The sequence below is a fragment of the Arabidopsis lyrata genome (genome assembly GCF_000004255.2).
Source record: "Arabidopsis lyrata subsp. lyrata unplaced genomic scaffold ARALYscaffold_9, whole genome shotgun sequence".
In the NCBI taxonomy this organism is placed as follows: Eukaryota; Viridiplantae; Streptophyta; class Magnoliopsida; order Brassicales; family Brassicaceae; genus Arabidopsis; species Arabidopsis lyrata.
In genome coordinates this window covers 860,120-928,473 of record NW_003302547.1, presented here as the reverse complement: position 1 = coordinate 928,473, position 68,354 = coordinate 860,120, and the positions used below count along the sequence as shown (strand labels likewise).

The following is a 68,354-nucleotide window of genomic DNA, read 5'->3' as shown; positions in this document are numbered from 1 at the left end:
AACCTCATCGTGGGTGTTTCCCTTCGAAGTCAACTGTAATTACCCAAATATATAAAGAAACAAATTCTCAATGATGGAATTCCAAAATCAATGTAATGAAATGAAAATTAGAAAAAAAATGTTGCATTGAATAGGATAAATGTGAACGTACGTAGAAAGCTGTGACAACGCCCGCGGAATCTCTTGGAGGCAATTTGATTCTCATTTGGAAGAATCCTGATCCGTAGTGGCTTTTAGACTCAAAGCCAGAACCTGTTGGTATTGTAGGTTGTGTCAAACTATTCATTTGGATATCTTTTGTATACATTTATATCATACATATTTGTGTTGTATATTTCTTTATTAACAATACGCCTTATGCTTGTTTGAATTTAGGTGTTGACACAAAAACAGTCATAAAAACAATGTAAAGGATAGATGATTAACTTTGAAATCAATACACTCATAAATCCTTAAAATTAAACGCGTGACGTCGTATTTTGAAAGTAAAATATATAAAAATAAAAATGAACCTGAAGACTGATCCATGGAGAGCTGAACTTCTTTCCCTTGGTTGAGTTTCAAGATGTGATCTTGTCCCCATGTAACGACATAGTGCACATCGAAATCAGTACCTCCACGACCACGAGCTCTAGTATTAGCCGTAAACATCAAGAACAATACTGAAACAAATTCAAATAGATATTTTATCATATTCATTTTAAATGCCAGCTTGAGTATATTCTCAGGGAAAAGAGAGAGCTCCCCTATTTATATTCGTGTGTGTTAGTGGATTAATTAGAGGTTTATTTGGGTATTTTCTACAAAATGGAAGTAATTATCTCAAATTCTACGTCAACTAAATTACATTTGAACCAAAATTTTGGTCAACAAATTTTTAATAGAAATGTTTCCTTTTAACTATTTGGTTATACAAAACCAAAATGGGAATTCTTACGTATGATGACATATCATCATCTTTAAAATAAAATAAAAAGTAGCAAGCATTATCTCATATATATCAATGAATTTTTATTTTGGTCAACATACAACTAAATTATTATTTGGTAAAAATAAAAGTCATGATGGACAGAGTTTTCGAAGAAAAAAAAAACTATTTTTAGAAATTGGTTATAAAATAACTATTTGGTCAAAATTTATAAGATATCAATGAATTTTCATTTTGGTCAACATACTAAACTATTAGTATTAAATTTAATAACTATTTTAGTAAAACCAAACCAGATGTAATAAAAAGTAATAGCAATTTACAAAAGGTTGTTTGATCATATGAGCAATATAATTCACTGAAATTATCCTAAATTTTAAATGGAAATATAATTCTATCCACATACAATTTTATTTTATTTTATTGTAGAGTTAACAATGTTTGTGAGGTCAACAATGAAGAGATATCAATATGCAAGTCCATGATTATAGAATCGCAGTATAATGAAAGGATCAAATCCACAACCACCAATTAACGTTACATATTGATAGATTCCTAGATGAGGATCTATTCCCAAGAACACACTTTGTTGGTTTTGAACATGAAGGATGCAGCGGAATAGAAGAAGAGCGAGATCGTAAGTGGAAGATGAACGGACAAACGGATGAACTGTTGCAGCGGATTGAAGGTGGAACGTTTTGTACTTCCAAGAGAGGTGGAAATCTCTTAGACTACGAGCTTGAATACAACTTAGATATTACACACTAAGAAGGAAACAAGTTGAGAAGATATTACGCACTTCTCGGATCAAACAAGTAAAAGAGAGATTTTTGATAAAATGTTTGATAAGTTCTCATAAGAGAATACATAGAGAATATATAGAGGAGAAGGAGAGAAGAGAATGTAGAGAGACAAGTCTTGGAACAAGCTCCAAGGCTGCCTAGAAACTTAACAAAATATTAAAGATAGAATTTGAATAGAAAAGACCCTTTGGCTTCAAAGATGACTCTTGAACTCCTATTTTCGTCACTCCTCTTGGCCAGCAAATTAAGCACTTGGTTTGGAGTCTTCTTGGGCTTGTAATGGCAATAAAATGGGCTGGACTTGATAGCTAACACCTTGGAAGATTTTCTGAATATTCTGGCCCGGTCTTGATCATCAAATGGGTGATTTGGATGTGAATCATTTGCCTCATTAAAAACCTTTCTTTGGAAAACCCATTGGGATAAAACCAAAGATAAGGGAAAAAGAGTACAAATGAGACACATGCCCATTTGTTGATCATGTATCAAAACCAACGAGGTTAAGATAACTTCTTTTGCGTTATTTTCCTCAGCTACAAGCTGCTCCTTAGCTCCATTTTCCTCAGCTACAAGCTGCTTCCTAGCTCCAAGCTTCTCAGGTTCAAGCAGCTCCATATCTCCATTGTCCGAGCTATCCATGATCACATCACATATCGTAAGTTAGATATATGGATTAGTCTAAGTAGATCACGACTTGTGTTTGTGATGCCAATCAAGTAACAAATACACCTCGTGTATTTTTGGAAGAATCAACTTATAAATACTAAGATTATATTTCTTGCATTTAGAAGTATGCAAGACACTACAATTTGAAAAATTATTACTTAAGTCACTATGTAGAACTAGGGGCAAAACTTCAAATAAAGTCTTGTGGCAATATGCTATTATTCTCATATGTTATACCAAAATCTTCTTACCTGTAAGTAAGTATGTTTCTATTAAATTGATTGACTTCTGTGGTTGTTCAAAAACTGTCAATATAGAGTTACCATGAACGAAAAGAATTTGATGTTTCATGGTATATTTGTAATAAAAGACTATTATTATATTTCATTATATCGACATTCATTAGGAAAAATAGGAAATCTAGCTTGATCAGAACAATAGTCATAGTTCATATATTTCTCTCTAACATTCTTGTAGACTTTCTGCTCGTAGATGCTAAGACAATTATACTTCATGGTGTTCCACCAATACATTGATGAACCACAAGCTTTGGAATTGTTACTCAGATCATCGACATGACAACCGGAGTCGGAGAAACCTTGAAAATTGGCCTTAAATGGAGCATAGGCCCAATTAATCTTGGTTTTGCCACCATCTGTTGCCCAATTTTCTCCGTTCCACAAACTACTCACCACTTGCATAGGCTTTGATGGATAGCTCATGCCAGTGCTTGTATTGTTATTGAACACTCTTATTGGGATATTATCCACGTAAAACCTATAAACAAAGCTTGTCTTTATAAATATAAATCAACACTATTAAAAAGCTTGTCTTTATAAATATAAATCAACACTATTAATAATCTATATATAGAGTGTGGAATTCATTGTCTTTTATTGTTTGGATTATATATTGTTGTTGATTTTATAATCGTATATACAATAGTCTAATGAAATCAATCCATGATTGACACTCACATCGTCATAAATATATACATAGATATGTTTATCAAAAATAACAAAATAGACGAAGTTCCGTTCATCCTTTTTTTTTTTTAGTGTTTCAAATACTTTTATATGCATGTTAGATTTTTCACTAACCATAAAACTTATTCATCTCTTATCTTCTATGATTCATAAATCTCTCAAAGTTTTAGTTGTAATATATATATTCTACACCGTACCTATTTTGAAAAGTCTTTAAAACAGAAAAATGGCTATTTTAACGAGAATAATTCAATATTAACACAAATAACAAGAAAATAAAAGCGAATAAGTTTAACTTTACGTCAAAAAAATTATACAAAATTCAGATAAATCAATAGAACTTTAACACTAGATGGTTCAAGTTGACCCCTATGTCAAGATATCAATGATAAACAACTCGGATAAACAATAAAAAAATTATTATTAGAAATTTTCTTTCGTAAAAATAATACTTTTTGTTGTTTGGTCAAAACGTAAAAATAATTAAACGAAAAATTTACAAATGCATAAAACAAAAAAAAAATCGCACAGAACGGGATTACTCATTTAGTATTCATAGAGAGGAGAAAGTACGTACACGATATGATATGGATTCCAAAGAATGCCATAAGTGTGGAAATCAGTAGTTGGATCGAACCAAAGAGAAAACCTTTGTTCTCTATTTCCTTTGCCTTCAGTGTACACATTTGTCTGTAATGTTATTGGTTTGCCTTCTATGTTCCCCAAGAACTCAAAGTCAACCTCGTCTTGGGTGTCTCCTTTAGAAGTCAACTATAACCAATTCACAAATATTATATACATAAAAAAGTTTCACCAATGGTGAGAATCCAAATTCATGTAAAATGACTATAGAGAAAGAATACGAACGTAAAAGGCAGTGACAACACCAGCAGAATTGTTTCCAAACACTTTGATTCTCATTTGGAAAAGTCCTGAACCGTAGTGGTTTTTGGACTCAAAGCCAGAACCTGTACGGGTTATAAAATCAATACACGCAATAATTCTAAGAAAAACATCGTAAATTGTATCTAAAAAAAGAAATAAAAGAACAAATGAAAGAACCTGAAGAATAATCCATGGAGAGCTGAACTTCTTTGCCTTGGTAGGATTTGAAGACGTGATCTTGTCCCCATGTAACCACATAGTTCTCATCAAAACCAGCTTCTTGGTTTATGTCAATTCTTTTAACTCCATGAACCCTAGTAGCATCAGTCTTAATGATCAACAACAGTGTCGAAACAAAACCAAAGATCAAAATATATTCCATCTTAATTGTTTTCTTGACAACTTTTATTGATCCTTTCACATTTCTTGACCAACGAGATTATATACCATTTTTACATAATCATAAATCATATTTATTAGCATATCATCACCACCTATAGATACTAGGGTTATGGCTGTTTTCACGCGGACACTCATCTACACCTATACATACACATAAACGTGTTATCTAGTATTAAAGAGTATTGATGGGACGCTGATTTGTTAAATTCGTTTTTAATGCATTGACAATGACTATTTTCGTTTTAACCTCTAATTAATAGTTTGTTATATTGACAAGATTTGTTTTTTTCTATAAGTGCTCTGCCTATGGGTACGCCAACTAAGGAGGATACACTGGGTTGGCATTTTACAAGATTCGGAAAATATACAGTCAAATCGTGATATCATACCGCACGGTTAGGAAATTTGGAGACAATTCTCTCATTGATTGGTCCAGACATAAAACCGCTAAAAGCACATTCTTGGCAAGTGCATTGTCCACCTAAGATATGTCATTTCTTATGGCAAATTTTAATGGGTTGTGTACCAGTTACGGAAAATTTACGGAGAAGAGGAATTGATTGTGATACAGGTTGTGCTAGATGTGGCGAACCAGTGGAAACAATCAATCATACAATCTTTTAGTGTCACCCGGCACGACATGTTTGGGCACTCTCTCAGATTCCTACATCAATGGGAATTTTTCCAACGGAGTCTATTTTTGCGAATTTGGACCATTTATTTTGGAGAATACCTTCGGAATTTGACTCTTCAGCTTTTCCATGGATTATCTGGTATATATGGAAAGCAAGGAATGAAAAATATTTGAAAATATTGATAAAGATCCATTAGAGGTATTACGGTTAGCGGAAAAAGAAGCACAATTGTGGCAGTCTGCCCAAAATGAGCTTCATCATGAAACTCATGGTACTGTGGAATTGGTTAATCAGTCTCGAGTGGGGAATACTTCACTTAACTCAATTTATTCAGGATACCGTTGCTTTGTGGATGGATCGTGGAAAGAAAGTGATAAGTTCTCCGGTACAAGATGGTTCTGTACATCATCAAACGGAGAGCCGCCAACCATGGGAGCTGCAAATCTTCGTCGAAGTTTATCTCCATTACATACCGAGTTCGAGGCCCTTCTCTGGGCGATGAAGTGTATGATAGGTGCAGATAATCAAGACGTAGAGTTCCTTATAACTGTTCTGATCTGGTTAAGATGGTGTCTTCTCCAACCGAATGGCCGGCATTTTCAGTGTACTTGGAGGAATTTCAGAGCGACAAGGAAGAATTCTCATCCTTCTCTTTATCTTTAATTTCTCGCAATGCTAATGTAAAAGCAGATCATCTGGCACGAAAAATTCGTACAGAACCGCTTCATATCACATTTGTAAACAACATTCCACAGGAATGGCTCTTTTGAGCTCTAATTATTTTGAGATGACAAAAAAAAAGATTTGTTTTTTCTTTAGAAGATGCAAAAAATGATCATCCTTTAAGAACTTTACTATGACTTTGATACTTGAAATGAATAATTTTTACCGAAATTCAAGTTAATCGTCGAGGCTTGTGAAAACTGAAAAGTACTTATAAACACAAAAATATATTTCTATCATGTCATCTACTAATTTTATTATAACATTGAATTTCTAGTTTACTAATAATGCTTTTATCTAATTGTTGGTTCATGGATTAAAGATTCTAAATCAGTAACACTATTCACATAGTTCAAGCTATTTATAATTTTGAAGAACCAAAATTTGTGAATGAGTATGTTCCACATTCATTTCGCAAGAGAAAAATCATCACACCATAAATAGCATTCATTGAAAATTTACAACTAAATTATTAACTATATGATTCTCCCTACCATGTCTTGATTATCATTACTTTTAATATTCTTACTTCTTACTCATTGGAGATGTTCTTTAAGAAGAAAATTACACAATGTTACCAAAACATCAGCCTCAAACCTTAAGGTCAGTGACTTGAAGGATACACAAATAGAATGCTAAAATCTCAATTTAATACGGTTTATATATTCCACAAATTAACTCTTTATACTTGAGAGCATTCAAAATAATGTTAAATGTTCATAGAGGGATTTAGTACACTAATCTTGAAGCAGAACAAAAACAGTTTTTATGACAATAAAAAGTACAACAAGTTAGATCACTGGAGAGTTTACACATTCTATATAACCTTCTCTTCTATAACCAGTAGTAATCAATCCCAAATTTCCCGTCTTAAGCATCGAAAAATTAGAGACTATGCTGGTAGCTGCAGCTTTTTATTGTTTTTCCAACTGTGATGGTAAACCAAAACCATATAGTCAAGAGTTCTGTGTATCTTTAATGAACAAAGAGGCCAAAGATGGAAGTATTTGTTACCTTTGGAAGTAATAGTAGAAGAAATCGGCGTAGAGAAATGTTTGAACGAGCCCAGCAATCCATGCTACAACACAAGAGTTGAATTGTGTCAAATAATCCACAAAGACAACAGAAACTAAAAAACTGTGATTCTTAAGAGGTTCACTAATCTAAGTAGGCACAAACATATCAACAGATGCAATAATATGCCTGACAGAGACTTGACAAAGAACATTGAGAGAGGTAAAATAGTCATACTTATCCAGTGAACAAAGTGTGGTTCAGTGAAGTAACGATAAATCCAGTTGAGTATGTAGAATCCTCGGTATCCCCTGTAACAAGACGACATAATTCGTATACCAAATTTGAAACTTAAAACACAATTGCCATGGAAAAAGACGTCAACTTACCCGAGGAGAAATATGTATTGTCCAGTCAAGTTGTCGATATTTCTAGTCCTCTGCAGCAAAACAAGCTGAGGAAGTATAGCAACAGCCTCCAAGTACAATGAAAAAGTCCACAGGACCTGATAATATATACAAGATGTGATTCACACCGAAGAAACATAAAAATGCGATAAAATTGTTCTGGCGAGCAAGAAACAAACCTCGAGAAAGGTAAACTTTTCGTGAATCAAAAGAGCTAAGAGAAAGCAAGGAAGCACAAGGAACCAATGACGAAACGTATCTTGTTCTCTATCATAAGTCCTATGAACAGTCTTATGATACTTCATGTACCAAACTATTGAAAAAGAACTTCCTAAGAATATCAACTTCATTAGAGTGTTATAGATAGAATAAAAACTCGTAAGTATATCTAAATATCGCGTAGCGAAGACAATGGCGTAGAGTTCTTGAGTCTTTAACGATACACCTGAAAATTCCAAAGTAAATGGAGATTCACACAAATTCAGTAACAGAATCGAATCAAGAATAAGAATCATTCAAAAAATCGATTCCATTGTATCAATTTTGGAATGGAACATACCGGCGCAGGATTTGATGGTGTGGATCTTGAGAAGTAAGACAAGAACACTAGCGAGGTGACTCATATCACCGGCTAATCTGAAAATATTCATCTTTTTCTTCACCGGAAATGGAGAAATTTGATCTATTAGGGTTTATGAAGCTCTCTCTCTCTCTCTCTCTCTCTCTCTCTCTCTCTCTCTCTCTCTCTCTCTCTCTCTCCGCTTTGTTCGTAGTTGTCTTCTCCGGCGACGACACGAGACGTCTGTGCTAGATCTCGTTTCCGTTTCTGTTTCTTTTCCTGGGAAAGGGAAAAAAAAAAAAAACTGATGAGAAATTTAAAGGCCCAGGCCCAGATTTCTTTGGTTGTGGGCCGAACTCGATAAACCGAAAGCTGATTGTTTGGTTACGGGACATGTCGGTTATCTTAACCAAAACCAGATTTTACCAAGTTCATGATTTTTTTCTTTTTTGGGTTGCAAACTACTTTGTTTTCCATTCAATCAAACCCAAACGGGCATATAATTATACAAACTCTTAAACCACATGGTTGGGAACGATAGCATTAAGGAAACATAAACTTACAACAAAGATATTATAGGGAACATGTAGAAACTACTCATAGAATTATGAAAATAATTAAGTAACTAACCATGAACTACAGTGATTTGTCAGAAATGTAGATGAAATGATCCCAACACTTTCGTCTTTTTTCTTTCTTCTTTTTTTGCATTCACAACTACGCTCCGACAAATTCTATGTTGCCGCCAATATTTCTCTTTCTCGATAAATTTGGGATGCCAAACGCTCTTCATATTGATGGGTTCTTTCTCTCAATTTGTAGAAGATCTTTCTCTTTATTTCGTCGGATTTTAATCTTTTTGTGTCGTCATGCTTTTTTTTAATTGTCCATCATTTTCTTTTGTAACACGCTAACTAATCGAATTACACGTGATAACGGAAGATCTCTCTCTTCAACATGTTATTTTTCTATATTACACGTTATTTATAAAGATCACATGTGATTTCTTCCAAAAACATGATTTTAATGTTAAAACACACATTATTTTCTAAATGACACGCATTTTCTTTTAGTATAACATTATATTTTTGTCAAACGACATGTTTTTTCACAAATAACAATACGCTGCTACATCTTTGTCAATATGCTGCTACATTTTTAAGGGGAGTGTTGATATTCCTCCTTTCTCAAAAATGTTAGTTTCCTATTTCTGACTCATGGCTATGTTCTTAATTCTTTTTGAGTCAAATGTTACTTACTAATATTACCTCTAGAAAGATAGGTTTGAGAAGCCATAAAGGTAGATGATAGGGCCATAGAGACTCGGAGACGTATGCTAAAAATCAACACGCCACAAGCAAGCTCATGGTGTATCGAAGACACATCCGCGAAAAAATTCGGGTGTTTAGATATAGTCACAATCAAAAAATTTCGTGACGTTGAAAATACATCATTTGCCTTGTAAATCATCGGCACGAAACATATTGATGCATCATGGAAACTTCGGCGGTTTCTCTCCATAAGAGGATAGCTCAATAAACAAAGTTGGTAGCAATGGTCCCACCCCAACGAATCGAGGCTGGGGTAATTGATCCAATATCTTTAGTGGTGCAGTGTTCTTCGACCATAAGTCATGATGGTTTTACGCATAGGGTTTGGGAAAATTGAACACAATAACATGCTAGAACTATCAAGTCAATACTAGATCGATGTACTAAGTCAATCAGCTCGAAGAACCAATAACTCCAAGCAAGTGTTTCCAAGAAGAGATTATAGTAAACAACCAGGTTCATGATCTAAGGATATTAAATTGGTTTTTTTTTTGGAATCCAAAATATGGTTTTGTCATCTCTAAAAAACTAAATTAGGCTTTTAATTGAATCATATTAATAGCGTATCATATCATCAATGTGATACGCTCCCGTATCATTCATCTTAAATGTAAATTGATTATGATTGTATTCCTTTAGGAAACTAGATATCGTCTCTCTGCTATATAATCATGTAAAGGCTCTTGTGAATAATCATCAGAAACTTTCATAACACATCGATCTCCTAATTGTTCATGGTATCAGAGCCTTGACAAAAAAATTTTCCGATTCTTTTCTCTTCTTTGATTTTTTAAACAAGATTTTTCTGATCAATGGCTACTCCAACGAACTCTGAAGCAACTGAAACGAACCAGACCCCGAACCCGATGAAGACACGAAGAACGATCTCTCCTTATGACCTTACTACTGCTGATAACCCAGGTGCCGTGATTTCTCATCCCTTACTCAAGGGATCTAACTACGACGAATGGGCTTGCGGAACGAAGACAGCTCTCTGTTCTCGCAAGAAATTCGGCTTTCTCGATGGAACCATTGCCCGACCAGACGACGGATCTGCGGATCTTGAAGATTGGTGGACGATTCAAGCCTTGCTTGTCTCCTGGATCAAGATGTCCATTGATCCTTCTCTTCGCTCAAGCATCTATCATCGTGATGTTGCGAAGGATCTATGGGACAACTTGAAGAAACGATTTTCTGTGACCAACGGACCCCGTATTCAGCAGCTGAAGTCGGAGTTGGCGTGTTGCAAGCAACGTGGACTTGCCATTGAGGCATACTACGGCAAATTGAACTGGATTTGGGACAATATGGCTCACTATCGACCACTGCGCGTTTGCAAATGTGGGAAATGTGAGTGCGATCTCGGAACTCTTCAAGAGCAAGATCGTGAAACTGACAAAGTCCATGAGTTTTTGTCTGGTCTTGATGATAATTTTAGGACAGTGAGATCTTCCTTGGTCTCGCGTGTTCCCATTCAGCATTTGGAGGAGGTTTACAACGTTGTTCGTCAAGAAGAGAATCTCAAAACCACCATTCACCACATTGAAGATTCACCACAAGTTGTTGCTCATGCAGTACACACCAGGCCGCGTATCAACTCGGCTCGTATTGATGCTTTTGAGAATGTTGTTGTGTGTAAACACTGTAATCGGTCAGGTCATGTTTCCAACAGTTGCTTTGCTGTTGTTGGTTATCCTGAGTGGTTGGGAGAGCGACCGCGCAGCCGTGTGGTGACAGAACGAAGAAGAGGAACAACACCAGGAGCTGCATCCATTGGTCGTGGGCGTAATATCAATTACGCAAATGCTGTTCATGTTCCTACAATGCCAGTGACGGAACAAGCGAATTACGTTATCACTGACAAAGATCGTGATGGCGTGAATGGTCTCAATGATGCGGAGTGGCGTCGTTTGAAGAACTTGCTCAACGGAGGTGCTAGCACAAGCACAGAGAAACTCTCGGGTAAGTCTTCAACACCTACTTGGATACTAGATACGGGCGCCTCTCATCATTTAACAGGTAACTTTGATCTTCTCACAAATGTTCGAGATATGGAACCTGTTTTAGTCATATTGGCTGATGGTAGAGAGAGGATTTCGGTAAAAGAAGGATCAATGGTGCTAGGTTCACATTTGGTTTTGAAATTGGTCTATTTTGTTGAGGAGTTAACGACAGATTTGATAGATGTAGGACAGTTAATGGATGAGAACCGTTGCGTTGTTCAACTAGCTGATCAGTTTTTTATGGTTCAGGACCGCGATTGGAGCGGGTAAGAGAGAGTCGGGAACCTTCTACTTTCGCAGAATAGAATTGGCAGCATCGGTGCGGACTCAAGCTGAAAAATCATATGAGTTGTGGAATCATCGCATAGGACATCCGGCTGCACAAGTTCTTAGTTCTCTTAAGAATGTTTCTGTTTCTGTTCGTTATGATATTTTGAATAAGGCGTGTGATGTTTGTCTCCGCGCCAAGAAAACTCGATCTCCATTTCCAACTAGTATCAATAAAACTACACAAGTTTTTCAATTAGTGCATTCAGACTTATGGGGTCCTTACCGCACAGCTTCACATTGCATCAAGAATTTTATCTCTTTGGTTGAGACACAGTTTCAGACAAAAGTTAAAAGTTTTCGTAGTGATAATGGAACCGAATTCACAAGTTTAGCAAGTTACTTCCGGTAACAAGGGATTCTTCAAGAGACTTCCTGTGTGGGAACACCACAATAAAACGGCAGAGCAGAACGAAAGCACAGACACATTTTGAATGTAGCACGGGCCTTACGCTTTCAAGTACACTTACCAATTCAGTTTTGGGGAGAGTGTATTCTTACTGCGGGTTACTTAATTAATTGTACTCCTTTTTCAGTTCTAAATGGTTTAACACCATATGAGAAACTGTATAACAAAGAGCCAGATTATACACACTTAAGAGTCTTTGGCAGTCTCTGCTATGCTCATAATCAAGGTCACAAGAAAGACAAGTTTGAATCAAGGAGCCAAAAATGTGTGTTTGTTGGCTACCCTTACGGCAAAAAGGGGTGGAGATTATACGATTTTGAAACAGAAGAATTCTTTATCTCCCGTGATGTGGTGTTCTATGAAGATCAATTCCTGTTTTCTCCAACGACTTCGTCGGCTTCAGGTTTTGGAAACGAAGAAGAAGAAGCGCTATGGGCTCCAATTGGTTTAATTCAATTCCCTGAAATTGAAGACATGCCCAATAAGGGCAAAAACCCATTGCAGAATTCTGGTCCAATTCTCCCAACGGGCCTAGACATAAACAATGCTTCCTCATCTTCTTCGCGTTTGCCGTCGGTTTCATCCCCGACGCCATCATCGTCTGAATCCTCTCCATCTGTGTCTCCAGTGACGACGTCGTCTCAGTCCACTAACCCTGAAACTCGTACGACAACCACTTCTAGTGATTCATCGACTTCTACGATCCCTGCTCCACCTCCACCGGAACTATTGGGTCGAGGAAAGAGACAAAAGATTCCATCTGTAAAACTCAAAAATTATGTGGTTAAAAATGCACAAGGGAAGCTGCTCACCAAATATGGTAATACCCAATACCCTATTGCTAATTATGTCTCATGTACTCAGTTTCAGAGACTCATCGTTGCTACTTAGCGGCTATCACTGAGAATATTGAGCCGAGATCTTTTAAATCTGCAATAGAGAATGAACGATGGAAGAAAGCCATGGGTACGGAAGTAGGTGCTTTAGAAGAAAACAAAACTTAGACATTGGAAGATCTTCCACCTGGTAAACGAGCCATTGGAAGCAAGTGGGTCTACAAAATCAAATACAATTCGGATGGAACCATTGAACGTTACAAGGCAAGGCTGGTTGCTCTTGGTAATAAACAGATTGAAGGAGAAGATTACGGTGAAACTTTTGCTCCAGTCGCCAAAATGGGTATTGTCCGTTTGTTCTTGAAGGTCGCAGCTGGGAATGATTGACCAGTTTATCAGATGGACGTCCACAACGCTTTTCTGCACGGGGATCGTGATGAAGAGGTGTATATGAAACCACCTACTGGTTTTTATTCACAGGATGAGCAAAATGTATGCCGGCTAAGGAAGTCTATTTAGAGCATCTCCAAAGGGAGGCTTTCTCCTCAAAAAGTAGGGTTCTCTCATTTAATTGTAATAAAAATAAATGAAAATACATTAATATGCAGAGAATCGGGTCTCTTGAAAGAGCTTTTGTAACCTGAGAGAGCCGGTTACGTGGCAACCATGATTGGTTGGTTGAATTTTTTTAACAATTTTTTTTTTGCCCTGTGCCCTATCTCTCTCTCGCTCGACTATCTTTCACGACTAATTCTCTGTTGCTCATCTCTCTTGCTGATAACAGTCTAGTATCAGAAGCTTCTTAAGTTTGGTCTGAAAATCAGATCGAGATGCGATTGTTATGTTTATTACTCTGTTGGATCTCGTTTCTAACGTTATCAATCTCAATCGTTGCATCGTCGGATGATCAATTCACCGTTGACGGAACAGTACTAGAACTCACAGATTCAAATTTTGATTCGGCGATTTCAACTTTTGATTGCATCTTTGTTGATTGCTATGCTCCTTGGTGTGGCCACTGCAAGCGTCTCAATCTCGCTTTAGTACGATTTGGATTTGTTTGTTTGCAATTTCTTTGTCGAATTTAGGTTTATTATTGGTTATATAACAATTGATCAATCCAATTTCAGTGTTATGTCATCGAATTTTATACAATGTTCGGTTTTAATGGAAGATGTGGCTTATTAATGCTTCAAATATGTTCTTCTTATGTTCTTTTTGTTGATCCAGTTGCAGTTAGACGCAGCTCTATGACCATGGAGTTCCAATGGAGTACTAAGGATCGAGGAAAGCAGATTTGCTTGTCCGTTACTTGAAGAAGTTTGTTATGCTTTGGTAAGCTTCGTTGTTATATGCTATGGAATTGAGGTTGGCTCTGGTTTGCCTTGTGTGTTATGTTATAGACATGGAACATAGTAATGTGATCCTTTTGTTTTAATAGGATTGTTCGAAGAATCAAACTCTTTTTTAATGATGTTGTCAGATTGTGTTGTGTCTCAGATAATCAAGTTCAAGCGGTTTGTAGACAAGGAAACAGTTGAGTAAATGACAACTCTTAGAGAGATTTCAGAGATAAAACCCGGTTACATTGTGCAGCTAATAAAAGTCATATACAGTTTGCCTAGATTGTAATTTCTTTTTCTTGTGGGAATGGGATCAAGCTATCTTTCATCTTCTAAGTGAAACCTTTCATAGGCTTGCCATTTACTTTGTTTGAACAGGAAGTGCTTGAGAACAAGAGGCTTGTATTCGATTGTAGAAGCCGTCGTCGTAGCAAGGCGTAATGCTGGTCTTAACTCAACATATAGAATTAGAAGGCTTGTTGCTGGAGTTGGGGGTAGAAACCATGTTCCCCTTGTAAGTAACTTCAAGCTTGTGCAACTACTTTAATGTCTATGTGCAATGGTGTTCATTGGTTGTAATGTCTCTAGTACTCTCTTAATAGATTGTACAATGTCTTGTACGAGTAAAAACAAACATGTATTGCAAAAAAACATATATGCTTTGTTTAACAATTTTTAAAGTTTTTCATAAGAACCCCACCATTGGAGGAGACAGAATCTAAGGACTCCAATTCAAGTTCTTAAGTTTGATAAAAGCAAAATTTAAACTTAAAAAATGGTGAGAGCCTCTTGAGGGGTTCTCACCATTGGAGATGCTCTTACGGTCTCAAACAAGCTACGCGATGCTGGTTCGAAAAGCTAACAGCATCTTTGCGTGAATATGGTTTTCAGCAAACACATGCTGACTATTCCTTGTTCACGTTTGATAAACAAGGAATTCAGATTTGTTTGCTCATATATGTCGATGACATGACCCTCACCGGCAACAACATCGCGGTGTTGGAAGAATTTAAGGCCTATCTCTCTACTTGCTTCAAGATGAAAGATCTAGGTGCTTTGAAATACTTCTTGGGAATTGAGGTCTCTCACAACAAGTCTGGTTTTTATCTAAGTCAACGCAAGTATGCTTTGGACATTGTCACCGAGACTGGTCACTTAGCTTCCAAGCCTGCTTCGTTTCCCTTGGAACAAAATCATCAGCTAGCTTTATCGACATCGGCACTGCTGATTGATCCATCACCATATCGAAGACTCATTGGTCGGTTTATCTACTTGGCATCAACTAGACCTGATTTAGCATTTTGTGTTCATACATTGGCCCAATTTATGCAACAGCCACGTGAAGACCATTGGAATGCTGCATTACGGGTTGTGCGTTATATTAAAGGTACTGTTGGTCAAGGAATTCTTTTGAGTTCTGATAATGATTTTCAGGTTAATGGTTGGTGTGATTCTGACTGGTTAAGCTATCCTATCAGTCGTCGTTCAGTCACCGGCTACTTTGTTCAGTTAGGACAGTCTCCTATCTCGTGGAAAACAAAGAAACAAGAAACGGTTAGTAAGTCATCTGCTGAAGCTGAATACAGGACAATGTCCTTCCTTCGCGACGAGCTACTCTGGATAAAGAAGGTACTTGTATCAATGGGAGTGGTACACAATCAACCGATGAAAATTTTCTGCGATAGCAAAGCAGCAATTCATATCAGTACAAACCCGGTCTTTCATGAGCGTACGAAACACATCGAAAATGATTGTCACGCCGTTTGTGATGAGATACAAAAAGGTACAATGTCTCCACATCATGTTTCAACTACTCAACAGCTAGCCGACATCTTTACAAAACCATTAGGACGACAAGCATACAAGTTATTCCGCGACAAGCTGGGCATTCTTGATCTCCACGCACCAGCTTGAGAGGGGGTAATAACGTATCATATCATCAATGTGATACGCTCCCGTATCATTCATCTTAAATGTAAATTGATTATGATTGTATTCCTTTAGGAAACTAGATATCGTCTTTCTGCTATATAATCACGTAAAGGCTCTTGTGAATTATCATCAGAAATTTTCATAACACATCGATCTCCTAATTGTTCACATATAATAGGAGCTTTTCCGAATTCCCTAGTAATTAGTTTTTTTCTTTTTATTTAAATAGCAGTCCACAATCTAAAAAAATGAAAATCTTTCTTGAAAATAAAATTCAAAAATAGGGAAAATAATGATACAGTTGTCCATAGAAAACAGGTAATAGCTCTAACATATACATGTTAGTTATATGAAAGTTTTTTTTTTTTTAAAGAAAAAACTAGATCCTTTCTAACTCGAATTTTCGGAGATATATGTATTTCAAGAAGAAGATGACTTCACATGATTAACATAGGCGTCTCTTTGGTATGTAAAATTACCCAACTCATTTACTTTGATTTTGGTCTCTTCTTTATTTTATGAATTATGACAGTACTCTTTGTCACTAGATAATCAAAATCCTGTGAGTAGTCACTCTGAGAAAATGAATTGATTTGTTTAGTGACAAGTTTACAAGGTATACTTTCATAACCTCTCTACACTCCACTTATAAATCAGTCGCCTTAACTTCTAGCATATCATAGAAACCAAACTGATAAATGAAGATGTATATTGAAGATTAGCGAATCATAGAAACCAATAAATCAGTCGCCTTAACTTCTAGCAAATCATATACATCAGCTTTACTACTTCTAACCAAACTGATAAATGAAGATTGAGCTTGTTTTCATACCATTACCAGGTATCGGTCATCGCAAGCCAACCATCGAGTTAGCGAAGCGACTTGTCCACAGCGATGACCGCCTTTCCATCACCGTGATCATCATCCCTTCCATAAACAACATCGCCGATGATTCTACCTATATAGCATCACTCTCAACGACATCTCAAGATCGCCTCCGCTATGAAACCATCTCCATCAAAGATCAACCAACAACCGCAGATCCAAACCAGCCGACTCAAGTCTACATCGAGAATCAAAAGCCAAAGGTAAGAGATATAGTCTTGAGAATAGTCAATGATCCAACACGACGGCTCGCTGGATTCGTGGTGGATATGTTCTGTTTCTCAATGATAGATGTAGCTAACGAATTCGATATTCCGATTTATATGTTCTATGCATCGAACGCTACGTTTTTGGGAATTACACTTCACATTCAGCTAATGCACGACGAGAAAAAGTATGACGTTAGCGAGTTAGAAGACTCGGTCAGTTAGTTAGAGTTTCCGTGTTTGACTCGTCCTTATCCTGTGAAGTTACTGCCTTATCTCTTCACTTCAAAACAGTGGCTACCTTTGTTTTTAGCTCAAGCTAGAAAATTCCGAAAGATAAAGGGTATTTTGGTAAATACAGTTGCTGAACTTGAGCCACACGCTTTGAAAATGTTCAACAATGTTGGTGGTGATCTTCCTCAAGTTTATCCAATAGGACCAGTTTTGCATCTCGAAGACGAGAAGCAATCGGAGATTTTGCGGTGGCTCGATGAGCTACCGGCTAAATCTGTTGTGTTCCTCTGTTTTGGGAGCATGGGAGGTTTTAATGAGGAACAAACAAAAGAAATCGCCGTCGCGCTAGAACGAAGCGGTTACCGGTTTCTTTGGTCTCTCCATCGTGCATCACGGAATATAATGATGGAACGTCCCGGAGATTTCACAAACCTAGAGGAAGTTCTCCCGGAGGGTTTCCTAAATCGTACATCGGATAAAGGGAAGGTAATTGGATGGGCACCGCAAGTGGCGGTGCTAGCGAAAGTGGCGGTAGGAGGATTCGTCACTCATTGCGGGTGGAACTCGATGTTAGAGAGCTTGTGGTTTGGTGTTCCGATGGTGGCGTGGCCGCTTTACTCAGAACAGAAGGTAAACGCGTTCGAGATGGTGGAGGAGCTGGGATTGGCGGTGGAGATTCGGAAGTATTTAAAAGGAGAGTTGTTGGCCGGAGAGATGGAGACGGTTACGGTGGAGGAGATAGAGAGAGCGATGAAGCGTGTGATGGAGGAGGATAGTGATGTTAGAGATAGAGTGAAGGAGATGGCAGAGAAGTTTCACGTGGCGTTAATGGAAGGTGGATCTTCACATGTGGCTTTGCAAAAGTTTATGCAAGACGTTAAAGAATATATTGCATGTTGATTATGTATGAGATACAATGACTTATAGTTCCAAAGTATTATGTTGTTACATGGGAAAAATGTCAATTTATAGTATACATGATGAACTATCATCATGGTGAGGATCTATACACGAAGTATTTGATATATAGTGCCGAAAATTATACAAGCGACAATACATTAGCTATCCGAAAATTATACAAGCGACAATACATTGTGCTGAATCCACATTGACATGAACGTCGAGAGTTAATATGTTAGTGTGTGATGATTTAAAAGGTGCAAAATACTAAACTTATTAGCTATCATTTCTGTCCTAGTATATTTCCTCAATGTCAAGCCTAACGGTTCTGACCATGCGCGGAAGATTCTACTACAACTAGAAGGTTTCCGTGATTCTGAATTCTTCTAGCTTCAAATCTTGGCACAAGAGATACAAAGGGTTGTTTTTCTTTTTGGGGGATATAGACCAAAAAAGCGTCCAAATGATATTTTTTTTTTGAATATGTGGAAGTTCAAGCCCGAAGGCCCTACATCTCCCAGAGACGGGACCCACATCAGGTTAAATTCATCTCATTTGGAGAAGAGATCCCTCCCAACGGGCGTCGAGCCCAGTATCTCCACCTGGGAGATTTACCACTGGGCCAACACAACGTTGGTGTATTCGTAGAACTCTCTCCTTTGATTTCAAGCTTTTAATTCAACTATGTGATCCTCTTATGTATATTTTCTCTTATGCTATTTTTGAGTTTTGACGATTCGATCTATGAACCTTTTTTCTTATAGTTTCTATATTATGTTTTGAGTTATGGGAACTTATTCAGCAAAGTATAGCATCAATCATGATTATTCATGGCAGTTTCGGTAATGTGGGGTTGAATGGCGCTTTTATGCGGTGATGGTGGTTCTGAAGAGTTATGTTGGAAGTTGTAATCGGTTCATCATTATACTAGGTGTTAAGTTTCTCTTATCATCGTAGTCAATTTAGAACTAGTGGCTTCAAAAGATGCCGATTGTAAAATGTCGTCGTCATGTCGGTTAATAGAGAAACCATTATGTCTTTCTTTCTAGAACGATCTCGAGTGTGAATATGGCAGTTTAGTCTCGTTTTGAGCTTTTGGCCTTCGATTAAGCATTGTTGTGAAGGTTCATTGTTTGAGATTCATCACTTCACAAACAAACAAGTAAAGAAAACAATAGACACACCTAAATAATACAAAAATGCAAAAGAAGCTAAGCTAGAAAATATCAAGAACTTGTAAAATGGCAGTGTTACATAGAGGACAGTTTCCTCTCTGTACCCAAAGCTCTCTCGAACACAATCTGCAAAATGTATGTCCACAAGGTATAAAAGCCGCACCTTTACTCCTTATCATACACACACAACAACCCAACTCCGCTGCCCCCGTCACCGCCACCGCCTCTCCTCCGCGGCCGCAACAATCTCTTTCCTCCGCTTCCGCCTCTTCTCTCGCGTTGACCTCATACATTTGTCCATCATTATCCTCCAACAACTCCATTAAAGACATCCTCGGCGGCTGCATTTCCTAATTGGATGAAAATTTATAACATAAAATTGTTCTCATTAATTGTGAATTAGAAACAGAGGATATGAAGTTTAACCGTCTAACTAACAACCTAACTAACTAACTAACTAACTAACTGATTAACTAACTGATACACATTAATACCTCTCTATCCGCCGCCAACACCGTGCCTAGCCGGAGCCTTCCTTCTCGCTCTGCCGCTTCCTCTCCACCATCGCTGACATCACCATTGCTCCGGTTTGTCTCCGAATTAGATAGGAGGAATCCAAGGCGGTTAAACCGGTGGCTGTCGCTATCCGGAGTAAGGATAGGATTATCCAAATTAGGGATAGGATTAGACGAAATCCAACCCGTAGCGGCGCGTTTAAGGCGGAGCTTATCCCGGAGAGATTTCCAAGCGGTTTTATCACGGCGACGCTCTCTTCTCATCACGTCAAGTAAACTACTATTCGAGTGGTTTCTCGCCGGAGAAGGCGGCGCAGTAAGAGATCGGAAACTGCTCGTTTCAGCCATCAGAATATCTTCTAGAGTCACTGAGCTCCGGCCATTCTCCACCGTTGACATTCGATCAAACAAAGTCACTCTCAGCCTATCTCCACCGTCCATTTGAATCATCTTGTCAAAGATTTTCCTAAGAAAATGAAAAACCAATTTCGTCGGCAACGAGAGTGAAAAAAAATAAAAAAAATTCTCAAGTTTTTGTATCTTCACTGAGAAAATAGTCAGTGAGAGTAAAACAGATCCACTTGATTAATATATAAAGAATCATCGGATACCTTACCTTTCGCCGACAACTTCCTTCTCTTTGCACTAGAATCCGTAAATCTATAGCAGATCTGTAATCAAATAAATATTTTAATGAATCTCAGAAACTTTACTTTATACGAATCTGACAAAATTAAAGAACAAAATTTTGCAGTTTTTATATATATATAAAACAATCATGCAGACACAGTGATTGATGAAGAATTTTGTGGGTCAAAAAAGAATAAAAACAAAAAAGTAAAAGATGATCACTTTCTTTTAGATATTGTTGTTGATTGAAATCATCTGCTTGGTTTTGCTCTTTTATTTTAGTGACTTGAGAATCTCTTTTGGAAGAGTGGGATAGAAAGAGTTTTAAAACGTAGCAGAGGAGATAACCTACTGTGAATTCACGTATTTGGCCTTTTATTTTGAAGTTTTGTTTTATCCATCAAAGCTGGGAGTAGGGGTATATTCGGTAATTTCCACAGTTTTGTCGTCTTTGTATGTCTTTGGACAAGTTTTTCTCTTACAAGGGTATTTCAAATGTCAAATGTACTTTTGAGTTTGTTTAGTTCTGTTAATTATGTACTTTGGTCTCATTTATCGTAAATTCTTGAGATATATTATTAGCTCTTTTTCTGTATTATCTAGTTTTCAACTTTGGAATATTAAACTTTTTAAGAATATGAATCGTCATAGTTAATTAGGTACAAAGTGGTTAGAGACGTAAAAAAAGCAAAATCAGGGTTTAGATCAAACCTGAATATGAAATGGTTGGAGAGCAGTTTTAAGCTAATTCACTCATCAATTTTTTTTAAAAAAACTTGATCTTGATGTGTTCCAATTTTGAATTGTACAATAATTCAGTTGAGGATTTTAAATTTTAATATTCAAAAGTGTTTGATGACCTAACACATTAATGACCATAATAGATACTGGTCCACAAAACTTTTTTTGTATTGTCTTCGTAATGATAATGTGATGTAAGAGAACAGGTCAAGTTTGTTATGAGTTTTTTCTTTTTTACTTTCCCAATCAGATTTTGGTTCTGTAGAAGAAGATTATGTAAGTGCGGATGAGGTACGATAAATTGCGGAAAGTAAACGAGACAAGAAATTTGTTAACGAGGTTCGGTTTTTCCTACTCCCCGGAACCACGTCCAGATTTCGATTCCACTAGAACAAGAAAGCAAATTACAACCAATTCGCAAATGCGTAAAACAAGCCCAACCCTCTTGATTTACCGCTCCCTTCTATAACGTGAAACCTTAAGGATAATCTCTACCCTTAACTAAACTCCCCTTGAGTCTAGATTTAATCAGGATAACCTAACCCTGAGCTAAACTCCCCTTGAGCCTAGACTTCGAAACAAAACCACTTGATCACACAAGCACAAACCCGCAAAACTAAGTTGCACATAATCTCACCGAAAGCTCTCAAAGATTTATTCTTTATGCCTCAGCTCTCTTGCTTCTCCAAGACGTCCTCAGCTCCTCCATATATAGCCAAAACGATTTCCTAATCACCATAGGAGAAGATTTCCAATTTCCATAAGAAAAAGTAAATTTCCTTTTACACTTTTCCTTTTCTTCATTAAACTCCACTTTCATCAAGTCTTCCAAATCTCTTTAAGTCCTTTTTCCTTTGTGATTCATCCTCTAAACACGCTCCAACCATATCTTCTCAAACCTTCTAGAAACCGACACACACACAAAAACAGTCGCATCTTGACTTACTTCTTGAATCATTCAAGAACTCTATCAAACAAAAACTTGTATTACTTCTTAACTCATTCAACAACTTCATCAGACTGCAGCTACATCTTCAGATTACACTAAATTTGGAACAACAACACATCACTTAACCAGCACCATAGAAAACCAAAATCAATATCGAGGCCGATCCAAAGCATTTTAGAGCCGAGAGAACTCGGAAACAAAAGAACGAAAGATCAATAAACACATTCCATTGGAAATAAGACGAATAACAAAAAGTTCATAAGCCAACATCATATGCAAAGATAAGAATCACACTCGTAGACTTAACACAACTCTTGAAACCCTCTCACCACGATATAGAATCGACTCTCGGATGATCAACCAATTAATAACATATACCAACAATATCCCAAAAAGCCTTACTACGTGATCGTCTTATTTCTTGATTTTACCTCCAACGCGAAGGGCATGGTCATGGTTCCCTCCTCCCATTGATTGTCCAGCCTTTCTAGCTGCCTTTTCTTGCAATGCTCTCGCGTCTCTACACCACGAACATAAGAAAGACCAACAATCATCCAATCTATCTATCTATCAAAATTACAAATTCCACATCCTTAATCAATAAAAAGAAACAAAATCTAATTAGCCGCCTTCTCCTGCAATGCTCTCGTGTCTCTACACCACGAAAAACAATAATCCAATCTATGTATCAACATTACCAATTTCACATCCTAAATCAACAATACAAAAGAAAATCTAATTAGCTCATCTCAAAGTATTAGAAGTAAACCTAAATTATCAACAACTTTAAAGAGATTCCATGGATTTTATGTCACAACTCACAAGGCTTAAGTTATGGTTTATGCATTCACTTTACCAACACAAACATCGAAAATGAATCTAAACTCACCTCTAACACTCACTCTCACGAATCGAACTTAAACATCTCGACTAAACAATGGTAGCAAATTAGCAATCCACTAGATCTAATTGCAGTAACAAACTCTAATAATTAACTTCTCTTAGATACAACATTAAACCAACTTTAAACGAAAACAACATATCTTAAACTTGATTCAACTTCACAAATGAGCTTAAACCAATACCGGTTTAGCTCATGATCATAAGTTTTGTTTGTCAAAAGCTTATTACATTCAATTCCACAACCTATTCCATGTGTTCTCCTTCTAAGCTTATCCAAATTGACAAAACCAGAGATTATAGTAATTACCTTTCGCGACGTTGTTCAGGTGTTAATCCATCGTTCTTAAGTTGCTTAGGCTTATGATTACCTCTTGCTTGAGCTCTTTCACGATCACGTTCTCTCTGGTTTCCACGTTTGCTTCAATTAAAGCCAAACAAGTATCACAGAAAATAAAAACCTAAAATTTCTCCTATGTAATAAAACTATATACTAAAAAAAAAAAAGTAACGTATCTAATAAATGATCAGATCAAGAAAAGGATACGTGCCATTGTCGATAAACAGACACAGATACAGATCAGACAAGAACAAAGATCCCTGGAAACATAATCCACCAAATTGAACAAGGAAACAATCAATTGAAACATGCAAAGTATAGATCAATAATCATTAATAACGATTAGTAATTCTATAAACTGAAATAAAAATTAGAGATTAAAGAAGAATTTTTTTACCTGCAGAAAAGAAGAGAGTAGACAAAGGTTTAGGATTTGGAATTGGTGAGATTGTGAGGAGATGATACGAAGGAAAATGGAAGAGGATGTGATTTGATTTATAGATAGAGACAATGGCAATTTCTGAAGCAAAGGTTATTGGAATGAATTTTGGAAGAGTCGAGAAGCTGCATAGATTCCATTTCCTTTTTAAAAAAATAAATAATAAAAACTTTTCCACTTGTGTTTTTTTATTTTATTTTCTTAAATCGTTCTCATTTGGTCAACCATAAATAATAAAAAAATAAATAATAAAAACATCGCTCTGATACCATAATCTTAAAGCTAGCACGAGCGGAGGGTCGTGTTGACTAAGTCTAGACGACAGTCGTGTTTACAAGCAAGGGTTCACTTTCCAGGTAAAGGGAGCGATTCGGGCCTCTTTGCCTCTGTGTTGCTCAACCCACTATTAGGAACTGTGAAACCCCGGCGAGTACTATTGACTGCCGTGTTCGACCGTCGTATTGACGGACCACTTATGCTAACCTTAAGAGAACAATACAGAATCGCGACTGTGTTTAGAATAGAAAGAAACAAGGTTTATGAAGAAAGTCGGAAGTCTGGAAAACTTAGAGAGAAGTTAGAGAAACATTTTAGAGAGAGAAAGCTATTATGAAATTTTATGATATTTCAAGTTATGATTTCTTACAAGGGGTACACACTTATTTATAGGAGGTTTTAAGGCGCTGACATAAGCGCTTACCTCAGCGATTACATCATCGCTTACATCATTGCTTACATAATCATTACATCAGCGATTACATCATCGCTTACATCATTATTTATTTTACATGATTTTAAACATATTATATTTTATATGTAACATACCGCTTAATGATCCATTTCGAACTCCAGCATATGTTCTTCGCAGCATCCATAATGATCACCTGGACATTCATACGAGTTTTCGATCATTTGTGCATCTTCTCCTGGTTGAACATTTATGTAGAATTGGAACTTCTTTTCGATTTCTTCAACATTTACTTCATCATCTGGGGATTGAGCGTCTTTGAAGTAGTCGGCACAGTAGTCTTGAGAAGTCGCCTGGGGAGTTGTCTCTTCTTGTTTATCTTCTTTTGGACTGCTTGGTCTTTCTTTGTTGAACTTCATCATGTGATACTGTAAATCTTCATCAAGTTGCATCTGATAGTCGACCGGATAATAAACCCAGTTGGGTATGAACGGAATGGGGAACGTTTGTCTTGCATTGTTGAGGTGAAACGCATGAGTTTGAAAGTTTTCGTATGCTTCGTTATCCTGAAGGTTGAAATCTGGACGAACTCCTCTTGAAAAATCACCGTGATGAATGAGAGTTGGAAGAGCGAGGATTTTGCTTGTTTTGCGGTTGACCTTAACGGGACGATGAAAGAAGTAGATTGAATGTGGATTGAAGAATGGGTTGAGTCCACCTTTCTTCAACTTCTTGAATGTTAGATTTGTCGCATTCGCTGATCTTCGTAGTTTTCCACTCCAGACAGTCAATGGTGAAAACCACCTTAGGAACGTTGAGAAGCTGTCTCTTTTGTCTTGAACAGTGTTGACGTAGTGGTACAGCCATTGGATGTCGAAAGCAATTCCTACCGTGTATACGGCACAGAGATACCAGAGGAAACAGAGAACTTCTTCTGGCATGTTTGAATTTTCGATCCTTTCGATAGCCTTTTTGACTGCTAAAATCTCCTTGAACGTTGAGTGATAATGCTGTTCTGAATCTTTGAAACGACCACTCTTGTATCCACAGATTTGTCTTTTCCCATCCATCTCTTCAAACAGTATTGCTCCCCAATACTTATCGCTAGCGTCTGTCTGTAGAATACGCATGCCTGAGGAGGGAATCTTTAAAGGAGGTAGCTTTTGCACTTCTGCTTTTAGTCTTTTGATAGCTTCAGTTTGTCGTGATGCCCACAAAGGAGGATTTTTCGACAACATCTTCTGTAGAGGTCTTGTCATTCTGGAAAGGTGTGGAATAAAGTCTCCCACATAATTGATTACTCCAAGAAATTGTTGAATTTGTCGCCTTGTGAGATTTTCATCAGGAAAATCTAGAAGTTCTGTAGCTAAATGGGCCTGTGGTGTGAAACTTCCTTCTTTGATATGCATGCCAAGAAAATCAATGTTGGGCTGGGCTATTATCATTTTTCTGGCTGATAGCATGATTCCACTTTTCTTGACGATATCTTGAAACTGTTGTAGCGCCTGAATATGTTCTTCTTCATTCTTCGAGAAGATGAGTATGTCATCAATGTATATAAGGGCTGTGTGTAACAACGGCTCGAATATACGCAACATTGCTTGTTGAAATAGCGATGGCGCCGTCTTGAGACCAAAGGGTAAGACATTCCATTGAAGGTGTCTATTTGGAAGGCAAAACGCAGTCTTGTATCTTTCTTCAGGATGAACACCGAGTTGCCAAAATCCTGACTTCAGATCAAACTTCGAAAATATTTTTGCACCTTGGAGATGTTGAAGAAGCGCTCTTTTATTTGGCAGTGGAAACTTGACGTCTTGCAGATACTGGTTCAACGGTTTGTAATCGATAACTAATCTGAGTTTTCCTCTTGCTTGTTCTGCACGATTATTAACGTAGAATGCTTTGCATGCCCATGGAGAGTTTGTTCTTGAGATGATACCTTGATCCATCAATTGATTGCATTCCTCATTTGCCTTCTGCAACAGTGTTGGAGGCATTCCTGCATGGCTTGCTTTTGTTGGTGTTGTGTGAACATCTTCTTTGAATGGTAGGGATACGAAGAAGCTTGAGTTTAACCATAACGGATGGTCGCACTTTTGAAGGAACTCTGTGTGTGAATCTGCACATGATGCCATCTTTAGTTCTTCTTCAATTTTGTTGAATTTTGCAGATACTGAGTCTTCGATTGAGAATAGGCGATGCATCGTGGTAAAGGCCTTGTAGAGATTTTTCCATCTCACACCTCTTGGTTCAAGAGAAATACCGAACTTCTTCTTCAGTACCGAATAAGTATCCCACCCAAGAATTAAGTCTTTACCAGGTGCAGATGAACCTAGTACTTCCTTAGTAACTTGACATCCTGGGAAAAGCTCGATCGTTATTGGTTTTGATTTTAGCCTAACCGTCAGGGATCCAGCGTTTGCTACTCTGAAATCTTGTTGATGAGGCATCCACATGGCTCGTGAGAGTATCTTTGGATTTATGATTGTTGTATGAGCTCCTGTGTCGAAGAATGCGATTGCGTGCACTGGCTTTTCTCTTTTGGAAGGATCGAAGATGGTTACTGGTAGATGTGGTGTCTGCAGTTCGTCTTCTTGAGGCATCTGGGTAATCTTGAAACAACAATCATCGTCTCTGTCATCTTCGGATGAGGATTCGGAAGATTCGTCATAATCCGAATAACTGCATATAGCATCATTCTCGTCACTATCATAAGATAGTATTGACTCGAGATCGTGGTTATCAATATCAAGATCTGGAGCTATCTTGGATATCGAATGAATGAGATACTGCTTCTTCTTTTTAGACTTGTTTGGACAGTCTTTTGCAAAATGCCCCGTCTTTCTGCATTGAAAAAAACTAATTAAATTTTTTTTTTTTGTAGCTGATTATAAATTTTTAAGAGCTCATTTGCTAAATTATAACTTTTAATAAGGGAAGTAATTGTTGAAGAAAAATATTTTTCCGTATATGTTTTAATATGATGTTTTAGTCAAATTTTAAATAATATTTTTCTTCTGATTATGTTAAATGCAATTTTGATGCTACATTTGATGCTAACACTAATCACACAAATGGAGGATGGATAATTCGAGACCATAACGGCGAACCTAAAGCATGGGGCTTATCACGTTTGAATGTCACAGGATCACCGTTGGAAGCAGAAGCACAAGCTTTACTCTCCTCGATGCAACAAACATGGATACGTGGCTTTACCAAAGTATTTTTTGAAGGAGATTGCAAAGTATTGATCGACAGCATCAATAATCGTTCATTGGATGCGTCAATTAGAGGATTATGTGAAGACATCAAGTTCTGGATGCCTAAGTTTAAGGATCTTTGTTTTCTTTATGTGAATCGTTCTTGTAATCAAGTAGCTCATTGTCTTGCCAAATTTGGTAGCACCCAATCTTGTTTTTACTCTGCAAATTCAGATCCGCCTCCATGGATCGTGAACATTTTGTATGACGATATTTCAAATTAATATAAGTTATTTTGATGAAAAAAAAAATATATATTTTTCATCTTATATAAAATACTAATCTTACAAAAAAATTGTTTACTAAATTGTGTGTATTATGTTAAAACATCCAGCTTCTAATAGAGGAGCTTTTTTCAATGGAATCATTGTCTCATTCTTCTGTTGCGGTTAGCCATCCCTCTTGGTTGCATGAGTTTGAGTTATTCGACTCTGAGAAAGTTATATCCTCGTTTTAAGTTGTTGTGATGTTTCAGCTTAAGTTCAGACTGATGTCATTATCATTTTTGGAATAGTTAGTGTAGAATGTAAATCACTAACTTCTAACTACTATAGTATGTGCTTTAGGCAAGATTTGTAACCTTCAATATTAATATATAATCAGATGACAAAAAAAAAAAAAGAGGGAGTATGAAGAAATTTATAAATAAATGAAGGATTTTGTTGGACTCCTCTAAATTGGCTAGACACTCTCTGGTTCATATACTATTAAGTGATAACTTTCCTTTGATTGGAAAACAAGTGTACTTTCATTGTTAAAATTACTAACCCGGCCAAAATAAAGAAAAGAAGCTAAATATCATTTCATAATAATAATATTGACAAAAAAAAAAAAATTATTTCATAATAAGGTAGAGAGAAGAAGCAAGACAACATACATAAGCTAAGCATTACCAATTTCAACAAAGTTCGAAATTGGAGTTACAAATATGAAAAACAAGACAAGTCATACATCAGATTGAAAACATAATGATACTTTACCGATGAGTGATTGATTCAAACACATGTTTCAGTTGCCACTCATCAAAGAGTAGGATCAAGAACACACATGAACCTAAACAACTTGGGGACTTTAAGCAGATGACCGAACCACTCAACCTTCCCCGAAATCTCTTCATTACATATTTCAAGCGCAATCTCCGCACACCAAATAACCCTTCCCTTATCATTGCTAGAACGATCATGCTTATCCCATAAAACCGCCATCTTTCCACCATAATTCCCCAATTGAACATCACAATATTTAGTAAACTTAGGCAGTTGTCCTTCCATACCTTTCAAGATTTTCCATTTTAATTCATTAGCGTCATACCATTCGAACTGTCTGTATCCGGATTCGTACCACATATACACGTTATCAATCCAGCAACCAGAAAACGACGTCCCGAGGCGACATTCTTTTATATCTATAGCAAAAGGAGTTCGGTCCTCAAGCTTCCAAGTTTGGGTTTTTGGATCAAAAACCTCTATATAGTTTGACGATACGGAGTCGATGGAGTCTCCATCAACACATAACTTTCCATCAATAGCATAGACTGTTGGATTTTTCCTAGCTTTCAACATGTTTGGAGCTTGGTTTCGTGAAAGATAACGACAATCCAAGACCGAGACGTTAGGGGAAGGTCTGCCGTTGATGAGTCCACCAATTTCGTAGATATCAGAACCAACAGCTACAAAACTTGCCGCGTGCGTAGGATGAGAAGATTGGGGAAATGGGACTGGAACCAAAACATTACCACTTGTCTTATTCTTTGTCTTTCTGGGGTGATTAGGCTTCCGAGAAAGAGTGAACCATCGAGGGTTACTGTCAGATGGGAGCTTTAAGCAGACATAGAGACAACTCTTAGTACGGTTAAGGAGTGATCGAGTCTTGTAAAGTTCTGGTGAAGTAATGAGAGAATGTAAGCTTTTAGAGACAAGGGATAGAGTCGGGTCAGGGCCGTAACTGAGCACAGCCGGGTGAAACATTCGTGTTGGGCCCCCAAATTTTTAACGAGTAATATGTATAGATTTTGGGGCCCCCAAACAGTAAAAAAAAATTATATATAGATTATGAGACCCCCAAACCGTAATTGTTTGTGGCCCCATAACTCGTAGGGCCGGCCCTGAGTCGGGTAATACAACCTAGAGACGCGTGCAAAGCAACTCAATAGCAAATCATCGGGAAGGGGAAGTGAAGGATTTGGGGTTGATTGCAACGTCAGCGAGGGCTTAAGTAACGACTTCTTTGTGGCCGTCTTCCTCTTCTTCTCCGGGAACGACATTGATGGAATAAACAAGACAAAGCTCACACACTTGCAAAGAACAAATTTAAAAATTAGTGAAACTCTTTTAGGCAAAATTTTTAGCTATTTCATGTATAAAATAAAATAGTGGATATCATATACAATTTTTTTTAATGTCAAATATATTGCTGGATGAAAAAATTTATACACAATTTTCTTTTAAAAAAAAACTATAAATGAAGGACATCATAAATCAAGCAAAATCGATTTTTTTTGCTTCAAAACAACGATGAAATAAAATTGACAAAAAAAAGAGCTTGCAAGATCATCCACATTCCACAATAAGGGATACACAAAATATCATGGATCCAAAATCCGATCCGATTCCAAAAATAGGTTTGTGGAGTTTACGGATCCAATTCAGATATTTAGATATTTAATACGAATGATAGTTGTAATTTTTTTTTTATCTAGTTACTTGTGGATCTAGATAATCACAAATATTGGTGGATCCAGATCTGGATAGTTGTTTCAAGGATCCGGCGATTTTAGATCTAGGTATCCCAAAATTTCAAGGAAACTAATCCATGCACATCTCTATCCACAATCCAATAAACAATAACAAACATCTTGAGAAATTGAAAGAGTTTGATGATATGAGATTATTACCTTTTTCGAGTAAAGCACGGAATACCTCGTCTCGAGATTAGTGACGACCTTTCTCGAACGTCATCGTCATGTCCTTTGGTTGTTGCAAGGGCAAAAAAAGAATCGGAGGCGGAGCAGATAGATTTAACTAAGGTTATGTTTTAAAATTGGGAGAGATAAGATGAGCAATAGCTTTTAATCTCTAGGGTTTTCAGAAGATTTATTTCCTAAATGTAAAAAAATTTCAAAACAAATATTTAGCATTGACTTAAAGTTTAGTAAAGAATATGGTTTATTAAAACTTGGAAAAATAAATAATAGTGTAGTAACCGATATAATTTTAAACAAATCTTATAGAAAAACTTGAAAAAATCGCCCAAATGATGTTTAAAGTAAAATATTCCAAATAAAGTTCATCAAAAATATTGTAAAAATCTGTTAAAGTCTATATAAATTTCTACAATAAAAATATATGAATATACGATTAATAATTTTGAAGGTTTTTTCGACAAGTTGGTAAAGACATTTTCTTGGTTAAAGAACTTAGTGTAGATATCCCTATTAAAAGAAAAAAAAAACATTTTGCTTGTTTTATATAATTTTATAAACCATATAATAAAAAGGTAACATATCATGACATAATAAGATAAAGAGAAGAAGCAAGACACCATACCAATATATTTTGCAACATATTCATTAAGAAAGCAAGTTTCTATGCAACTTTTTTCACCTAATCACTAAGAAACTACTTATTCCCCAAGTCTTCACAGAGAACAACAAAACCCCCTTTTTGTTATTAAATCATCAAGAGGTCTTACTTGTTTGTTTAATAGATGACGAAACAATATTCATGAACTCTTCAAATATGTATAAGTGCATAAGCTTAGTAGTCACTTGACACAACATAAAGCTTGTCACAACATAAAGCTAAGCATTAAAAATGTCAATAAAGTTCAAAATGCGACTACAAGTTTACAAATATAAAACCAAGCTAAACACGAGACAATTCATACATCACATTGAAAACATAATGATACTTTACCGATGAGTGATTGATTCCAACACATGTTTCAGTTGCCATTCATCAAAGAGTAGGATCAAGAACACACACGAACCTAAACAACTTGGGGACTTTAAGCACATGATCAAACCACTCGACCTTCCCCCAAATTTCTTCACTACTACGCCTTTCAAGCGCAATCTCTGCACACCATATAACCCTTCCCTTATCATTGCTAGAACGATCATGCTTGTGCCATAAAACCGCCATCTTTCCACCATAATCCGCCAATTGAACATCACAAGATCTAGTCAACTTAGGCAGTTGTCCTTCCATACCCTTCAAGATTCTACATTCACTTTTAAAAGCGTCATACCATTCGAACTGTCCGTCTTTATAACACCAATACACGTTATCTATCATGCAACCACAAAACGATGTCCCATGCCGACGAATCCATAGATTTCGTCCTCGATATTCACGTAAATATTCCTCTGGCGGGGCTAAAGAAAAAGGAGGTCGGTTCTCAGGCTTCCAAGTTTGGGTTTCCGGATCGAAAAAATCTTTATAGTTGGAGCCTTCCACAACACATAACTTTCCATCAATAGCATAGGCTGCGGGATTTTCCATGGCCATCGACATGTTTGGAGCTTGGTTTCTTGAAAGAGAATGACAATCCAAGACCGAGACGTTAGAGGAAGGTACGTCGTTGATGAGACCACCAATTTCGTAGATATCAGAACCAACAGCGACGAAACTCGCCGCGTGCGTAGGAGGAGAAGATTGGGGAAATAGGACTGGAACCAAAATATTACCACTTGTCTTCTTCTTTTTCTTTCTTGACTGATTTGGCTTCCGACAGAGAGTGAACCAGCGAGGGTTATCATCAGATGGGAGCTTTAAGCAGACATAGAGACAACTCTCAGTACGGTTAAGGACTGATCGAGTCTTGTAAAGTTCTGGTGAAGTAATGAGAGATCGTAAGCTTTTAGAGACGAGGGAGAGAGTTGGGTAGTACAATCTTGAGACGCGGGCGAAGCAGCTCAATAGCAAATCATCGGGAAGGGGAAGTGGAGGATTTGGGGTTGATTGCAACGTGAGCGAGGGCTTAAGTAACGGCTTCTTTGTGGCCGTCTTCCTCTTCTTCTCCGGGAACGACATTGACGGAATAAATAAGACAAAGCTCACCCACTTGCAAAGAACAAATTTAAAAATTAGTGAAACTCTTTCGGTAAAAATATAGCTTGGTTCCTATATATTTAATTTTCTTATGTTAATGCGAAAAGTTTAGCTATTTCATGTATAAAATAAAATAGTAGATATCATATACAATTTTTTTAATGTCAGATATATTGCTCGACGAAAATATTTATACACAATTTTCTTTTTTTTTAAAAAAACTATAAATCAAGGACATCATAAATCAAGCAAAATCGATTTTTTTTTTGCTTCAAACCAACGATGAAATAAAATTGACAAAAATAATGAGCTTTGCAAGATCATCAACATTCCACAATAAGGGACATGCAAAATATCATGGATCCAAGATCCGATCCGATTCCAAAAATAGGTTTCTAGAGTTTGCGGATCCAATTCGGATATTTAGATATTTAATATGAATGATAATTGTTATCATTATTTTTTTGATCTATTTATTTGTGGATCTAGATAATCGCAAATATTGGGTCGATCTGGATCTGGATAGTTGTTTCACAGATCCGTCGATATTAAATCTGGGTATCCCAAAATTTCAAATAAACTAATCTATGCTCATATCTATCCACAATCCAATAAACAAAAAACAAACATCTTGAAAATTGAAAGAGTTTGATGATATGAGAGTATTACCTTTTTCCGAGTAAAACACGAAATACCTCGTCTCGAGATTAGTGGGGACCTTTCTCGAACGCCGTCGTCATGTCCTTTGGTTGCTGCAAGGGCAAAAGAGAAATCGGAGGCGGAGCAAATGATTTAATTAAGGTTATGTTTTAGAATTGGGAGAGGTGTATATTTATATAAGAGGAGCAATAGTTTTTAATCTTAGGGTTTTCAGAAGATTTATTTCCTAAATGTAACAAGTTTTTCAAAACAAATATTTAGTATTGACTGAAAATTTTAGTAAATACCTTGGTTTTAATAAAACTTGGAAAAATAAATAATAGTGTAGTGACCGATCTAATTTTAAACAAATCTTATTGGAAAACTTGAAAAAACCTCCCAAATTATGTTTAAAGTAAAATATTTCAAATCAAGTTCATCAAAAATATTGTAAAAATATGTTAAAGTCTATATAAATTTCTAAAATAAAAATTAGTATACTGTTACATAACTTTGAAGGTTTTTTCGACAAGTCGGTAAAGACATTTTCTTTGTTAAAGAAATTAGTGTAGATATCCCTATTAAAAAAATTTTTTGTTTGTTTAATATAATTTTATAAACCATATAGTAAAAAGATAACATATCATCACATAATAAGATAAGGAGAACATCACATAATAAGATAAAGAGAAGAAGAAGCAAGACACCATACCAATATATATTTGCAACATATTCATTAAGAAAGCAAGTTTCTATGCAAATTTTTTCACCTAATTACTAAGAAACTACTTATTCCCCAAGCATGAGTCTTCACAAAGAACAACAAAACCCTTTTTTGTTATTAAACCATCAAGAGGTCCTACTTGTTTGTTTAATAGATGACAGGTCATCCAATGCAAACCTCTTGATTGGCCATTGGAGCTCCACCAAAATTTAGCCACCGCACTTGTAAGTTTAGATGTGATTGTTTTTGGCAGTCGAAAGCATGACATACATTAAGTTGGTAATTGCAACAGCCATCGATTTAATCAACACCTCTTTACTGCCTCTTGATAAATTTTTTGCTAATCAGCCGTTAATCCTATTTTGTAATTTGTCCCTTACGAAATTTTTTTTTTTCCGTTTTGGATCCCCCTAAGCTTTTTGGTAAGCCTAGGTAAGACCCCATGCCGCCATTATTTGTTATACCCAATGTCGCCTTAAGCTCTACCTTTATAGATTCGTCAACTTTATGTCCAAATTGAACCGATGGTTTAGAAAAATTTATTTGTTGCCCTGAAATGTCTTCATATTGCTTTAAGAGACCTAAAATAACTCCGCATTGTTCCTTGTTTGCTTTACAGAAAAATAAACTATCATCCACAAATAACAAATGGGATACCACATGACTTGCTTTTGTCACTTTTATGCCAATAATCAACTTATCCTGTTCCGTTTTTCTGATGTTTGTAATTATCACTTTCGTGCAAAGAATAAATAAATATGGAAAAAGTGGATCACCCACTCGTAAATCTCTTTTTGATATTATTAGACCTTTAGGTTGTCCATTTATAAGCACCTTTCATTGCAGTGAAGTTATGCACCACATCATCCAAGAGATCAATTTCTCACATAATCCCAATTTCTTTAGTAAAAGTCTGATAAAATCTCATTCGACCCGATCGTAAGCTTTACTCATATCTGTTTTTATCGTCATGAATTTTCCTTTACAAGTTGAATTTGTACGTAAACCATGAAACACCTCTTGCGCTATAAGTATATTATCCGAAATTAGTCTACCTTCAACAAAAGCACACTATGTTTCTGAAATAAGAGACGGTAGAACCGTTTTAAGTCATTGACAAAGATATTTAAAAATAATTTTATACCCAACATTGCATAGATTGATGGATCTCAATTCTATAATCTGTGTACGTTGCTGCTCCGTTTTTGGAATTAGACATATAATTATCGTATTTAATCGTTTTCAAAACCTCATGTTGTAAAAACGAGTTGACCAATCAGTCAAATCTGTTTTAATAGTATTTTTTTTTTTTGCCGTCTAATGTATTTTATTAAGAATAAGTAAACGTATAAAAGTCAAGAAACAAAACATGCCAACATAAGAAACAGAGCTCCACAAAACAGAGCATAAATGATTATGAAAGACTTCCAAACTATGTCATCTTCTCCTTTCCTCTTCAATACGTGAAAATAGCCAAGCCGGACCGCCACTAGCTAAATAAGATTGACCCGTCCATCACTTGTGACACTCGCAGCAATAGCTCTTGCGATCGCATTAGCTTTTGTAGAAGACACCTTAAACACTATTTTACCAAAACTTGATATTAGCCGATGTATCTTGTCAAGGAAGGAGTGATACCTTGGCCAATTTGAGGGATCAATAATGGCATCAATTGCAGCATTACAATAAGACCATATCTCAATATTATCCAAATGCAAGTCAGAAAGACTATGTAGAACCCAAAGGATCCCTCTTAATTCCGCAGAGATACGATTTGAAGCGGGTAGAAACATTTCTTGCGCATGGAAAACTGCATTTACTTGGTGGTTCCTAACAATCCAAGCTCCACCACACATATGAGACTCATTGTTTTAATAGTATTCCATGCCTTTTGAAATAAGAATTACTCAAAAGAAAATAGCTAACTTACTTAAATATGTTAAGTGACAAAAATATCCACTTAAATATGTTTTTTTTTGTCTCTGGCCTCGGGAGACTCGTACAAAGGGCCCAAAAGAGAACAATGACTAAGGCCCAGGCCCAATACTCAGAAGCAAGTGAGCGAGCGAGAGTCGCATAGTTGCATCAAAGGAAGCGAAAAAAAAAAAAAACGAACACGACAACAAACAAAAATTTCCTCTGAGAGGGAAACAAAAATTAAAAGGAAATTGCAATTTTTTCGAGATTGAAATTTACAAAATTCCAATTCACGAAGAGCTTTCTCGAAGAAATTTCTCGCTTCTCTTCTTCGATTCGACGAATTTGTTGTGGAAGAAGAAGCCCTAATTTTGATTTGTGATTGCCCAAAGTTTTTTTTTTTTTTTTGTGCCCTAATTCCTGCGTTTGCGTTTTCGTACATCCAAACAAAATTCAGGTACCCTTTTGCTCATTCCTTCATCCAAAACCCTAACGTTTTAGCTCCTTTCAATTTGGGTTTTCTTAAGCTTGAGTCTTTGGGGTTCTACTTTGGGTTCTTCTCTTAACTCTCGCAAATTCGTTAAAAATGTGCTCTTTTGATATCTCAGCTGATTAAATTTCAAGTTTTGGTTCCTATTTCTGTTTACTAGTGAGCTTCTGGCTTCAAATTTAATGCTGTTTCTATATCTAGCTCTTGTTGTGTTAATGTAACTTTATAATCTCTACTTATATGGTGTTGCTATGACTTTTTGTGGGAGATAATGAAACACTTTCTTGGCTTTGTGATGATTTCTGTTTATAGTTAAGAGTTTGAATATAATGGGACAGTGAAAGTGGTGATGCATGGAAGTGTTTCAGGATATCTTTTTAGTAAATGCCTAGTTTGATTCCATGGGAGGAGTTATTGATAGTGGAGGTGGGATTGGTGTCAAATCATCTCCGCGTCGAGTAGCCATTGAGAAGGCTCAAGCGGAACTAAGGTATATTGCGGGGATTGCCACATGTTTTCTTCAGCTGCTAATCGTTTCTGTTGAGTAACGAAAATCACTTGTTTTTATAGGCAGGAGTATGATGTCCGTGAGGAAAGGAGGAGAGAATTGGAGTTTCTGGAGAAAGTATGAAAATTTATTTTCCATTTTCTGTTTCCTTTTAGAGACTTATTATATAACAAGTCCTTACTATTCTCTCTACTTTAGGGTGGGAATCCTTTGGATTTCAAGTTTGGTAATGCAGCTTCACATAGCGTTCAATCTACGTCACTCACAGATAAGCAAGCAGATCAATTTGTAAAGAGGTATTTTTCTTGTTTGCCGTAATTTTTCCTGTTAGAATTTTCTAGATATCATAGATCAACTTATGATTCTTTCCCGTTCTCACCACAGTGAAGTCAAGGATAGTTTTCCCCGGACTGCCTCACAACATGGGGATTCTGTGGAGAGTAGTGGTAGGCCTGGAGTTTCAATAGTTTCTGAACCCAATACAGCTGATAATCTTTTACTGTTTGATGCTGAAACTAAGTCACTTGAAGGAGAAAGAGATTCAAAATATCCTAATAAGAGAAGTAGAACTTCAGAATCGGAACGGTCTGTCAAAGCGAACAATTTCCAGAATACTAAGGAAACAGAAGATTCTGCCATTTTTCGCCCATATGCTCGTAGAAACAGATCAAAGATAAATCGTGATCCTGCTCGGTCAAGTTCTACGGAGTTAGTTCCGAGTCGTGGTGGTCTTGCCACATCACTCTCAATTCGCAGAGAATCTGTGGATGTAAAGGGTTCCGATTCCGAAGCAGGCAAACATAAGAATAGACATGCATCTTCAGTATCTTGTCCAAACTCTGCAACTTCCAATGGTGATATCATTTTAAAAAACTTCCTCTCAACCAGTTTGTTAAAGACAGAGGATGATGGACTGGTTGTACGAGAAAGCACTGCAAGAACAAAAAACAGTCCAGTGAAAGAGAAAGTAGATATTGTGTATAGAAAAAGTTCTGCAGATTTGGCTTCCAGAGGGACTGGTCTTACTGGGGTGAAAGCACATACTGTCTCTGCTAGTACAGTAGCCAATTCTTTCAGTGCTGAAATGGCAGGTAGCCAGGAAACTAACTCCACCCAAGTGAATGGCCTTCGGGATCCCCGAGGAGAGAAAGAAATCTTAAAAAATACTGCAACTGTAGGGAGAAAAGGGTTAGATCAAGAGTCCTCTCATGCTAACAACGATGAAGTAGATGTAGATACTAAAATAGATCTCGATAGAGTGGACAAATCTGACACCAACAGAATCCCTATTGAGAGAGCTTCAAGAGTAGAGGGGATACTGAATCCAACAGTTGGTGAAATGGTGAATACAAAGACTGAAGACGAGGCTGGTGACTCTACCATCATTATTAGTGAGCAAAATTCTGGGCATCAAAGCCAAACACAATCACTTAAAGTCGAAAGTCAAGATCATAGAAGTGCAGTTGATCTGCATAATGAAAAGAAGTGCTCTGAAACTGAGAGGAAACAACAAGATGACTTAGATATATTGCAAACTGACATGAAAGTTACTAGTGGATTGGCTGACACTTCCAACAGTTCTTTGTGCCCTAAAAAATCACAGACAGCTGCAGAAACCAGTACTTCCATAAGTAGCCAAAACTTATTGTCAGGACCTGGCATTACAGTATTACAGCAGCATAGTTTAGACGGTGGCTCAAGAATGCTAGATACTTTGAAGGAGGACTCTATCCTTGAGGAAGCATGGAGTATAAAGGTTCTCTTTCAAAACTTGGCTTGTCGATCTTAACCTGTCAAGCTTTGGAAGAAGGTTTAATTACTTTTTTGTTCATAGCCTTTTATGTCTGACATACTACACTAACAGGCAAAGAGAAAGAGCATTGCCGAGTTATCTTTTGGTACCATACCAGTGGAAGTTCGTACGAGATATCAATGGGACTTTGTCCTTGAGGAAATGACATGGCTGGCAAATGATTTTGCACAGGTCTGGTTTAGTTGATCAGCTTTCTGATCTCATTTTATCTACTTAAATGGAAAATTATTCATTTTATGGATTGTCACACTGGTTATTACTAAGAGCGTATGGTGATTCCTCTATGAATGTTGTTAGCCTTTTTGTTTCTGTTACTGGAAACTTTTTCTCCAAGTCAACCGATTGCATTTCTGTTTAACCTCTCCTTTACTTCTCTAATTCTAGGAGCGTCTTTGGAAGATGACTGTTGCCATGCAGATTTGTCATCGAGCTGCTTTTACCTCTCAGTTGAAATTTGAGGAGCAAATTCAGCACAGAAAGCTTAAGGGCTTAGCTTCAAGCTTAGCTAATTCTGTCTTACAGTTCTGGAGTTCCGTGGATGTTCCTAGGGAGCTTGAAAAGACAAGCGTGGGAACTGATAAGGTATACGTCTGCCATACATATCTATCTCTTATGGTTTTTTAATGGTACTGATGGTCATATTTTGGCCTTTCTTTTCATTGGGCCTGCGCACACACACACATATACATACTTATACAGTAGTGATACCATATCTTGAAGTTTGGGACAGTACAATAAGCTTGACTCATTATTTTATGTTTATTTTCCTCCATGAATGTGACGCTGAATCAGACTTTCTTGGAATAGTCTTCCTTCCAAGTCTAAGAGCTTTCTCTGGTTTTGTTGATCTCTTGTTACACTTTTGATGATTCCTTTTTTGGTATCTAGCCAAGTAATACTGTTATCATATGCAGGAGACAAGGAAGGAGTTGAAGTATGATAATGGCAAAAAATGTCCAGCTTCTGGTGTCACTGAATATGCACGCAGATTTTTGAAGTTTGTCAAATCTTCTGCCACCCATATTCAAACAGCAGCACCGTCGACACCTGACAATATGTGTGACCCTGGCATATTGGAGACATCTTGGGATGATCAGCTTACAGAAGTATGAAACTAGTCATATGGTCTTTCTGTAGCCTTTCATTGCTAGTGTTGTGGATAACTCTATAACGTTGCAAACTAAGCTTTTTAATGTACAGGAAAACTTATTTTATTCAGTTCCATCTGGTGCAATGGAGGCCTACCGAAGGTCCATTGAATGTCATCTTCTCGGGTCTGAGGTATGTGAGAGTATTTAATGCTACGAGCTCTAATGTCATGGCCTTAATTGGGTGTATTGCCTGTGAATATATATATATAAGCACACACATACATATTTGATTTCTTAAGATAATTAAAAGCATTTCCTGTCCCAGAAATCCGGAAGTAGCCTGCAGGAGGAGGTTGAGACATCAGCCTATGATCCCGCAGAAGGTATGCAGAACATATTTGGTTGAGCTCCACGTACTGGATAGATGTTTACTAAATTCATTTTTAACTGTAGATACAGAATACAATGGTTATGATGAGGATGAAGAAGAAACAAGTACTTATCATCTACCTGGAGCTCTTGAATGTAGCAAATCATTTAAGTTAACCCACAAGAGAAAGAAGAATTCGATGAAGTATCATTCTGCTCGGTCATATGATGTTGGGGCTGATTTACCATACGGTAGCTACACTGGTGGTTCCACTGCATTGATGGGCAAAAGGCCTGCCAGTAATCTCAATGTTGGTTCAGTTCCATCGAAGCGCATGCGCACTCTTTCCAGGCAGAGGGGTATGAGTTATTTTGGCTGTGGCACTGTTGGAACTTTACCTGTGCCCTCAAAGACAGATGCCTCTAGTGGAGACACTAGTTCTTATCAGGATGAGCAAAGTAGTTTGAATGGTGGTTCTGCGGTTCAAAAAGGCACAGAGGTTGAATCTAGTGGTAATTTTGAGAAGCAGCTACCTTATGACATGGCTGAAACGTCAGGAAAACCGAAAAAGAAGAAGGTTCATCCGGTTTGCATTATGTTTTAACATATATCTGGCTTGATGTTTATGGAAAATATTGTTATTACTTCTGGCCTTGCATGTTAATATGCAATTATCATTTGTTGCAGGGTTCTACAGATGAACAAGGTTGGCATCTTGATTCAATGGTCCATGGTGAACAGGTAATATTGCTGGTAAAAGATTTTGAAATTCAATGTCAAGAAATTTTTTAAAGTAGCGTCACAGAAGTTTGTTTGGCGATGTTTGGTGTGTGACTCGCTTATTGAAATGTCTAATGTTCTATATATTGGGTTGTTTGATACCTGTAAGAGTAAGCTGCTCTTGGGATTGAAATTCTTGTTTCCATTTTTCATCTCGGAATCGTGTTCACTGACAGTATTATTCCTTGAAACGGGAAGTTTTATGCAAGTTTTATTTTATTGTGTAGGTAAATTGTATACGTTGAAGAGATATTAAACTTGGAAATAATTCTAATGCTTCCTTATTTTGACAGGACCACTGGAGGAAGCGACCGGAGAATCATTTCAATACAAATGGTATCATCCAAGTATCCACTTTTAACATTTTTTGCATGACTGCATGAGTTAGGTCTTTAGAAGTCAGGTTCAACCGGGGGATACCTAAGCTTCACATCTGTTTTATGAATCGGACTAAGTCTGTAACTAGAATATCATTACGTTAGGAGTAATCATTTTTGCACAATTGTTTACAACAGAATAAAAAATACACAATGTTTACCATGACTGAACCCGAAAGTGAATGTTTTGATATGGTAATAATTCAACTGTTTCTGGAAATTTCATGGCTACAATGTTATATTGGCATCTAGCCTCTCTTTAGTGACCATGCTTCTTTTTATCGTAGTGACATTTTTTCCTGTATTTTGTAAGGTCTGTATGGTCCACATAGTTCAAAGAAGCAAAAGACTGCCAAGCAATCAGTGGAGAATAATTTTGATAGTGCTATTCCTTCTCCAGCCGCGTCTCAGATGAGCAATATGTCCAACCCCAACAAATTTATTAAATTTATTGGAGGTCGGGACAGGGGCAGAAAAATAAAAGGCTTGAAGGTATATACTCTGGTGATTTGATCACTCCTTTACCATCTTGTTTGGTTTAAAATATGTCTTGAAATTAGAAACTTTATTTATGCAGATTTCTTCTGGCCAACAAGGATCTGAAAATCCATGGGCACTATTTGAGGATCAGGTTTTTGTTTGTTATCTCTGCTTAACACACATATATATATATATCGTGGGTTGCATTGTGAATATCTAAATTATTTTTTCCACCATTTAGGCGCTTGTTGTCCTGGTCCATGACATGGGCCCTAACTGGGAGTTCATTAGTGATGCTATGAACAGCACTATTAAAATTAAGGTAAGAGTGTGCTGTTCTGAAGTTTCTTGAGACGTTACAGTGCGGAATAATTTACTGAATACTGCGCGCTTCTATACTTGTGAATGACTGCGCTTGATTTTGTTGCGCAAATTATTGCTTGCTTTATTACTAGTAAGACAGTGGGCTGGGATATGTTGCTTCACCTATCCATGGTGCTAGAAATGTTGTTTGAGACTGGAATATTAATTTGACTATTCTTTGATCCCCGTTCTTACTCATACAGTGTATATATCGCAATCCGAGTGAGTGCAAGGAGCGGCATAAGAATCTAATGGATAAAACTGGTGGTGATGGGGCTGATAGTGCTGAAGACTCAGGAAATTCTCAGTCTTATCCATCCAGTTTGCCTGGCATCCCTAAGGTTTTCATTTTCCATGAGATACTGAATTAAAGCTTCCCATGTGTTTAGTTTAACCCGTGGTTTTCCTGGAATTGTTTGTTATATTAAGGGAAGTGCGAGACAGTTGTTTCAACGTCTGCAAGGGCCGGTCGAAGAAGATACACTGAAGTCCCATTTTGAGAAGATTTGTTCGATTGGGAAGAAGTTCCAACATAGAAAGATACAGGTCCGTTCACCCACTTGTTACCTCTTCCAAACTTGTTATAGAAAATTGGTACATCCCAGAATTATGTAAAACTTATTGTTTCTGAGAGTGCCGTCAGTGCTCTTTTGGTTTCGAGTACACTAAATTCAGCTTGCAAGTATTTTCCTTGGGGCTGTTTACTTGTTTTTGCCTATTTTGGACATCCGGCACATCTTCTTTGAGAAAGGCATCTGTTGCTTTTGACATAACAGTCTGCATCTCTCCATTCATAGATGTATTTTGAACTCTGTACTAGAGTTTGTATATTGAAACTCCAAAGGCCCTGATTCTGTTTCTCCTTGCTGCTTCTGTATGTTTGCTGCCGTTTCATCTACTTTCAAGAATGATGGTCGGGATCCCAAGCAGATAGTACCAGTTCACAATTCTCAAGTTATGGCTCTTTCTCATGTATTCCCAAATAATCTGAATGGAGGTGTCCTCACGTAAGTTTTTGGTGTTTCTTACGATTTATGTATCTCCTGATTACTTACCTTTTTCACAATTCTAATACGTTGCTACTCTCCGGATGAAGGCCCCTTGATCTCTGTGATGCCTCAACTTCAGGTCAAGATCTATTTTCGCTTGAACCAATGTTAAACCAGGGAACGTCAGTCCTTCCTGCATCTGAAGCAAATCCGTCAATACCTGGATCATCTGATGTAGTCCCTGGCAACAACTTGTCAACCATATCTGGCCCAACCAGTGCTTCCCCAAGGTCTTTATTTGTCTGGTTTGAATGCATACATTTGCGCATCTCAGCTTAAATATCTTCTTTTGGTAGCTGATTGAAAAAAATTTCCTTTCTGGGATGTAGATTCAATCTTCCTAGAGGATCTTTGCCACTAGATGAACAACACCGAATCCAACAATTTAGTCAGATGTTATCCGGTAGAAACCTGCAGCAGCCTTCTTTATCAACTCTTGGAGCAGTCTCAGGACCCGATCTTGGGCATCGCCTACCTGGTGGAAATGCTATGAGTGGGAATGGAATCAATAGGAGCACACCATTGTCAAGGCCTGGTTTTCAAGGAGTGAGCTCATTGGCAGTGCCAAACAGTGGCATGGGAGGAATTTCCAATACTGGAAATATTAACCCTGTAGGGAGTGCTTCTCCAGGAAACTCCACGTTGAGGCCTCGTGGAACTATGCAGCATATGGTACGGGTAAGCTATTTTTCCCTTGATTTAGCTTGATATGTCTGATGAATATATAGCTGGCTCCTTGTTTAAGTTTTGGATGTTCAGCGCTTCTGATATGCATGAGTTTCTGATGCAGGCTGTCAAAGGGAATGGTCAGGGGATTCCAGCTTTGAGTTCTGGATTTACCAACCAAACAACTTCTCCCGGTCAGGCCTACCCAGGTCATCTTTCCCATCAGCATCAGTTGTCGCAACAGTCACATGTTCTTGGCAACCCACATAAGACTCATCTCCAGAGTCCTAATCATGCAGCTGGGACACAACAGCAGGCATATGCTATCCGTCAAAGACAAATGCACCAGCGCTTTTTGCAGCAGCAGAAGCAGCAGCAACAGCAGTTTCCAGCATCTAGTACTATGCCGCCAAATGTACAATCACAGCATCAAGTTCCTCCAGTATCTTCTTCTCCACAAAACAGTCCTCAAACGCAACCACTTACTCCATCTCAGTCATTATCGATGCCTCTGTCGTCAACCTCTCCTAATATGACAGCAATTGCGCAGCAGCAGCCTCAAAAACCGCAGTTTCCGGTTCCTGGTCTGGCTAGGAATCCTCTGTCTACTGCTTCTGGAGTAAACAATCAAGGTGGAAAACAGCGGCAGCGACAACTCCAGCAGCAATCTGGAAGACAACATCCACACCAGCGGCAACCAACTCAAGGTCAGCAGCAGAATAGACTCTTGAAGGGAATGGGAGGAGGAAACATTATGCATCAGAGCTTCTCTGTTGATCCCTCACAGTTGAATGGTTCTAATATGACCCAGGGAATACAGGGTAGTGAGAAAGTAGAGGCAACAGTTCAACCTGTGCCTGGACAGCCGTCTAACCCAGTGACTGCCGTGAGCTTCTATCCACAGTCTAAACCTTTGAATCCTCCACAGTATTCAAGTACTTCCCAACAAAAGCCAAAAACATTTCCTGGTGCTCCATCTCTTTCGTCCCAACATCAACAGAGGCAATTACATTCAGATGATAGCATCCAAGGCGAGAATTCAGCAGAGGTATCAGGTAACATTTTGTCCACCTCTAGTCCGTCTGTTACACCAGCAGTCGCACAACCCAACCACCAACATTTGCTGCTACACCAAAAGCAGGTCAATCAATTGCAGCCAACATCTCATAGAACCGCTCATCAAAATCATGACTCATCAAAGAAGTCTCAGGCTGAACATTCCCCACGCAATCCAGAGTCTATCACCAATACCACTCAATTGGCTAGTATGGGTGCAACAAAAGGTGTGCCTCAGGTGGGTAATAATTCGGTAAGCACGACTGCAGTTGCTTCTACTGCTGTCAGTTCTCTTCCAAAAGAATTGGACTTGCAATCGTGTGACTCCTCTGAGCAGACTGGTGTTGCTAAAGTAAGGAGTTCTATTACAAACTCAACTGGGAGCGATCCTGTAACAAAATTAGTCCTTTCGCCTGATGGAGTGCCGCCGGGTCATGGCCATAAGGGTGGGACAGAAAGACAACAGCAACAACAGTATCCACCTTTAGAAGAAAGACAACCACAGTTATCAGAACAGCTGCTTGTACAAAATCAAAAACACATTCCTTCTGAACAGCAGCAGCAGCCTTATCTAAAGACACTGGAACTGGAAACGGTCCATGAAAAGTTATCTTCGAGGCCTCCTGATACAAAGGTAGAATGAGAGCGAAAAGAGATGAACCTAGAAGCTCGAGCAGTGGTAGATCCTGCGAGGGTTATGATTACTAACTGACAACACTGTACAGGTTCCAACTGGTGAAATTTCTCTCTGCCGTATCTTGCCCCCTTTAATCTCGCATTGACTACAGTGCTAACATATTGGTTAAGAGACACTAACTGAGACAAGTGCATGCTCAACTTTGCAGATGGAGTTAGGCAGGGCAGATGATGGTAGTTAGTGTGGATGATTCGTGCTCTGGTCTTGTTACCTCTTTTTCGATACCGTGAAGGTATCTGATGGGCCAACTATATATATGCTTCCAAATCCCAACCTTTTCATGCATCATAGTAGTGAATCGCCTTGTTTTGGTTTGGAAGAGTAGAAACAGTTGTAGAGAGGTTAAGTTGTGTACAGACACCCACTTTTTTGTTTCCCCATTTCGTGGTGTATATATATATATATATATATATATTAGCCTTTTATTACTATCTTAGTGTATTTTGATCCACCATCACTCATGGATATTAATTAGATTAGATTAATGTAACATCTGTTCATTTTTTACCTTCATCTTATTCTTCAGCTTCATCATCATCTTCTTCTTCTTCTTCATCTTCTTCTTCTTCTTCTTCTTCTTCATCTTCTTCCTCTTCTTCTTCATCATCTTCTTCATCATCATCTTCTTTTGTCTTCAAATATGAAGCATAGATGCTTGACTTGAGTAATTTTGCATCGCTAACATTAAGATCCTCTATGTGGTCTACAAAGGTGTAAACACTATGTTTACCGTAATATTCTTCAAAACCTCGGATTTCAACACGTTGGAGCGTATTCCTTCCGGGATTGAAGTAGAAAACATAAAACGGTTGTTTCGATTCATAATATCCCATCGAAAAAATAATGTCACCCATAGTAGTCACTCCAACGACAACGATGGAAGAATATCCATCAACGAAGAATTTTTCATCCCTTAAAGTGTAGGTATATTTCGACCATTCCTCTTTCTCAGCATCCTCAAGAACCCACACTCGCAACTCAATAGCGTCAACATCATTCTCACCATCCCTATAAACCACACATAATTTACCCTTATAGTTTACCAATGTACAAAAGCTTTGTACGTATATAAACTTGAATTTCTCAGACCTAACATCAAAGCAAACTATCACACAGTCAGATGTTTCATCACAAGTGACATAACTTTGATAATCACCCAAGTAATACAAAACCCCATTGATGCATATCCCTTCACTCAAGGATCATGTGGTAAGGTACGTTTTATCGTCCTCCACCTCATTTTTCCAGTTCCTAATGTCAGAATTTTATGATGATCAGAACAACCTGGATAAGCCATGAACAATACCTTGAATTGCTTGTCAATCGGATCAAACCCTAAAAAGCTAAACGACTTTCTGTACCTTAACAGATAAGGTAATGTCACATATTTTTCTGTGTTAGGGTTACATATCACAGGCACTCCATGGTAAATATCCTTCCCTTTGATCCACATACCAAAGAAATAGACCAAACCAGAGGCATAGCCACATGCAAATTGTCGGTCAATAGGAGAATAGATCCGCATATTGTCTGGAGGGAACTTGATAAGAAATTCGGCGGCTACTACAAGAGACGAATCATATAGACTCTGACGCTGATGCGACGAGAAGAAACTCCACACACCATCTTCTTCGATGGCGAATACGATACGCGGCTTAGCGGATGACCTTGTCAGGAATAACTCGGTGAAATATGGACGACGAATTATTGATGCCCATAGCTTCGACACGCAATGAAACCTCGCAATTGACTTTGCAGGCAATCTCAACAATATCTCCGTAATGAGATCAACCGGGATGGAATCTGAATTCATGATTGCTGATCAAACGGAGAGAAATCTGTTAAAACTTGTATTAAGTAAGACCTAGAGAAAAAAAAAAAAAAAAAGTAAGACCTAGAGAAACCGAGCTAATATATTTAGTTACCACTATATGTTGATCGACAAGTAAAGAATCTAAGTTACCACTATATAGCGTGATCGACAAGTAAAGAGTAATATATATATATATATGGATAGCCGCGGAGGAAATAATTAAATGTATAAAATAGGGCAGACAACTTTATTGTGAATAATTAACTAAACAAAAACGGATTATTGTAAAGTTTATGACTTATTTATCTCAACTACGATCTCTTAGTTTTTGAGATGTAAACTTTATAAAACAAACGTCACTCTTATCAATACACAACTCCGAAGTTTCACAGAATAGTACACACGACTGTGTTCTAGTGGAAAAGAAGAATTGGAGAAAAGTTGGACGGAACTAACATAGGTTCGATCCACTCTGAAAAACAAAAATTATATTTGTGTGGAAAGTTTAGATTTGCGCTTTAGTCCAAGCAATTCACATGGTATCTGAAATTAGGCTAATTGGATATTCCCGGGATTGAGCTGATCGGATCAGCCGATCGGGTAAAAAAAAAAAAAAAAAAATTCAGAGAATCACACCTCTCTTCAAACATTAGTTCTACATATCCATATCCTTCCTTTCTTCCTTGCTTTTTTGGAGGCGTCGTCACGGAAGAAGCACCGGATTTTCCAGTGGTAACAACAATACAGGTTGTGTCATCGTGCGCCAAGACGTTTTTCCCCATCCAGCTTCCTGTGAGAAGTAATAAAACACCAAAGTAACTTGAGTGATTGGCTTTCTTTTTTTTTTTAGACATATACTGTTTTAATTTCTACATTCTTTTCAACATTGTTCTTAGAATTTTTTTTCCTAAAAGTCATGAATCAAGATTTAAAAAAAACAACTAAAAAAAAGTTTTGATGATACAACTAAAGAAGATAAACTGTGAATATTTTTAATATGAAAGATGAAATATGAAATATTTTAGGTTTAAAAATTATATATATACATATATTTATAATAAGATTTTTTTTTTAGGCATAATTTTTTAAATGTTTTATGACCCCTATAAACAAAATTTCTGGCTCCGCCACTGGTAGTCCATACGTCTTTTGTATGTTGAGACATAAATATTTTTGTATGTTAGATAAGGATACTCCATATATTTTTCTCATACACAATATTGATCATGATAAGGATTCACCACATTTTTCTTCACTTTACATTTTTATTTCATTGCCACAAACAAAGTTATCCTGGTATATATGATACAACAGCCCTACTAGCTTGGTTACTACGTAATGATCAAATTGACATGTAAGTCGTTACTGTATTCGATAAGAGAATAACAATAGTCTTTAAAGTGATGGCTTGAAACTTTTCAATGCCATTACACTTGATTGTAACAATGGAGATGATGGATATATGTAGTAAATGTTCGTACAAATAAGCAAAGTCCTGAAACAATATGGGATGGTAAAGTTGGTGGGATTTAGAACTGAAGAGAGATTGAATTTAAAAAATATAACTTGATTTATTACAATTATTATAAAAAAGGTACATACAAGCACAAATTGAAATGCCCATTGCTTTTACCCAACTCCAATGATCGTCTCTATCTTCTTCTCCTTCTAATTATTCTTCGTCTTTCTCTTCTTCTTTTGTCTTCACATATGGAGCATAGATGCTTGAATTGAGTAGCTTCGAATCGTTAACATTAAGATCTTCTACGTGGTCTACAAAGGTGTAAACCTTGTTTCGTAAATGATCATAGTCACATTCTTCAAGACCTCGGATTTCAACACGTTGGATAGTGTTCTTTTTGGGATTGAAGTAGAACACATAAAACGGCTGGTCAGATGTATAATAGCCCATTGATAAAATAATTTCACCCGTACTAGTCACTCCAACGACAACAACAGGAGCATATTTTTCGTCATCAACGAAGAATTTATCATCCCACAAAGCGTAAGTATATTTCGACCATTCCTGTTTATCATCATCCTCTAGAATCCACACATTCAATTCAATGGCGTCTACATGATCCTTCCAACCAATGTGATTATCCTCCAATTAAATCACACATAATTTACCCTTATAGTTTATCAATTTACAAAGGCTTTTTAGACCATAAATAAACTTGAATTTCTCGAACCTAACATCAAAGCAAACTAGCACATAATCCAATGATTCATAATCCACCACATCAGACCTACCATAGTTTTGATAATCACCTAAGTAATACAAAACACCATTAATGCATATCCCTTCACTCACAGGATCATGAGGTAAGGGACATTTGATCGTCCTCCACCTCATTTTCCCAGTCCCTAATGTCACAATTTTATGGTCACAACAACAACCTTGATCATAAGGTTGATGAGGTAACAATTTTATGACAATTTTCCCATACCTCCTTACCATTCCCTAATGTAACAATTTTATGACTGCCACCACAACCTTGATGAGGCTTCAATACCTTATATTGCTTGTCAATCGGATCAAACCCGAAAAAACTAAACGCTTTTTCAAACCTTTCTACACCCCTTTCTAGAGAAGGCAATATTGCATATTGACCTGTATTAGGGTTACATATCACAGGCCCTTCATCGTAATCATCCTTTAAATTGATCCACATACTATAGAAATAGATCAAACCAGAGGCATAGCCACATGAAAATTTTTTGTCTCTACTTGGATCGATCTGCATATTGGGATCTGGAGGGAAATCCATATTAAATTTGGCGGTTACAAGAGACGATGACGACTCATCATATGGACTCATTAGAGTCTGAGGCAACGAGAATAAGCTCCACCAACCGCTACACCAACGGTCTCCTTCGATAGCAAATAAGATACGCAGCTTAGCCGATGATCTTGTCAGGAACAACTCGGTAAAATATGGACGACGAAGTATTGATGACCATAGCTTCGACACGCAACGAAACCTCGCGATTGACTTTGCCGGCAATCTCGAACATATCTCGGTAATGAGATCAATTGGGATGGAATCTGAATTCATTGTTGCTGATCAGATTCGGACGGAGAGTGATATGTTAAACCATGTATTAAGACGTCGAGAAACCCTAGCAAGAGACGAAAGTAAAAACGCAGAGTTCTGAATATGAACCAGACACGTGATATCTCTTGTCTTTATACTAAAGGGTTTCATTGGTTTGGTTCATATTTCCAATTATTACTTGGTTAATACCGATAACATTTTTCTTTTTGTCAAAAAATACCGATAACATTAATATCCTATCTCAAGTAAATGATAAAAATTAAATTTTCTTATGATATCATCCCATTATTATAGCATATATCCATATTATTTGGTCGTATTCTTGGTTGATACATGGAATAATAATTATAAACTAATTTAATTTGCTTTCGTAGATCAAATGGTACATCGACTTCTTTTTTAGGTAAAAGCTTTTTTCTTTTTTTGTGTCAACATTTATTAGATTATTTCTTTTTTTTTGGTGAGCTTTATTAGATTATTTCTTAGAAGATGTTTGGTAAAATATTTAGTAAGAGTGTAGCATCATGTTATTGATTGTCATGACTATGATAATCACCCATATTTAGGAGGGGTTATTGGTTTGTGGATTTATAAGGAATTAGAAATCCAAACAACAAAAATTATTTTTTTTTTTGTCATCCGAAATTAATTAAAGCTCAAAAGAGTCATTCCTGAGGAATGTTGTTTACATAGGTGATATGAAGCGGTTCTGTACGAACTTTTCGTGCCAGATTATCCGCTTTAACATTAGCCCTACGAGAAATTAAAGATAAAGAAAAAGTTGAAAACTCCTCCTAGTCGGTCTGAAATTCCTCCAGATACACTGAAAACGCCGGCCATTCGGTTGGAGAAGACACCATCTTCACCAGGTCTGAACAGTCTGTAAAGAACGCTACCTCTTGATGATCTGCACCAATCATACACTTCATTGCCCAGAGAAGGGTTTCGACTTCGGCATGTAGTGGAGATAAACTTCTACGGAGGTTCGCAGCTCCCATGGTTGGCGGTTCTCCATTTGACGATGTACAGAACCATCCTGTACCAGAAAACTTATCACTTTCTTTCCATGATCCATCCACAAAACAACGGTATCCTGAATAATTCGACTCAAGTAAAGCATCTCTCACTCGAGTTCGAGTCACCAAGTCCATAGAACCATGATTTTCATTAAGGAGCTCAATTTGAGCTGATTGCCACAATTGTGCCTCTTTTTCCGCTAATCGTAATACCTCTATTGGGTCTTTATCTATATTTTCAAATATCTTTTCATTCCTTGCTTTCCAAATATACCAAATAATCCATGGGAAGGCTGATGAATCAAATTCTGAAGGTATTCTCCAAAACAAATGATCCAAATTCGCAAAATTAGATTCTGTAGGAAAAATCTCTACAGCCGTAGGAATCTTTGAAAGCGCCCAAATCTGCCGTGCAGGGTGGCACTGAAAAAGTGTATGATTGACTGTTTCCTCTACTGCGCCACATCTGGCACATCCCGTGTCACAATCAATTCCTCTTTTTCGCAAATTTTCCGTAACCGGTACACAACCCGTTAAGATTTGCCACAAGAAATGGCGTATCTTAGGTGGACACTGTACTTTCCAAGAATGTGCTTTTAGTAGGTTGATGTCAGGGCCAAAAACAGGTAAATTGGTCTCCGACTTTTCTATCCGTATGATATGATATCCCGATTTGACTGTATATTTTCCGGATTTTGTAAAATGCCAACCCAAAGAATCTTCCTTTGTTGGCACACCCACATGTATGGCGCTTACTAGTGCGACATCTTCTGGATCAAAGATCGCTTTTAAGAGATCAATATTCCAAAAATTCGATCGACTATCTATAAGATCGTTAACTTTTAAAGATGGGTCAGCAACTGAACCATTACTTTTTGCTGGTCTCGGGAATTGAGCTGGAATCCAGGGATCGTCCCAAACCGAGATGGATGTCCCAGATCCGACTCTTTTAATAAGTCCTTTATTAACCAGAGATCTAGCTGAACATATACTCCGCCATCCATATGATGGAGAATATGATTTTATATTTTCCAAAGGATTAGATTTCCTAAAATACCGTCCTTTAAACACCTTTGCGAAAAGAGAGTCCGGAACCGTGATCAACCGCCATAATTGTTTTGCTAGTAAAGCTGAATTAAAATCGTCAACGTTCCGAAATCCTAATCCCCCTTCCGATTTGCTATTGCACAATTTATTCCAAGCCATCCAATGCATACCTCTAGAATCACCATTTGAGCTCCACCAAAAATTAGCAACCGCACTAGTAAGTTTAGAAGTGATTGTTTTTGGCAATCTGAAGCATGACATAACATAGGTTGGTAATGCTGCAGCTACCGATTTTATCATCACTTCTTTTCCCCCTTTTGATAAAAATTTTGCCGACCATCCGTTAATCCTTGTTTGTAGTCTATCTCTGACAAAAGAGAAGATTTTTGTCTTCGAGCCCCCCAAACTCTCCGGCAATCCAAGATAAGAACCCATTCCACCGATATTAGTAATACCTAAGGTAGATTTGATTTCTTCCTTAATTTCATCATCTACCTTATGTCCAAACTGAATCGAGGATTTTAAAAAATTAATCTGCTGTCCCGAGACCGCTTCATACTTCTTTAAAATCCCTAAAATTACCCCACACTGGTCTTTATTAGCCTTGCAAAAAAACAAGCTATCATCCGCAAATAACAGATGTGAAACCGAAGGACTTGCATTATCTACTTTGATACCTGTAATTAATTTTTCCCGTTCAGCTTTTCGAATGTTCGCAATTAGCACTTTTGTGCATAGGATGAATAAATAAGGAGAGAGCGGGTCTCCTTGTCGTAAACCCCTCTCTGGTATTATTAGTCCTTTAGGTTGTCCATTAAGGAGAACTCTATATTGGACCGTTGTAATACACCACATTATCCATTTAATCTATTTTTCACAGAAACCCAATTTTCTTAAAACCTTCTCTATGAAAATCCATTCATTCTCTATGAAAACCTTCTCTATGAAAACCCAATTAGTTTTTAAAATCCTAATTAAAATCATGTGTTATTGGTTCTATGATTTATAAATACTAATTAAAATCCTATGTTATTCGTTTAGTCATTTGTTTTTGGATTTGAGAATCCAAATTATGTTTTAAATGAATTTGAATGGAATTGAAAGAGAAAAATAGAATGATTCAAATCCATGGATAAACACATATTATTTCAAAATCCATATATATTGATTTCATAATTAATAAAATTTTCAAATCCTATATAGATTTATAAATTAATAAACCAATAACAAGATTGCCCTCCCGGCAAGGAATAGAGATTGGCGAAGCATCATGTTAGAGTTTATGGTTTAATAATATTATTAAGATATTTTAATACCATATATGATTAAGAGATTTTTTCAAATCATGAACACACAAATACAATGACAGAAGCGGCTATACTGTATATATTTTGTATTTCCTTATTCTAGAGATAAATCTTAGAAATATATTTTAGAAAGATTCGGAAACGTATAACTTGGTCTTCAAGTTAAAGTCATTGTATTAGAATTCATTCTAAAACCCTAGCCGCTTCTAGTTTTACAGGTTGCCAAAGATCTCGCCTTGCATAACCTCAAGAAAGTTTTTTTTTTAATTTTTTTTTTGAGATCGAATCGATTACGGCGGCGACCTTGTTCCCCACTCTCTCCCTCTCTCTCTCTCTCTCTCTCCGTGGCTCCATCTATTTCTCTGAATCGTTCCAGATTCGATAATAAGCAAGGTTTGAAGTTTAGAATGATGAGGACGACGAATAATGCTGCAACACGGGTCTTTTGGGACCTGAACACCTGTCCGCTTCCTTATGGCTATGATGGTGGTCGGGTTGGCCCGTGTATTGAACGGGCGTTGAGGAAATTAGGCTACTCTGGTCGTGTCTTCATCACTGGCATTGGCATACTAACAGACGTCTCTACCGGGGTCCTACAAGCGGTCTATTCCTCCGGAGTCTCTCTTTGTAACGTCCGAACCAAATGTTTTGGCGTTGAAATGAAGATCACCTGTTCGCTAAGTAAACCTCCTAGGGATAATTTAATGCTCATATCTGGTGAGAGGAGCTTCGTTTCATATCTTGACATGCTAGAGAGGAACCGAGTTCCCGTTATTCGGGAACTACAATCGGATGAGGTGTTTCCAATCGTCGCCAATCCTATAGAAGGCTCTGTCTGGGAAAGGTTTCTATTGGCAGGTGGAGTGGATTCAGGACACCTTGATGAGGACCCCGGTTGGTCTTGTGAAGTATGCTTTTCTACTGGCTATGGCTTTGAAAATTTCCTCCCGCATCTCAAACACAAACCTAGGAATGAGGTGACTAAAGAAGAAGAAGAAGAAGAAGAAGAAGGAGAAGGAGAAGGAGAAGGAGAAGAAGAAGATGATGACAAACCTAGGAATGAGGCCTCGAAGAAGCAATTAGAGCGAGAATGCAAGAAACAGAGGACTTGAACAAGACAAGACAAGACTTCTAAAGAGGAAGAAGAAGAGGAAGACTACATACCTCCTGTTCTTCTTCTCTAAGGCATTTCATATCGTGTATGCTTTTCTCTACTACTATTGTATCTTATGGTTTGTGACTTATCCGGCATAACATATTACTATTTTATCTTATGGTTTGTGACTTCACAAGTGACAAGACATAACATATTGCATTGGCTGCTTGAGGTAGAAAACTGTCCAAGAAGCTTTGAAAAAACCTGAACTTAGTCCATCTGGCCCAAGAGACTTATTTTTGTTTAACTTCATTAACATCCTATGAATTTCCTCTGAAGATGGAGTTACACGATCATGGATAGTTTCATCTCATTGCTGCACCTCTCTGTGTTTAGATCAATGAACCAGGTTAAAAGGAAGAGTATCAGGGCCTCGGATATTCTTGAAATGGCTAATGGCCATTATACTCATATCCTTACCGGATCAGTTTCCAGTTCACCATTCGACATGATTAAGGACCTGATGGAGTTTTCTGACTTGTGTGCACATCTATGGAAAGAGGGTTGTGTTCTAATCCCCTTCCATTAGCCATTGAATTATGCTTAAAATAGGCTTCCTCTATTTGTCTTAGGTAACTCCACTTGTTATGAGCCTCTCTAGCTTTTTTTGTTATGGGATTATAAGGCTGTGTTCTGATCCCCTTCCATTAGCCACTGAATTCTAGAAAAGAAGCAAAACGCTCAGGGAACAAAGTCAACCAACAATGATTCACTAGCATTCTGTCTAACTTTTTTTGTTATGGGATTATAAGGCTGATTATTTTGTCCATGTATGATAGGTTCCCTGATATCTCAAGTCAAAGACCCCCAAAGAATGAAAAGAAGAGCTCATCTCCATCAAAAAGGCAGTAAATATAAATCATTGTTAATGTAAAGAATCAAAATTGCAACATATGTTACTGTATTCGCTATGTTGCAATTTTTTAAACCAGCTTGAGTAGTGAGATAAGAGAATATCAATGGTCTTCACAGAGATGGCTTGAAAATTTTCAGTACCATTAAACTTGATTGTAACAGTGGAGATAATGGATATAGTAAATGTTCTAGAATAATCTAGGATGTTAGAGTTGGTGATAAAAACGTGATTTAGAGCTGAAGAGAGATTGAATTTTAATAACAAAACTTGATTTATTACAATAATTACAAAAAAAAAAGTACATAAAAGAACAAATTGAAATGCCAATTGCTTTTACCTAACTTCAATGATTGTCTCTATCTTCTTCTCCTTGTGATTCTTCTTCATCTTCTTCTTTCTTCACATATGGAGCATAGATGCTTGAGTTGAGTATCTTTGCATCGTTAACATTAAGATCCTCAACGTGGTTTACAAAGGTGTAAAATCTATGTTTCGTAAACGCTTTATGTTGGTCACATGCTCCAAAACCTTGGAATGCAACACGTTGGAGAGTGTTCTTTTCGGGTTTGAAGTAGAAAACATAAAATGGTTGGTCAATTGTATAATCGCCCGTCGACAAAATAATTTCACCCATACTAGTCACTCCAACGACAACGACAGAAGGATACTTGTCACCAAAGTCGTCATCAACTAAGAATTTATCATCCCACAAAGTGTAAGCATATTTCGACCATTCCTGTTTCTCAACATAGACGACGACGACTTCTCCTTTGGACTCATCAAACGCTGAGGCAACGAGAATATGCTCCACCAACCGTCTCCTTCTATGGCAAATAAGATACTAGGCCGAGTCAATGACCTAGTCAAGAACAACTCCGTAAAACATGGACGACTAAGTATTGATAACCATAGCTTCGACACGCAAGTACGCAACGAAACCTCGCTATTGACATTGCAGGCAATCTTAACAATATCTCGATAATGAGATCAACCGGGATAGAATCTGAATTCATGATTGCTGATAGAGAGACCTAGAGAACCCCAAGCTAAAGCTATATATATTAAGCGACGCAAGTAAAAAACAAAAGGCAAAGTTCTGAAATAATTTAAACCGGTTTGGTACACATTTCCATTTATTACTCGGTTAACTTACCCGATAACATTAAATGTTCAATTTCATACAAAACACACCGACATCGGTTTCTATGACTTTTAAACCAGAACCGTAACATCGACATCGATTCATTGCTATTTATACAAAGTCCGAATCTAGTTTTCGTACGAAATTCAACTTCCTCAAAAACCCTAGCTTCCTTCTTCTTCATGGATCATCATCAACAACAATCCGATTCACCTATCGATGAACCCACAAATTCATCTTCATGGAGTTTCGGTAATCTAATCAAAACCCTAGCGACAAAATCCGAATCTGTAATCGGATCCTACCGTCGCGATTTCGAGGAATTCGGATCCGAATTGAAGAAAGAAACCTCAATAATCCGACGAGTAGCTTCGAGATTACCTGATTCTCTCGAGATCGGAGCCGCCGTCGCTTCGGAATCTCTCGAATCGGTTGGTCAAGTTATCGACGATATCGGCGCCTCCGTGTGGAAATCAACGGCTAAGATTATTTCTCATGGTAAGGAATCTCTAAAACCGGATCGTGACCGTACAAATCAGGGTTTTTCTGTGAAACCCTATAGTCGTTTTGAGATGATGTTACTTGCGATGCAATCTGATAAAGGAACGTTTGTCAGAGAACCTGACGATTTAAGTGATTTCGAGAATTGGAGTTTAGGGTTTAAGTTAGAGGAGAAAAGGAATGGGATTGTTGATTTAATTAATGGAAACAAAGTTGTTAAAGAGATGTATGAGGAGATTGTTCCTGTTGAAGTTGATGCTGAGACTTTCTGGAGGAGGTATTTTTATAAAGTTAATAAGCTTGAGCAAGTAGAAGAAGCTAGAGTTAAGCTTCTGAAGAGAGCTATTTCTGGTGAAGAAGATGAAGATTTGAGCTGGGAGCTTGATGAGAAAGACAGTGAGATTGGTTCAGAGAATGTGGTATTGGAGGAGGAGAAGGTAGAGAGCAGAGAGGTTTCGTCTAAGGACAGTGATTATTCGGTGATTTCGACACAGCCATCGTTACCTGAAGTTGAAGATCTTGGGTGGGATAAGATGGAGGAACATGTCAGAAGCAATGAGGAGAGGAGTTTGGAGGTTGGTCAAGGGATTGTGGAGAGATCGGGTTGGCGAAGACGGGTTAGTGTAGCGGTAGAGAAAGAAGAGGATTTATCTTGGGATATTGAAGATGAAGATGATGACTCTGTTCATCAACAATAGATAGAGTATACTTGCCTTATAGAAAAGGCAAGATTTAGTGTGATCACAGTTATTAAGTGTGATCAATACATATACAATTCTTCAATTTGTATAGTACTATGCTCTAGTGAATTAAATCGAATGTTTTTAATTACACTAGATATGCCACAATTCAAAAGACAATGCAATTCTAGGAAAAAACCAATTTAACATCTTAAATCTTTTCTCTGCATCAATATTTTGAGTAACAAGAAGAGCTAATCTTAGGTGTTGTAGCGATTGCGAATGTCAGGGAACAAGGCTGTGGTTGGAGCCTTGGAGACTGCAGCCACCACATAGGGGCAGATATTTCATATTCTTTACGCAAAATTTTAGAACCAAAACTTAAAACTTGTGTACAATGAAAATCTGTTCACTAGCTGTGGAGTTTACACGCCACAGAATCTGTAATGGCCGTAACACATATTTCTGATTTGACAAATGGACTCCCATGGGCCGTTTGATTGATGTTTACCAGCCTTGCTAGCTCTGTGATGAGCCAGATGAGTCCCGCGATCACCTATTCTTTGCCTGTCTGTATACATACATGGTCTGGATGGAGGTTGCTGGTAATTTGCTTCAGGCTGCACCTAATCCTGACTGGTCCGTGACACTGCAGCGACTGATCACATACATATTTGACAGAAATAACTACATTATCCTTCGTCTAGCATTCCAATCAACGTTTGGCAGGAACGAAACCAAAGAAAGCACAACCAACATCACCGCTCACACGGCCAGCTTGTAGACAAAATGATACGTTCCAGTATCATGTCTCTGCGCCACATTGAGTTCCGGAAACTCCGGAGTCTACTCCAGCTTTGGTTCAAGTCGAGGATAAGTAACTAAGATTCTAGTTGTTAAAAGGTGCTCTGTTTTATGAAGAGGCGTGTCTCTCTTTTTTAATCGTTTCTCGCTGGTCATTTCTGGCCTATTTGTTGTACATAACTTAATTCGTTTAATCAATTTCACATTTTAACAAAAAAAATTAAAAAAAAATTCTCTGGCGCTGTCTTTTCTTACCACTGCAGTTGCTACTGTTGCAGGAGAATTCTCTTAAGGAGAAACACAATCACAAGCCGAATGTTTGTTAAAATCAGGACCCTCTAGTTAGTCGCCGGATTCACATTCTAACAAAGACTCAAATTCAAATATAAAGAAAAGCAGATAAACCTGAAGTGGAAGAGTAATCAAACCACCACAATAAACTCCTGCAAGCATTCCATGTTCATAGAGACAATATAAAGTCACCGTTTTAGTGTCTTCTTCATAATCCAGTGTCAAACTCAATTAAAAAAAAAAAAAAAAACTGCAAATAGAGCTAATAGACAACTAGCATCAGAGAGTCGAGTCTTATAGCTTCGATATTCTTCTCTTTTCCATCTGAAGATTGCTAATACCGAGTGGTTTCCTGCAAAATCACCAAAAAGTCTTAACACATACCACATTTGCTTCACTTGAATGGATCAAGAAGGCATTGGTAGTTCATCATTATCTATACTTGTAATCATAATCAACGAATATGGACATTTTTCTTCCAACATTATCAGGTTCATCTTCCTGTGATTTATAACAGTACTCAAAAGACATCAAATCACTAACGTCTAGCAAGTCTATGTTGTGACCACTGTGGAATATCACTTAAATAGTGTTTCTTAACTAACTTAGCGATGTTCTAGCCTATATATTGATTCTAATCTTACAAGTATGTAAACAATAATGAACAAGAATCCAAGAGGTGCAGATTAAATGAAGACATGAAGAGAGACTAAAGAGGTAGCAATGTATTCAGATGGCATAAATACAAGAATAGAGACTAAGAAAACAATCAAATAATAGAGACTGATCTGATCCGTGAAGGAAAAAAACAGGGTGATTCAGATCAAAACTGTCAAAAACCGATGATCATACATACAAATTACAATTATCCATCAAATCAAACAAAAAAGATTCATCAATTTTCCAAAAAGTGTAGACTGATCAGGTACAAAAGAACATACAAATCGTACGAGGAATGACATTGGAAAACGTGAGCTGTTTAAGGCTTATCAAGAGATTAGTGAACAAAAAGTTTCGAGTAGTGGTGATCAAGATGGTTTTCTAAGATCAGTCAGTGAGTTGATTGTTCTTAGTGGGCTGCCGTTTTCCTTCGTTGAATCCGAGGGCTTTAGGAGATTCTGTCATACTACACTCCCTATGTACGATGATGTATCACAATTGACAGTTGCTAGGGATATTGCTACAATGTATTTGCAAGAGAAGGATTTTTTGAAGATGTTGTTTGGTGCTGAGAAGATGAGAGTCTCTCTCACTACTGATATTTGGGAAGCTCCTACTACCTCGTGTAGCTATATGGTTGTAACAGCTTTTTGGATTGATGCAAATTGGGAATTGCAGAAGAGAATCATTAGCTTTAAGCTCGTTACAGATAAGAAAGGAGAAACGATTGCAAGACACCTTATTGAATGTTTAGATGAATGGGGAATTAAGAAAGTCTTCACAGTCACGGTTAATAATGCTGAGGGTAATGATAAGGCTCTAACCTTATTCCAGGATGCTATGAGGTTGAAGGGAGCTAATGCATTAGTTAAAGATGGTGATTTTCTGCGTATGCGTTGTTGTGGTGACATTGTGAATCTGCTTGTAAAAGACGGTATGGAGCATGCAAATGATAGTATTGTTGCTGTTCGAAATGCGGTGAAGTATGTGCAGTCATCCTCCTCAAGATTAAAGTCATTCGAGTTTCGTATAGAGACGGGAAAGGTTTCTAAATGCAGCTTGTCATTGGATTGCGTTACTGAGTGGAATTCGACGTATCTTATGTTGGTAGCTGCACTTAAGTTACGGGTAGCTTTTGAGAAGATGTTGGGTGAAGACAAGCTTTATGGTAAATATTTTCTTGAAATAGAGGAGGAGACTGGAAAAAAACGGGTTGGACCGCCAATTTCATCTACTTGGGATGAAGTGAAAACGTTGGTAGGATTTCTCAGAATCTTTTTCAATTATACCGTTGGATCTTCGAAATCTAAATCAGCAGCTTCTTCAAATGGTTACAGTGAGATTGCCACTATTGACTCGAATCTAATCAAATTAAGTAACAACGTTGATGAAGAAGTACGGAAACAAGCAACAAATATGAGGGACAAGTTTGAGAAGTACTGGGATGGATTGATCAATATAAATCCACTTGTGATTGTTGCTAGTGTGTTTGATCCAAGAAAGAAAATGAAGTTTGCCTCACTTTGCTTTGACATGCTCCATGGTAAAGATAGTTTGGAAGCTAATCATCTTACATCGTCAATTAGAAGTGTGATGCGTCATCTATATGAAGAGTATACTATGATGCTGAATAAACAGTCTCAAAGTGATGCTATTGCAACCCAAAGCGATCATGGGGGTTCTGAGCAATCAAGTGATTCTGATGGGTATATAAGGAGTGACTATTTGTACAAGGAGATGATTAATGAAATGAGAAAAGAAGAAGCAAGTAAACAGCTGGATGATTACTTGATAGAAAAAATTGAGCCATGGGGTTTAGGATCAGATTACGATGTTTTGTCATGGTGGAAGCGTAATAGTTCGAAATACCCAATCTTGTCAGAATTGGCCAGAGATGTTCTTGCAATTCAAATGTCTTCTTTTGCTCCTGAGTCCGCTTTTTGTACTAGTGGTCGAATCTTGGACCCGTATAGAAGTTCTTTGACTCCTTACAATACCGAAGCTTTGATATGCACACAACAATGGTTGCAAACTTCCCTCCAGTCTGAAGCACAACTTCCTAGCTTAAAGCAAATGTTTGAAGAACTAGACTTTCATGAGTCACTTGGTAATCTGGTTCTTTATTTAACTTTTTCAATATATGTTCAGTGATGAATATCAGTTATCTAACTAACTTTATTTTTTTTGGTGTAGATCCTCGGAAACAACCTGAACCTCTGGTCACTGAGGTCTAGCTGCAACTAGAGGTACACATTTTTTTTTTGTATTGTGGTGTTTCTAAGTCTTCTTTAGTTTCTGCATTTTTTTCAGTTCTTCTTTTATAGTTTCTGCAGTCATTTCACTATGTTCAACCTTTGCATCATTGCTTCTACACTCTGCAGTCTTCGCATAATTATAGAAGTCTCGTCGTTTCTGCTTCGAATCTATGTATGATGGTTATTTACTTCGATTTTGTTTTTCAGTCCTCTTATACAGATTCGAAGTAAATAACACTATCAAATGTAGACTTGAAGACAGATACGACGAGTCTTCTAGAATTATGCAAAGACTGCAGAGACTACAAGCAATGATGCAAAGGTTAAGCATAGTGAAATGACAGCAGAAACTGTAAAAGAAGAACTGCAAAACAAATGCGGAAACTAAAATCAGAAGACTTAAAAACTCCACAATACAAATAAGTTTTGTACCTCTAGTGACCAGGTTCAGATTGTTTCCAAGGATCTACACGAAAAAAAATAAAGTTAGTTAGATAACCGATATTCATCATTGAACATATATGGAAAAAGTTATAAAAATAAAGAACCGGATTACCAAGTGACTCTTGAAAGTCAAGTTCTTCAAACATTTGCTTTAAGCTAGGAAGTTGTGGTTCATACTGGAGGGAACTCTGCAACCATTGTTGTGTGCATATCAAGGCTTCGGTAATGTAAGGAGTCAAAGAACTTCTATAAGGGTCCAAGATTCGACCACTGGTACAAAAAGCGGACTCAGGAGCAAAAGAAGACATTTGAATCGCAAGAACATCTCTAGCCAATTCTGACAAGATTGGGTATTTCGAACTATTACGTTCCCACCACGATAAAACATCATAATCTGATCCTAAACCCCCTGGCTCAACTTTTTCTAGCAAGTAATCATCCAGCTGTTTCCTTGCTTCTTCTTTTCTCATTTCATTAATCATCTCGTTGTACAAATAGTCACGACTTATAAACCCATCAGAATCACTTTGGGTTGCAGCATCACCAATTTGAGACTGTTTATTCAGCCGTATACTATACTCTTCACATAGATGACGCATCACGCTCCTAATTGACGATGTAAGTTGCTTACCTTCCAAACTATCTTTACCATGGAGCATGTCAAAGCAAAGTGAAGAAAACTTCATTTTCTTTCTTGGATCAAACACACTAGCAACAATAACAAGTGGATTTATGTTGATCAACCCATCCCAGTACTTCTCAAACTTGTCCCTCATACTTGTTGCTTGTCTCCGTACTTCTTCGTCAACGCTGTTAGTTAATTTGATTAGATTCCAATCAATAGTGGCAATCTCACTGTAACCATTTGAAGAAGCTGCTGATTTAGATTCTGAAGATCCCACGGTACAACTGAAAAAGATTCCGAGAAATTTTACCAACCTTTTCACTTCATCCCAAGTAGCTGAAACTGGCGGTCCAACCCGTTTTTCTCCAGTCTCCTCCTCTAATTCAAGAAAATATTCACCATAAAGCTTGTCCTCACCCAACATCTTCTCAAAAGCTACCCGTAACTTAAGTGCAGCTACCAACATAAGATACGTCGAATTCCACTCAGTAACACAATCCAATGACAAGTTGCCTTTAGGAACCTTTCCCGTCTCTATACGAAACTCGAATGACTTTAATCTTGATAAGGATGACTGCACATATTTTACCGCATTCTGAACAGCATCGATACTATCACTTGCATGCTCCATACTGTCTTTTACAAGCATATTCACGATGTCACCACAACAACGCATACGCAGAAAATCACCATCTTTAACTAATGCATTAGCTCCCTTTAACCTCATAGCATCCTAGAATAAGGTTAGAGCCTTATCATTACCCTCAGCATTATTAACCGTGACTGTGAAGACTCTCTCAATTCCCCATTCATCTAAACAGTCAATAAGGTGTCTTGCAATCGTTTCTCCTTTTCGATCTAAAACGGGCTTAAAGCTATTGATTCTCTTCTGCAATTCCCAATTAGCATCAATCCAAAAAGCTGTTACAACCATGTAACTACAGGAGGTAGTAGGAGCTTCCCAAATATCAGTAGTGAGAGAGACTCTCATCTTCTCAGCACTAAACAACATCTTCAAAAAAGCCTTCTCTTGCAAATACATTGTAGCAATATCCCTAGCAACTGTCAATTGTGATAGCTCATTGTATATAGGGAGTAAAGTATGACAGAATCTCCTAAACCCCTCGGATTCAAAGAAGGAAAACGGCAGCCCACTAAGAACAATCAACTCACTGACTGATCTTAGAAAACCATCTTGATCACCACTAGTCGAAACTTTTTGTTCACTAGTCTCTTGATAAGCCCTAGAAAGCTCACATCTTCTAATGTCATTCCTCGTACGATTAGTGCTCTCTTTATCATCGTCCTTTGGAACAAAGTATTGCCGTATATCAGAACTTTGAGCAAGTTTCTTCCTTGGGTTTGATGGAAGATCAGAACTTGATCTTTGAGTTTCTGTCCTTTTCTTTCCCACACTAGTCTGAACTTGAACTTCTTCTTCTCCTTGAACTTGTTTATCAACCAAGTCATCGTTGTTGTCATGAGAAGACATACAAAACACAATTCTCAATTTCAAGTGTCAACATCAAGCAGATTCACAAGCACACTTAAATCAAGACTCTCATCACAAACTCGTAGTTATACTTGAAAGAACTGAGAAAGATCAAAACTTTGAAGCAGGTTGGGTTTCACATTTAGACCAATATAGAAGAAACACAAACAAAACCAAAACTTTATACTCACATCACGTGAATCAAGTCGATTGTGAAGAAACATAAAAACTTCGACATTTCAAATCGAACAAACATCAGCGAAAAAACAAACCTTACCACGGAGATGAGAATGTCGGTCAGAATCGAAGGCTCGGAGAACTGTCACCGTTGGAGAGATGCTCGACGGAGATGAGTCGCCGCCGCAAGTTTCGAAGTCAGAGGAGAATGAAGAAAACCCAAAAAATCTTAAAATCAGGTTAAGACATTTTAGTAGTTTAATTTTCGGTTATTTCGGTTCTGAACCGAACCGAACCCGAAGACTGAACTAAAAAAACTAACAGTTGTGGATCGGTTCTCATCCAGAACCCGAAGTAAACCCGAACTTCAACTTCGGTTCGGTTTTAATTCCTAATGAATAATGATCATAGAGTCATAATCAAAGGAGAAGAGAATCGAACCGTCTGCATATCTCAAGCAAATTGTTGACATTTTAGTCTGCAAACATGACTTCTTTGGTTTTGGGTTGCTGCATCAGACTTGAATGTACACACCTAAAGACAGATACATATTCCAAACAAGAACCAGCCTTCTTCTGCTTACCCGAGCCGCCCCACATCAAACTAGGCAAGTAAGCATACTTGTCCCGATTGTCATAAGTTGACACATAATAAAAATAAAAAAACTCAATGAAACAATGAGATAGTCGATAGCTCTAGAGAGATTGTCATTAAGGTTTTGAAATGGAATATGCATTGCTTAACTAAAAGCAAGCACCAACATTAAGGAAAAAAACATGAAATCCCAAGTTATAAAAAGGCGTCTATGCATATTACAACACATAAGTTACAACAGTTTAAAAGCCCATAATTAAGCTGTATTCAGTGGAGAGGGGCAAGGCACAGGAAGAATCTGGAGAGAGCAGCTGGAACGGTGACCTCGTGGAGAGTGTTGGAGGATAGGTCATAGAAACCGAGACCCGTGTCGTATCTTGCATAGTAGACAGAGTTAGGTTTAAGTCCAGGATACTCAGATGCAGAAACGCAAAAGGCCTCCTCGCCCTTGCCTAGAAAAATGCAGAGATCCCCGATATCATCAGTGTAAGAAGCAATCTTCTTCTTATGGTCTTGCCTAAACACCGCAAAGCCCGTGGGCTTCAGAACGTAGGAGGCACTATCAGGAGACACGACTTCTTCTCTGTTGGCCAACTTGTTACACCTTTAAGGCAAGAAGCAAATGATACACACACACATTAAAAATATCTGAATCATTGCTTAAAATGTAAACTGGTGTCAAACAACAATGCACACATTAAAAATGATCAGAACACAGATTCTTCTCTCTATGTCACTTTCTTTGTCTATATACATACATTATGGGGTTTCTGAAACAAAACTTTACTCAAGAAGAAGAAAGATGAATTACCAGCAGACAATGAAGGATTCGCCAGAAGGTGACTCGACCAGGTATTGATCGGTATTTGGGGAGCTAACCTGGAGGATGTCAGAGTTAGGAAAACTCTGGTAGAGACTCACCTGAGGGAAGCCGGAGCTAGTCTTGAAGAGATCAAGTGGAGCCCCATTCTCTTCGTTTTTCCAGCTCCTGAGATAGAATTGCCGGTCTCTCGCTGAATACATCATCTGCATGTTAAAATGCGGGATCTTGGTGTGTATCCACTCAGAGTCACCAGGGCGACAGAGATAGAGAGATGGACGAGTGGTCGTGGCGGCTACTACACAGTCTTCATGGTCTGGAGAGGCTGAGAGGGAGATACTTGAGATATGAGCTTCACTATCTTGCAATGGAGGCAGAGTGATAACCTTGTGTGACGAAACAGAGGCACTAGGGTTAAAGATATTGGTGAGAAGCACATTGGAATTACGCATGTCCTTCACACCAACCCATCCCCTCGAAGATCCTATCTTCATCGAAGGATAAAGCTCCTCCGGCAGAGTCTGGTCGGGGATTTCTACGGTTTCGTCCTTCCTCGGATCGTACAAGTTGATGTCCACCACCACCACTCTTGCCCCGTCAGATACTCTACTCCTCCTTGCGTTGGTCTCATTGCATAGAACAAACGGAGACGGAGACGGCGTCGCCGCCGCCGTCGAAAACCACCGCAATTCACTGAAACAGAGTCTCTCCTTCTTCCCAAGAGATGATGAGATTCGACGCAAGAGCTGAGACATTGTTGAAAGAAATTGAAAACCCTAAACGGCTGACCCTCAACCCCTAACTTGCTACATTTATTTATACCTCCTCCGTTTCCCAAGGTTTCCATTTTTTCTTTTCTTTTCCCCAAAATTCCCATTTCTTGCTTCTCTCTGTTTCTTCAATTAGTCGGACTAGTTGTGAGATTTAGAGGATTCGAACCAAAAAGTCGTAACCGATTAGTTCAAACCAAACCGAATTCGACTTTAATAGTCTTTAAACCTTAAACATCGCTGTTTTTTTTTTTTTAATTTGTTGTTTTTTTTTTAATGTAGTTCAAACCAAACCGAATTCGAGTTTAATACAGGACACGTCTTATTATTATTTGTTGGATCCACTAATAACCGGAATAATTGGACCAGATTACCGGTATAAACATTCCATGGAGAATCAAAATGTTTTTATTTTCGGGTACCCGAACGTGTTCGGATCAGGTCTCTCAGATTATAGTATTACATGATCCGTGCGGCTATTTTTGATTTTTTTGGTCGGCTTCGAGTCGGATCGGATATTTTGTAAATCTCAATTGACAAAATATGTGGTAATTAGCAAAATTTTGGTTCCTTTGTTGAATATTATCTGGTTAAATCAATTATCAATGGTTAACGCCATTAAAGAACTTTTCATCTCTCCGTACATTATTTATTAACTTTTTTTATTGATACTCTTGTTGAATCCCTTTAAATCTTTTATGATTCTAAATTATTGTTTTTTTT

At 37.5% G+C, this 68,354-nt stretch overlaps 10 protein-coding genes, 2 long non-coding RNA genes and 3 pseudogenes across 18 annotated transcripts in view; 4 read left to right on the top strand and 11 right to left on the bottom strand.

Moving 5' to 3' along the window:
- LOC9299253 (xyloglucan endotransglucosylase/hydrolase protein 2) overlaps positions 1-833 on the bottom strand; it is a 1,500-nt gene extending 667 nt beyond the window's left edge. Inside the window, exons 1-3 of the mRNA XM_002863131.2 lie at positions 513-833; positions 152-252; positions 1-33 (exon numbers count right to left, since the gene is read on the bottom strand). The exon at positions 1-33 is cut by the window's left edge and continues 161 nt beyond it. Coding sequence (XP_002863177.1) covers positions 1-33; positions 152-252; positions 513-699 — 321 coding nt within the window. The 5' untranslated portion in view covers positions 700-833. The remainder of the gene's footprint in view (positions 34-151; positions 253-512) is intronic.
- A 1,941-nt stretch (positions 834-2,774) lies between these two features.
- On the bottom strand, positions 2,775-4,700 carry LOC9299252 (putative xyloglucan endotransglucosylase/hydrolase protein 1). The gene is made up of 4 exons (XM_002863130.2): positions 4,446-4,700; positions 4,251-4,351; positions 3,961-4,154; positions 2,775-3,174 (listed from the first exon to the last, which is right to left on the bottom strand). Exons 1-4 carry the CDS (start codon positions 4,648-4,650, stop codon positions 2,775-2,777), a joined length of 900 nt encoding a protein of 299 aa, XP_002863176.1. The 5' UTR covers positions 4,651-4,700.
- Positions 4,701-6,671: 1,971 nt separating this feature from the next.
- LOC9299350 (ER lumen protein-retaining receptor B) lies at positions 6,672-8,272 on the bottom strand. Its single transcript, XM_002863129.2, has 6 exons — positions 8,009-8,272; positions 7,629-7,894; positions 7,432-7,547; positions 7,280-7,353; positions 7,043-7,106; positions 6,672-6,957 (listed from the first exon to the last, which is right to left on the bottom strand). The coding sequence occupies exons 1-6, from the start codon at positions 8,097-8,099 to the stop codon at positions 6,921-6,923; spliced, it is 648 nt and encodes a 215-aa protein (XP_002863175.1). The 5' UTR covers positions 8,100-8,272; the 3' UTR covers positions 6,672-6,920.
- Positions 8,273-13,475: 5,203 nt separating this feature from the next.
- LOC110227128 lies at positions 13,476-14,943 on the top strand. Of its 2 annotated transcripts, none has more exons than XR_002330925.1 (2): positions 13,476-13,957; positions 14,151-14,943. It is a non-coding gene; the product is annotated as an uncharacterized LOC110227128 (long non-coding RNA). The 2 variants fall into 2 exon arrangements; XR_002330923.1 differs by having other exon boundaries at positions 14,145-14,943.
- Positions 14,944-16,697: 1,754 nt separating this feature from the next.
- On the top strand, positions 16,698-18,540 carry LOC9299251 (annotated as a pseudogene).
- Positions 18,541-19,476: 936 nt separating this feature from the next.
- On the bottom strand, positions 19,477-21,046 carry LOC9299250 (LON peptidase N-terminal domain and RING finger protein 3). 5 transcript variants are annotated; one of them, XM_021020441.1, is made up of 4 exons: positions 20,958-21,046; positions 20,717-20,776; positions 20,085-20,571; positions 19,477-19,940 (listed from the first exon to the last, which is right to left on the bottom strand). In XM_021020441.1, exons 3-4 carry the CDS (start codon positions 20,553-20,555, stop codon positions 19,632-19,634), a joined length of 780 nt encoding a protein of 259 aa, XP_020876100.1. In that variant the 5' UTR covers positions 20,556-20,571; positions 20,717-20,776; positions 20,958-21,046; the 3' UTR covers positions 19,477-19,631. The 5 variants fall into 5 exon arrangements, with proteins under 5 accessions (XP_020876100.1, XP_020876089.1, XP_020876094.1 ...); XM_021020430.1 differs by having other exon boundaries at positions 20,722-20,776; positions 20,958-21,045; XM_021020435.1 differs by having other exon boundaries at positions 20,722-20,776; positions 20,962-21,023.
- Positions 21,047-22,632: 1,586 nt separating this feature from the next.
- Positions 22,633-24,273, bottom strand: LOC110227295. Its single transcript, XR_002331075.1, has 3 exons — positions 24,063-24,273; positions 23,636-23,925; positions 22,633-22,945 (listed from the first exon to the last, which is right to left on the bottom strand). It is a non-coding gene; the product is annotated as an uncharacterized LOC110227295 (long non-coding RNA).
- A 4,646-nt stretch (positions 24,274-28,919) lies between these two features.
- Positions 28,920-31,220, bottom strand: LOC110227293 (F-box/kelch-repeat protein At5g49000-like). The gene is made up of 3 exons (XM_021021123.1): positions 30,946-31,220; positions 30,168-30,345; positions 28,920-29,985 (listed from the first exon to the last, which is right to left on the bottom strand). The coding sequence occupies exons 2-3, from the start codon at positions 30,313-30,315 to the stop codon at positions 29,075-29,077; spliced, it is 1,059 nt and encodes a 352-aa protein (XP_020876782.1). The 5' UTR covers positions 30,316-30,345; positions 30,946-31,220; the 3' UTR covers positions 28,920-29,074.
- A 615-nt stretch (positions 31,221-31,835) lies between these two features.
- LOC9299249 (F-box/kelch-repeat protein At4g39550) lies at positions 31,836-33,992 on the bottom strand. The gene is made up of 2 exons (XM_002863127.2): positions 33,773-33,992; positions 31,836-33,115 (listed from the first exon to the last, which is right to left on the bottom strand). The coding sequence occupies exon 2, from the start codon at positions 33,083-33,085 to the stop codon at positions 32,009-32,011; it is 1,077 nt and encodes a 358-aa protein (XP_002863173.1). The 5' UTR covers positions 33,086-33,115; positions 33,773-33,992; the 3' UTR covers positions 31,836-32,008.
- Positions 33,993-36,574: 2,582 nt separating this feature from the next.
- LOC110226977 (chromatin modification-related protein EAF1 B-like) lies at positions 36,575-46,636 on the top strand. Of its 2 annotated transcripts, none has more exons than XM_021020089.1 (23): positions 36,575-36,840; positions 37,242-37,363; positions 37,444-37,498; positions 37,580-37,677; positions 37,766-39,137; positions 39,246-39,365; positions 39,579-39,776; positions 40,109-40,300; positions 40,395-40,475; positions 40,611-40,668; positions 40,739-41,232; positions 41,343-41,396; positions 41,729-41,771; positions 42,126-42,304; positions 42,390-42,443; positions 42,534-42,614; positions 42,859-42,996; positions 43,085-43,201; positions 43,562-43,662; positions 43,752-43,934; positions 44,034-44,382; positions 44,495-46,161; positions 46,272-46,636. In XM_021020089.1, the coding sequence occupies exons 2-22, from the start codon at positions 37,275-37,277 to the stop codon at positions 46,067-46,069; spliced, it is 5,631 nt and encodes a 1,876-aa protein (XP_020875748.1). In that variant the 5' UTR covers positions 36,575-36,840; positions 37,242-37,274; the 3' UTR covers positions 46,070-46,161; positions 46,272-46,636. The 2 variants fall into 2 exon arrangements, with proteins under 2 accessions (XP_020875748.1, XP_020875741.1); XM_021020082.1 differs by having other exon boundaries at positions 37,186-37,363.
- On the bottom strand, positions 46,595-47,995 carry LOC110227090 (annotated as a pseudogene).
- Positions 47,996-49,278: 1,283 nt separating this feature from the next.
- On the bottom strand, positions 49,279-51,169 carry LOC9299348 (annotated as a pseudogene).
- Positions 51,170-57,328: 6,159 nt separating this feature from the next.
- On the top strand, positions 57,329-58,926 carry LOC9299247 (BSD domain-containing protein 1). The gene has a single exon (XM_021020519.1). It carries the CDS (start codon positions 57,701-57,703, stop codon positions 58,715-58,717), a length of 1,017 nt encoding a protein of 338 aa, XP_020876178.1. The 5' UTR covers positions 57,329-57,700; the 3' UTR covers positions 58,718-58,926.
- Positions 58,927-63,082: 4,156 nt separating this feature from the next.
- Positions 63,083-64,521, bottom strand: LOC110227153 (zinc finger BED domain-containing protein RICESLEEPER 2-like). Its single transcript, XM_021020515.1, has 2 exons — positions 63,266-64,521; positions 63,083-63,175 (listed from the first exon to the last, which is right to left on the bottom strand). The coding sequence occupies exons 1-2, from the start codon at positions 64,503-64,505 to the stop codon at positions 63,144-63,146; spliced, it is 1,272 nt and encodes a 423-aa protein (XP_020876174.1). The 5' UTR covers positions 64,506-64,521; the 3' UTR covers positions 63,083-63,143.
- A 1,596-nt stretch (positions 64,522-66,117) lies between these two features.
- On the bottom strand, positions 66,118-67,716 carry LOC9299346. Its single transcript, XM_002863124.2, has 2 exons — positions 66,853-67,716; positions 66,118-66,645 (listed from the first exon to the last, which is right to left on the bottom strand). Exons 1-2 carry the CDS (start codon positions 67,614-67,616, stop codon positions 66,309-66,311), a joined length of 1,101 nt encoding a protein of 366 aa, XP_002863170.1. The 5' UTR covers positions 67,617-67,716; the 3' UTR covers positions 66,118-66,308.
- Between the last annotated feature and the right edge of the window lie 638 nt (positions 67,717-68,354).

What these genes read in the sequence shown, in the direction of transcription:
- LOC9299252 (XM_002863130.2), bottom strand. Translation starts at nt 4,650, where the DNA reads ATGGAATATATTTTGATCTTTGGTTTTGTTTCGACACTGTTGTTGATC. An exon ending in GTGTTGTCACTGCCTTTTAC is followed by an intron (nt 4,155 to 4,250) that starts GTTCGTATTCTT and finishes AATTGGTTATAG; the next exon opens with TTGACTTCTAAAGGAGACAC. An exon ending in TGGAATCCATATCATATCGT is followed by an intron (nt 3,175 to 3,960) that starts GTACGTACTTTC and finishes CTTTGTTTATAG; the next exon opens with GTTTTACGTGGATAATATCC.
- LOC9299350 (XM_002863129.2), bottom strand. Translation starts at nt 8,099, where the DNA reads ATGAATATTTTCAGATTAGCCGGTGATATGAGTCACCTCGCTAGTGTT. An exon ending in ACACTTTGTTCACTGGATAA is followed by an intron (nt 7,107 to 7,279) that starts GTATGACTATTT and finishes CTTGTGTTGTAG; the next exon opens with CATGGATTGCTGGGCTCGTT. An exon ending in TTCTACTATTACTTCCAAAG is followed by an intron (nt 6,958 to 7,042) that starts GTAACAAATACT and finishes TTACCATCACAG; the next exon opens with TTGGAAAAACAATAAAAAGC.
- LOC9299250 (XM_021020441.1), bottom strand. Translation starts at nt 20,555, where the DNA reads ATGATTCAAATGGACGGTGGAGATAGGCTGAGAGTGACTTTGTTTGAT. An exon ending in TGTTGGCGGCGGATAGAGAG is followed by an intron (nt 19,941 to 20,084) that starts GTATTAATGTGT and finishes TCATCCAATTAG; the next exon opens with GAAATGCAGCCGCCGAGGAT.
- LOC110227293 (XM_021021123.1), bottom strand. Translation starts at nt 30,315, where the DNA reads ATGTCGTTCCCGGAGAAGAAGAGGAAGACGGCCACAAAGAAGTCGTTA. An exon ending in ACGCGTCTCTAGGTTGTATT is followed by an intron (nt 29,986 to 30,167) that starts ACCCGACTCAGG and finishes GTTACGGCCCTG; the next exon opens with ACCCGACTCTATCCCTTGTC.
- LOC9299249 (XM_002863127.2), bottom strand. Translation starts at nt 33,085, where the DNA reads ATGTCGTTCCCGGAGAAGAAGAGGAAGACGGCCACAAAGAAGCCGTTA.
- LOC110226977 (XM_021020089.1), top strand. Translation starts at nt 37,275, where the DNA reads ATGGGAGGAGTTATTGATAGTGGAGGTGGGATTGGTGTCAAATCATCT. An exon ending in AATTGGAGTTTCTGGAGAAA is followed by an intron (nt 37,499 to 37,579) that starts GTATGAAAATTT and finishes TCTCTACTTTAG; the next exon opens with GGTGGGAATCCTTTGGATTT. An exon ending in GGGCACTATTTGAGGATCAG is followed by an intron (nt 42,444 to 42,533) that starts GTTTTTGTTTGT and finishes TCCACCATTTAG; the next exon opens with GCGCTTGTTGTCCTGGTCCA.
- LOC9299247 (XM_021020519.1), top strand. Translation starts at nt 57,701, where the DNA reads ATGGATCATCATCAACAACAATCCGATTCACCTATCGATGAACCCACA.
- LOC110227153 (XM_021020515.1), bottom strand. Translation starts at nt 64,505, where the DNA reads ATGAGGTTAAAGGGAGCTAATGCATTAGTTAAAGATGGTGATTTTCTG. An exon ending in TGACTTTCAAGAGTCACTTG is followed by an intron (nt 63,176 to 63,265) that starts GTAATCCGGTTC and finishes TTTTTCGTGTAG; the next exon opens with ATCCTTGGAAACAATCTGAA.
- LOC9299346 (XM_002863124.2), bottom strand. Translation starts at nt 67,616, where the DNA reads ATGTCTCAGCTCTTGCGTCGAATCTCATCATCTCTTGGGAAGAAGGAG. An exon ending in GAATCCTTCATTGTCTGCTG is followed by an intron (nt 66,646 to 66,852) that starts GTAATTCATCTT and finishes CTTGCCTTAAAG; the next exon opens with GTGTAACAAGTTGGCCAACA.